Raw genomic sequence first — 72,089 nt, forward strand, 5'->3', positions numbered from 1 at the left:
ATGATGCACAGTCACACTTTCAAGGCAATATCACAAACAATATTTATATATCATAGCACCGATTAAATAAGGAAAACAAACCAGGCAATAATTTTTTAAACTTGGATAATTAGGACAATAAAAGAAATGGAAGTTAGATTATTTGTGAGCTCATTGAAGACTACAGTGAAGAACTTTAATCTCAAGAAAGAATTGGAAAGCCCTTCAAAATCCTAAGAAATGCTATTATGTGGTCTACACTGACTTTGATGACAGATCTTGCCACTGACAAGTGGTGTGGGAGAAGCTGCAAGATGAGATACTAGAAAAAATTCCTCTTTATTAATCAGGAAAAATTAGAATCAAGTAAATATTTTAAAGAAAAGAGAAATGAGTAAGATCTGTGGATTTTTAAAAATAGGTAATTTTTCAAAAAGAAAATTATATAGAATTACACATTTGTAAGATCAATAAAATATTTTTCCTGTAACTTTGGAAAATGGAGGAAGAAAATAAACACACCTGTAATACACTTGTTTTAGATGTCAATGGGATTCCCAAGTGGAGCTGCCCCAAAGAGGAGAAACCAGAAACAGGTGCCAATATTAAAGGTCAAAGCTGGAGTAAGAAACCGAAGTCATCTATGTATCAAAACCAAATCCTCGTTTTAAAAAGTATTAGTACCCTCAGTACAATGATAAAGCACTAAACCTTGGCTCAAATACAGAACGGTCTTTGGGTGAAAACATAATCCGTCCTGAGCTGATTAGAATATACACCTCAGTAAGTAGTAGGATTGGATATCCACTTCCTCAGCCTTTCCCTTTTAAAGTTTAAAAAACTGACCATTTTGTGAATATCTGCTCTAATGACCCAGATAAACACCAGCCAAGCCTTTGGAAGGAGGCATCTCTAAGCCAGAAGGAGAGTTGAGAAGCTTCTGGGTCTTTCTACAGAAAACTGAGAAAGTGAGAAGGAACCATCTCCTACCACATCCAGTTATTAAAATTAAAATGAACTTCTGTCTCTTTCTGTACAAAAAAGACTGTTGGATTCTTCCATAATTCAAACTGGGAGGAACATGGTAGTAAGGATTTAGTTCACTACTTTATAGCTTACTAGCTCTATGATCCATTACACCCCAAACAAGAAAACATGTGGGTGGGGAGGGTGGCTAGAACCATCAAGAAATTTAAAAGAGATTCTGGTGGAAATAAAACTAAAGCTACAGTCAAGAAACCAGATGTGAGTCCTGCTATTAATTACAATACACTACTCAAGGATTTCACCTAAGTGCCTTTGCCCCTTCATTTCTGATGGGCGTCATTACATTCTATCCCAAAATATGGCACCTTGGCATTTGAGAAAACTGCAGAAGCAGGAAGGTATCTTTGACTTTCCTCTCAGCCTTCACCCCGAAGTAGGCCATAATAGAATTATCTGACCTTCCTCCCTGCAGTTGGTCATAAGACCCCCTCTTCCAGAGGTATCCTGCCTGTATCTGAAGTATAGGGAGATCCTTATCCTCAAAGACATGAGGACGCCAAGAAGAATCTGAACTGACAGGCCTTGGTAAGTTTCCCCCAGCGTATTTCTATTAGATCACACCCTGTTGTCCTCCAATCATGTTTTTCCACAACTATGCACTTCATCATCAAACTTAGCATCAAAAAATGCACTAGTTGTCCAGGCACAGTGGCTCACGCCTGTAATCCCAGCAATTTGGGAGGCCAAAGCAGGAGGATCACTTGAGGTCAGGAGTTCAAGACCAGCCTGGCCAATATGGCGAAACCCCATCTCTACCAAAAATACAAAACTTAGCCAAGCGTGGCAGCACACACCTGTAATCCCAGCTACTCGGGGAGGCTGAGGTGGAAGAATCACTTCAGCCAAGAGGTGGCGGTTATAGTGAGCTGAGATTACACCACTGCACTCTAGCCTGGGTAACAGAGCGAGACTCTGTCTAAAAAAAAAAAAAAAAAAAAAAAAAAAAAAAAAAAAAACACAAATTTACCTGCTGTTTCTTTGAGTCTTCATTTCCGAAGGCTCCCATATCACATAAAACTTATGTTAAATATATTCGTATGCTATTTTTACTTCTTAATCCATCTTTTGTTATAGGAGTCTCAGCCATGAACAGATGAGGAAAAAAAAAATCTTTTCCCCCCTACACTTCCAACATATAAAAAATAGGTTTAATAAAAAGCTTTTAGAACCAGGACATTTTTCTTTTAAGAATATTTTATTCTTTCACTCATATTCCTTTAATATTCATACGTGTATTCTGCCATGTAAATAATCTTTCCAAATTATGTATCAGTCTATTTGCATCATGTCAAATTTTCAAATCTCTGTATTTCCACTAAGATACATATTCTCCTTTGGAATCTTTCTGTACATTTATATGAATAAATTAAATAGTATCTCTACAAACATATTCAAGTAATATATTTGTTTTGGGTTATTACGTAACATTAAATAATTATATCTCAATGCAGTATTTTTTTCATATGTGACAGTGAAACAAGGTTTTTACAGAAAAACTGGTTTTATTAAAATAAAATTTACATAAATTATGAACAGTCTATTTGTGTGAAAGCCCTCTTCAGATATATTTTCCACTTGCCTATATGTAACACTTACCTTAGCATGAAATAAAAATCATTCAAATAGTACAGCTAATAAATTTGAATTGTATTTTTAGTGTTAAAAAGAAAAAAAACTGTTTAAGATTCAAGGCCGGGCGCGGTGGCTCAAGCCTGTAATCCCAGCACTTTGGGAGGCCGAGACGGGCGGATCACGAGGTCAGGAGATCGAGACCATCCTGGCTAACACAGTGAAACCCCGTCTCTACTAAAAAATACAAAAAACGAGCCGGGCGAGGTGGCGGGCGCCTGTAGTCCCAGCTACTCGGGAGACTGAGGCAGGAGAATGGCGTGAACCCGGGAGGCGGAGCTTGCAGTGAGCTGAGATCCGGCCACTGCACTCCAGCCTGGGTGACAGAGCGAGACTCCGTCTCAAAAAAAAAAAAAAAAAGATTCAATAAAGGTGATTTCTCATTTTCCTACTGTTTTCATCTCTCTTTTTTTTTTTTTTTTTTTTTTTTTTTGAGATGGAGTCTCACTCTATGGCCCAGGCTGGAGTGCGATGGTAGGATCTTGGCTCACTGCAACCTCTACCTCCTGGGTTCAAGCGATTCTCCTGCCTCAGCCTCCCGAGTAGCTGGGATTACAGGCACCTGTCACCATGCCCAGCTAATTTTTTGTATTTTTAATAGACACAGGGTTTCACCATGTTGTTTAGACTGGTCTCGAACTCCTGACCTCGTGATTCGCCCATCTCAGCCTCCCAAAGTGCTGGGATTACAGGCGTGAGTCACCGTGCCTGACCCTGTTTTCATCTCTTAACCTACTTCTCAGAGTTTGTTTCTAAGTGAAGGCAGTCCTCCACCGAAGCACTACCATGCGGTTTTAGAACGCTCTGCCTGTTTTACACCTGTTGAGAATAAAATGCTTGGACTTATGAGTAAGCCCATCAAGACAAAATATGGGGATGTCAATAATAACCCTTTTAAAAATGGCTGGTTCTTCAGACAGCAAAAATAAAAATCACCCTACATTTCTACCCCAGATTAACTTCCAAAAACCAAAAAACTAGCTAGACCTGTTCTGGAGTATGGTAGCCACATGTGTGTGGGGTCCCCTAGTTTTCGCCATTTTTGTCTCTGTCCTGACCAAGAAACACACAGTGCCTTGACCCAGCCAGCTGATGTTTTCCTCCGCAGGTCTGAACCCCCCAGCCTCGGCCTTGAACATTCCTAGGCACTAATAAAGGTGTTTAGGTTGTTGCTGGAAACACTGAAAGATCAACCATGTTGCTAAACATGTGGAAGCCAGCCCAGCCCCACCCAAATTCCTTACATCCTCATGTGAACTCCATCACCCGACCCCCTGACCAGGGACATGCCCAGGTAGCATATTCCTTGTCTCACTGCCCATCACGAGGACGCTGCAGCCCACGCTGCATGTAAGCTCCCCTCATAAATACTTTGGACTGATCACCCTGCGATTTCGTGCTTCTTCCTTTAGAATCGCAATTGGCCCCACCTTGGAACGGTTTGGAGCATTCTGTCATGCCCCATCAGGTCAAACCCAAGACTGGTGTGACTCCAGCCTTGGGTTTGACCTGATGGAACAATGTGGCTATTTAAATTGAATTGAATTGAAAGATGGGCTCTTCAATCACATCAGTCATTGTTCAAGTGCTCAAGAATCACATGTGTCTGGTTTACCACCTTGGACAACGCAAATACAGAACATTTCCGTCACTGCAGAAAGCTCCACTGGATGGTACTGGGCAGGATCACAGAGGAGATGATTCATATAAAAATATGCCACTATATACATATTTTCCTTCTTAGTCACAAAAGCTGCTTGGTTTTTTTAGTTATAACAATAATAACACTGTTATTGATGTTTGTTTTGCTTTTGAGACAGGGTCTCACTCTGTCACCCAGGCTGGAGAGCACTGACACAATCACAGCTCACTGCAGCCTCAATCTCCCAGGCTCAGGCGACTTTCCCACCTCAGCCTCCTGAGTAGCTGGGACCACAGGCACGTGCCACCACACCTGGCTAATTTTTTGAATTTTTTTGTGGAGATGGGGTTTTGCCATGATGCCCAAGGTATTCTCAAACTCCTGGGCTCAAACAACCTGCTTGCCTCGGCCTCCCATAGTGCTGGGATTACAAGTGTGAGCCACCATGCCCAGTCAAAGTTATATGTTTAAGCTTATTTATCTTCAACACCATCAGCCACAACCTGTTTATTTTAGCCCAGGACAGTGGTATAAAAATAAGAGATTGTATATAATTTCTCCAAATCATGTGATGTGACATAAGAGCCCAAAGTCCTGTAATGAATCCCACCTCTCTGAAATTCAAACAGCCCATGGGCTCCCTCTGGACTGAAGCATCTTTGCTATGGGCAGAGTTGTCCTGTGGTCCCCACAAGGAAGCCTTGCTAGGAACTCCTTATCAGTGTGGACTGGTCATCTCCGTTACCCTACATGGCCATCTTGGAGGAAGGGACCCTGAGGGCATTGCCTTTGCTCTTTACTGAGGTGTGTCCCAGGACCCCCAAGGTGACCACTCAGGGCAGGATGGCCATCCATGAAGGCCACTGAAGACTTCCCATGAACAGCCAGGCCCACACTTCCTCAACTAGAGCTACCCACGCACCATCTGAGCATCTCATGCCCAATGCATGGACAGATATTCCAGCCTTTCTTTCCACCTTCAAGGCCTAGGTTGTACCTACAAGTCTCTCCTGGGAGCCTACACTTGCTAAAATATAACTTAACACATATGGAAATAGCAGTTTATATAAGCTCAAGGAAGATTATTCTCAGTAAAAGAAATAATGAAACTTTCAAAATAACAAAGTACTCTCATTTGATTAGTCCAATATAAATGCTCTTTTCACAATCCCTTTTTTTTTTTTTTTTTTTTTTGAGACAGAGTCTGGCTCTGTCACCCAGGCTGGAGTGCAGTGGCACGATCTCGGCTCACTGCAACCTCTGCCTCCCAGGTTCAAGTGATTCTCCTGCCTCAGCCTCCTGAGTAGCTAGGATTACAGGTGCCTGCCACCACACCCGGCTAATTTTTTGTATTTTTAGTAGAGACGGGGTTTTGTCATGTTGGCCAAACTAGTCTCGAACTCCTGACCTCAGGTGATCCACCCACTTCGGTCTCCCAAAGTGCTGGGATTACAGGTGTGAGCCACCACGCTCGGCCCCTTTATCTTTTGATTCCTGAAAACAATGCACTTAATTTCTGTATTTGGTCTTTTAGTTATAATTCTTAAAAATAAGACATTTTAAAACATATTAAATGTGCATTATTTGGAAACAAGTGTATGCAAATGAACCTGGAAATACCAATATATAAACCAGTTTTTCAATTCACCAATCCATGGAGGGAGATATTCATGTATTTGACATTTGAAAGCCATTTTTCTTAGCAACTATGACAGTGGTTTCTAGACTTTGTCCTTAAGCACAAGTCATTCTTCCTATATGACATGATCATAACAAAGATTCATATATAGCTCCAGAGAACAGTGAGATTTGCAGTCTTCTGATAGATATCAAAGTTGAAGGCTAAAAGACACTTTGGTGGTATAGCAGGGAACAGATTCTGTAACAGAAAGAAAAAAATATGCTCAGTCATTCACCATTTTATTATGAAATCTAACTACATGCTATGGCCTATGTCAATACACCCACTATTGTCACTTCATGTTTTAAGTTTAGAGATACTGTATAGGTGATAAATAATGCATCTGTCACCATTAAGTCAGCCATCACAAATGTGCAGTCAAACTTTAGAAATGTTTAGATCTAAGAATCGTTAACTCTCATTCTTTTGCAATCTTTCCAGCCAACTTACAGCTACATCAAGATCTTGGAAGCTGTATGACCCTATAGTATTAATAGTTGACAAAATAGAAATAAATGGTCACGGACTTGGGACTGTGGCTAGTAGGTGGCAGAGGGTACCATTTATAAGAGAAGTTTGGGCTGTTCCTAAACCATACATGATCTTTCAAAGTAAACCTTCTCTCAACCTTGCTCTTCCCACTAGTTGCTGACCCCTCTTCTGTCCCCCTTCAGAGCCAAATTTTGTCAAAGGATGGTCTATACAAATGGCTCTCAAAGTGTACTTCTCAGATACAAGGCATCAACATCACCAGGGAGCTGGTCAGAAGTGTACTTTGTCAGGCCCTGCCCCAGGCCTGATGAGTAAAAACTCTCATTCCTATGTTTACTAAAGCTTGAGGACCAGTGAGGGCTTCACATCCTCATCCTTCTGGAATCACACAAGGTTGTAGGCCCTTATGGGCAGATTAAATCTACTATTTTTTCACTTAGACATTGGTCTGATGGGGAAAGAAGGAAAACAGGGAAGACACCATGATAAAGAAAAGAAAACGAGCAAATTTTTTAAAATTCAGAGCACATGCCTGACCATATCTAGGTTGAACCGTCAAAAAGTGGCATTTCTGTAGGACAAAACCAGCTTCATATTAGCAATATCATGTGTTCACTCTAATACATATGAATATATACAGGAGAAAATTATTATTATTATTTAGAAATAAGTAAATAAATTAAAAATCTATCATCCCTAAAGTTAATTTTTAAAAGCAAATTATTTTAAAATAATTAACTTATTTAAATAAATAATAGCTAATAATATATTATCAATAAAATTAATAATATATTTATTAAATGATATTATTTTATAATAGATAAATATATTTATTTTATTTAAATTGATTAATTTTAAAAGCAAATTATTATTACTGGCCACATAGATCTGAAACTTAACAACTATTTTCTTTCTTTCTTGTAGTTTTACATAATAGCACTACAATATAATTATGAATAAATAAATGAGTAAAATGGAACACTAAAGGTTCTCACAAGAGGAAAACCATGCAACACAAAGGTAAATTTTGGCAAATAAATGGTTCTGTTATTTCAGTTTCACATTTACAATAAATTTCTACTTTATTTCATATTAGTTCAGCATTCAAAATTAGGGATATCCAAACAGATTAAAAGTAACCATATAGAAATTTTAGTTTAGCTGAAACAATTTTTAATTTGCCCAATAAATGACACTTTTCATCATTTCTGGCTATCTGAAAGTGACTAATCGTCTTCAGACATCTACTGATGAGGGAGAGGCATGCCCACGCGTGCCATTTTCTGAGGGTGGCTGAGGGAGCCTGCCCACAGATGCTCACCATCAGAGGCCCAGGGCCAGTGCTGCTTCCTCCCTAAATCCACATGCGGGACATCTCTCTTCCTGCCAGGTCTGCATCTAGCTCATCAAAGAACTGAAAAATTAAGGAATAACTCTCAGGCATGCACACCCAAAAAGGCGGCAGTGATTAGAAGACCAAAGACTGACGTATGCCTTTTTCCTGGAGAGGCTGTCTTGTGATGGAAGGAAGGGCTTAAGGCTTCCAGAACATCATTAGGATCTCTCCACTCCTTTGGAAGCAGCCACCGGAATCTGGCACTGGGAAAAAACCTTCCCATGCTTTCCTCAGGTACTTGACCCGCCTCGCGCCACTGTATTCTCACCACCCTATGGAAGCCAAAACTAAATGCATCTATGCGCAAATTGGCCATCCTGCGCTTCCCTTTTGTGATTTTTATGTAAGTGTTCTTGATTTACGTGAGGTAACTTTTTCAAAAGTTGAATTTAAATGGATTTTGAAACGTCATCTTATTTTTCTTGTAACTTAGGATACTATTTTGTCAATATCGTTTAAAAACTCATGTATGGTTAGTAATGCAACCCTCACATCTTAAGTGCACATTTCCCAGCTTCTCTGTCAAACAGTGGATGATTCATCAAGCATTCAAATGGACTAGGACAATTTGATATTTTAAGGAAATGTATCATTTGGATTGTGTTGGAGGGTAAATGGAAAAATAATTTACAAAGTAACGTGCCCCTCAACCAATAAACTTTTTGTCAATTTGACTTCTATTAACAAATGTGTTACACAAGTGGAAGTCTGTACACTCATTTTAAATAATTTTAAATATGAGTAACCCACCTCTTTCTTTAAGGTCTTCAATATAGGCTTTCATAACTTCTTTATCAAAATGTTGGCGATCCCGTTCACTTTCCATTATTTCATCGCCATCTTCACATTGGGCATTATCAATAGGATTGTCCATAAGGCTTACAAATCTATTCGAGAAAGCATGGAAAGTATTACATTGTCACCTGTGCATTTTAAACTGCAAAATTCCTCACACAAAATAACCTTTGTTATCCCAAGTTTCGGCTTATCTTTAAAAGTCACCATTGACCACATGATATTAGCATCACCAGTGGAATTCCAGTGTGGAATAATCCAACAGTAATATAGAGCCAGTTTTAAAGTACAGACTGTTCACAGGCCTGATAGGGAAATGAGAGCTCCCTAGTCACAGGCAGAGAGGACAGGAGGCCATGGAGTGGACACTAACACCTCCTCTCTCAGGCAGATCCTCACAGCTGCATGTCGTCCTGCAATGTTTGATGTTACTCCCAGTAAGGGACATCCATCTTTAAAATGATGTGTCCAAATTACAAAGGACTCAAGGAAAATCCCCACAAAATGGGTATTTAAAAGATAGGACATGGCTCGGTGCAGTGGCTCACTCCTATAATCCCAGCACTTTGGAAGGCTGAGGCGGATGGATCACCTGAGGTCAAGAGTTCAAGACCAGCCTAAACAACATGGTGAAACCCCTTCTCTACTAAAAATACAAAAATTAGCTGGGTGTGGTGGCATGCGCCTATAATCCCAGCTACTCAGGAGGCTGAGGCAGGAGAATTGCTTGAACCTGGGAGGCAGAGGTTGCAGTGAGCTGAAATCACGCCATGGCACTCTAGCCTGGGAAACAGAGCGAGACACAATCTCAAAAATAAATAAACAAACAAACAAACAAACAAATAAATAAAAGCTAGGACAGGAATAGAGACTCATGCCTATAATCCCAGCATTTTAGGAGGCCAAGGCAGGAGGATATGCTTGAGGCCAGGAGTTGGAGACCAACCTCGGCAACATAGAGAGACTCCAACTCTACAAGAAATATAAAAGATTAGCTGAGTGTGGTGGCACATGCCTGTAATCCCAGCTACTTGGCAGGCTGAGGCAAGAGGATCGCTTGGTCCCAGGAAGTCAAGGCTCCAGTGAGCTATGACAACACTACTGCACTCTAGCCTGGGCAATGGAATAAGACCCCATCTCTGAAAAAGTAAGAGTAAAACCAAATAAAACATGAAATGCTGCTAAAAAAATAAAAAGCACACACACGCACAAGCTAATGGGGTGAAACTCAAATGGCATTTGATCTTCTGTCTTCACAATTTTCAAAGATGTATTGATGTGAAAAATGTTATAATTATTTCAATTCAAAACAGTAAATCTCTTAAATAGTTTTTGGTTGCAATTGCAGGCCCTGCTGTCTTGAGGTGTTAGCGTGTTCTCATTGGATTATAGACGAGGGCTGTATATATGGAAGATATGAGCCACGAGTGTTGTATTTTAGTATATATATACACTAAATACATATATATATATTTCCCACTTCATTTTCTTGTTAATTTTGTTTAATGTCTGAACATAGAGAGAGGATTTTTTTGTTTTTTTTTGATTTTTTGTTTTTTTGAGACGGAGTCTCGCTCTGTTGCCCAGGCTGGAGTGCAGTGGCGGGATCTCAGTTCACTGCAAGCTCCGCCTCCCGGGTTCACGCCATTCTCCTGCCTCAGCCTCCCCAGTAGCTGGGACTACAGGCGCCCGCCACCTCGCCCGGCTAGTTTTTTTTGTATTTTTTAGTAGAGACGGGGTTTCACCGTGTTAGCCAAGATGGTCTGGATCTCCTGACCTCGTGATCCGCCCGTCTCGGCCTCCCAAAGTGCTGGGATTACAGGCTTGAGCCACCGCGCCCGGCCGAGAGAGTTTAAAAGTTGTAATGTTTAATGTAGATAGAACCATACAACTTTTCCTTTACGATTTTTTCATTGAGTTAATGTTTATCTTCCTTCCCTATTCAAAAATGAGAAATATACCTACATTTTATCATTCTTAAAATTTTTAATCAAAGTCATCACTGTACATATTTTTAAACCTGCAGAGTGTAATTGTGCTTCTTTGTGAAGCAACAGTCTCTCACCCTCCCCTTAATTGCTCTTCAGATCCCAGAAGCAATCTTTTTTCATTGGTCTATCACTATTTTTCCTTAATCTATTTAAAATGCCTTTTACCTTAGGACAAATACTTTCATGTCATTCAATCAAGTGCTGGTATTTCTCCCCTTCTTTCCAGTTTCCCAACCTTCACACTTCCAAATTTTTACCATTTTACTTTTTAAACATTTTATTATGAAAATTCTTAAATATTCACAAAAGTAGAAAAAAGTTTATAGTGAACACCCATGTACAATCCTCTAGATTCCATGTTTAACGTTTTACTATACTTGCTTTAACACATATCCGCCCATCTGTCCACACACTTATCCGCCCAACTATCCACCCATCTATCCACCCATCCATCTACCCATCCATCCACCCATCCATCCACCCACCCATCCATCCACTCATCCATCTACCCTTCTATCCACCCATCTATCCATCCATCCATCCACCCGTTTATCCAACCATCCATCCACCCATCTATCCACCCATCTATCTACCCATCCATCCACCCATCCATCCACTCATCCATCTACCCTTCTATCCACCCATCTATCCATCCATCCATCCACCCGTTTATCCAACCATCCATCCACCCATCTATCCACCCATCTATCTACCCATCCATCCACCCATCCATCCACCCACCCATCCATCCACTCATCCATCTACCCATCCATCTACCCTTCTATCCACCCATCCATCCACCCATCCATCTACCCATCCATCTACCCTTCTATCCACCCATCTATCCACCCATCCATCCAACTATTTATCCAACCATCCATCCAACCATCTGTCCACCCATCTATCCACCTATCCATCCACCCATCTATTCACACATCTATCCACACATCAGACATCTCATTTTTTTAATGTATCTCAAAGCACCATCACACACATTGTGTACTTTTACTTTGTTAAGGTCAATACTATACACATTCTGATGTGTAATCACATCTCACTTTTCTTTTGCCTGCAGTTTGAGTCTAAAATTGAAAATCAATAAATAATATTTACATTTTTGTGACAACTATCTGGTAAGGCTTAGTAATGCCTTCCTATCTGAGAATGAGAGAGCAGAATTTGGCTCGGCCCCTGAGTATGTAGGCAGTGCTGGCCAAGGTACCGGCCCCACTGTGGGTGATGCCTCACTCAGGCATGGAGCTAGCAGGTCCCCAGGGCAATCACCAAACACAAAACTCTGCGGTCTTTTCTCCAGGGCTACCTTAGAGAACATCTCAGGCTTTTGGTCTGGGGCCTGGACTGCCGGTACAGAGTGGTCTGCCCATTGTAATTAAGCAGGTGGTTGGGGGGTGCCTGTTGATATAAAACGTTTTCCATTTTTCCTCTTGTTTTAAGCACCATATTTCTGTCTACACCTCCCTGTACTGACATTTCTAGCCACCAAGCATCTTCAGGACAGATTGGCTTGCTCCTTGGCTTGTTCTCTGGGATTTGGTTTGTTTCACCTTACTTTCATCAATGACTGCTATTCTGTCTACTCGATGTATCTCACAAAAATTTGAGATTTCTCATATTTTAAATTTTTTCCTTTCATTTTAGTAGACTCTTTTAAGGGATAAGTGTATAAGTGTTAAAAGAGATCAAGCCATCATCATTAACATGGCATTTCTTATTCTTTTTATAACTTTCTTTTTTTATTTGACTTGTTTCTTGGTCTAGTTTTCTTTCTACATGCTATTTATACCATATATTTATGATATTAACTATATATGGCATATATAGCTATGTACTCCAAGATTTCTTATGCTATAAAGTGAAGAACAGGCTTTATCACTAGCCAGTTTCTTCATACCATATGAAATCATTCATACTTTCCCCAGTTGCTTATGAAAATTCCTATATCACGTATTAGCATTGATTTCAGGACTACCTATTCTCTTCCAATAACTCACCTACAAATCATCGCCCAGCATTGCATCATTTTGAGATCACCCCTTCTAGATATGCTGTAATTCTTTTTTTTTTTTTTTCCAGATAGGGTCTTGCTCTGTCATCCAGGCTGCAGTGCAGTGGTGCACAATCATGGCTCACTGCAGCCTCGATCTCCCAAGCTCAAGCAACCCTTGCATGTCAGCCTCTCAGGTAGCTGGGACTACAGGCACATGCCACCACGCCAGGCTTTTTTTTTTTTTTTTTTTTTTTTTTTAAGACAGGGTCTTGCTCTGTTGCTCAGGTTGGAGTGCAGCGGTGTGATCATGGCTCACTGCAACCTCGAACTCCTGGGCTCAAGCGATCCTCCTGACTCAGCCTCCCAAGTAGCTAGGACTACAGGGGCATATCACAATGCCTGGCTAACTTCTTAATTTTTTCTAGAGACAGTATCTCGCTATGTTACCCACATTGGTCTCAAACTCCTGAGCTAAAGCAATCCTCCTGCCTCAACCTCACAAAGGGTTAGGTTACAGGCATGAGCCACTGTGCCCAGCCACATTATAATCCTTGATAAGGCAAGTTCTGTCACACTACTCTTGTTTTCTAAAATTATTATTACTGTCCTTAGCTTTTGTCCTTCCACGTATACTGTCAAATCCATTTTTCAAGCTCCAAAAAAGAAATTCCATTAGAGTTATGATTGGAATTATATTACACTTAAGTATAATTTTTGGAAGAAATCACATTTTTACCGCCTTCTCACCTAGAAAACATACATTATACCTTTTTCAAATATTCAAAACTTCTTTATTATACTTTGGGAAGACTGTTTAATACTCTTCACGTAAGAGAACTATTTTCACTAGAGGTTTTCCTAGATATTTTAGATTTTTGGTTATTTTATTAATGTCATCATTTCTTCCATTATTTTCCTACAGGTTATTATTTTTTTTTTTTTTTGATGGAGTCTCACTCTGTCGCCAGGCTGAGTGCAGCAGCGCGATCTCAGCTCATTGCAACGTCCACCTCCCGGTTTCAAGCGATTCTCCTGCCTCAGCCTCCTGAGTAGCTGGGATTACAGGTGTCCATCACTGTGCCCAGCTAATTTTTTGTATTTTTAGTAGAGACGGGGTTTCACCATGTTGATCAGGCTGATCTTGAACTTCTACAGGTTATTTCTAAGAAATTAGTAAGCTATTAAAGTTTTCTGCAAACTTGTATCTATTCTTTTTATTGAAATTTCAATAATTCAAAGAGCTTTCATCTGATTCTCTTAGATTTCTGAGTCCTACAATTATATCATTCGAAATTACTTTAGTTAGGTGAGAGGTTTACCCTGACTGCTATGAGACATGAAGCTGCCAAGCCTGCTTCCAGGGTCTGGATGTGGAAGGGGCTCTAGGGAGGAATCCTGCTACCCCTCTCACCGGTGGTCCTCTTCTTATTCAAACGATATTCCACACACAGCCAAGCACAGTGGAAGACCTATTCTAGTGGAAGGAGCGGAGTAGGGCATGCATGAGATGTCTTACATTCTGTTATCTTGTGCTTATACAGATACGAAGTTGGTCTCTTTCTTTGCAGCAGTCAAACCTCGGTTTTTGTTTGCCATGCATTTATTGCAAGGACAGGAAGATAAGATTGAACTCTGCTGATTGTAAGCACTTACCCCTGAAGAACTAGGAGTCCTGGGGAAATATTCTCACTAGTGGTTGTGTTAACAGCCACCTGGTGTTCAAGGCTAATAGGTCTCTGGACAGAGAGAAGGTGGCTCTTACTAAAGCAGCCTCGTGTGAAGAATGTGGGGAGGGCCCAAACCGCTGGGGATGGACAAAAGTGGTCTCAGGTAGAATTAATGGGGCAACCCCAAAGCTCCAGATTCTGAGAGGATGTGCTGCCAGGGAGCCATCAGCTACCTTGGAGTCATTTCAGGGAAAGGTGGAGCTAGGACTTTTCAATTCCATTTCCATCTCACCCCAGATTGGAGGCTGTTTGGAGTACATTTGCATGGATGGTTTTTCTTAGTCATGGGTGGTTTATAGGTTCACTTAAGGAAACCTAAAGTAGGGTGTAGCAACCAAGGAGGGTCCTTTCAACATCTGCTGACCCTTCCAGGCCAGCAGTGACGTGAGCACTGAGCGAAAGACCATGGGCCCTGGACATATGTCCTGCAACACCACCAACCAGCATGCAGCATTTGTGCAGAAATCCTCTGAACCCTATGCCTCTTCCTCGTGTCATATGCCACAAACTCCAAAATCCTGTAAAGAGTCACCAGAACTTCTGTGAGTTGGGATCAGGTTCTCAGAGTATGAGAGGCATCTAATCCGGGTCCTGAGACAGCTGCCCAGGCTCCAGTGCTGCTCACTCCTTACCTGTGTCTGAGTGTGTCTGCTGGGATTTCTGGGCTACTCACTTTAAAGGTGTGGACGAGTCACAAAGGGCAGTTGGGAGCTCCACCAAATGGTCCCCACTGACGACTAACAGAGTGAGCTTCTTCAGGTTCAGCATGGAGTAGGGAAGGTAGGTCAACTTGTTTTTATACAAGAGAAAGCTCTGCAGCTCCTCTAGCCTAAGAAGAGGTAAAAACAATCATAACACTGAACTTAGCATCATAGCTAAGAAAACCAACGTGAATTACAAATAAATTCTAATAGGAAGTCCCTACTTTATTTTATCCATGTGACCTTTATGAGAACCAACTTATTCTAAGTTTTGTTCTTCCTGTGTTTTTTTGTTTTGTTTTGTTTTGTTTTTTTGAGACAGGGGCTTACTATGTTGCCCAGGTTGGAGTGCAGTGGCATAATCTCAGCTCACTGCAGCCTCAACCTCCTGGGCTCAAAAGATCCTCCCACCTCAGCCTCCTGAGTAACGAGGACTACAAGCACATGCCACCATGCCCAGTTAATTATTTTTTGTATTTTTTGTAGAGACAGAGGGTCTTGCCATAGTGCCCAGGCTGGTCTTGAACTCCCGGGCTCAAGCAATCTGCCTGCCTCAGCCTCCCAAAGTGTTGAGATTACAGGCATGAGCCACTATGCTGTGCCTAAGTTTTAAATAACTAAAGTCATACCAGGTGACATGATTTTTTGTAAGTTTTTACTGACTTAATCACCAGTTGAAGACACAGCTATAGCAGTGGGATAAGCATACTGCACAGTACACACTAGGCCATGACGGAGCCTCAAATATCTGTATGTCCCTTCTGAGAGTCGACTGCATTTACAAGGGTTAACAGGGCATGGGAAGGCAATCATACTGGAATGAAAATGAAAATAAACAGATTTTAGCAATGTACTTCCTTTTGTACACCTTTTTTTTTTTTTTTTTTTTTTTTTTTTTAAATGAGAGAGACAGGGTCTCACTATGTTGCCTAGGCTTGTCTTGAACTCCTGGCTTTAAGCAATCCTCCTTCCTTGGTCTCCCAAAGTGCAAGGATTCCAGGCAAGAGCCACTGTGCCCAGCCTCCTCTTGTATATCTTTAAAGCCCAGTTATCATCCTTCTGTCATCACATTTTCCAACTTTAAAACAGGAGGGCAACTGCAGAGTGAAAAGTAAATGAGCAAAATATGTTTCAAACATGTCTTATTCTGTTTTCCATTTTATTCTAACTCAGTGGCCTCCCCCCAGGAATTTTTCTTTCATTTATTTCCAAAACTTTGGTTTATCACACAAATATTTCATAAAGTTCCCATGTTGCAAACTAAAAGATCCCCTCTTAGTCTCAAAAGCCTGGAAAGCATCAATACATATCACATGTACCAGGAATAAAGAAAAGTCATACAAGATGGCATTCAGGCCTAAGCCACTGCTGGCCTCTGTGTCACCATAGCTTGCTTGTGTTTCTTTATAAAAAAGATTGTAGGCCAGGCATGGTGGCTCATGCCTGTAGTCCCAGCACTTTGGGAGGCTGAGGCAGGAGGATCACTCGAGTCCAGGAATTCAAGACCAGCCTAGGTAATATAGCAAGACCTTGTCTCCACAAATAATTATTTTAAAAAATTAGCCAGGCGTGATGGCACACATCTGTGGCCCCAGCTACTTGGGAGTCTGAGGTGAGGGAATTGCATGAGCCCAAGCAGTCGAGGCTGCAGTGAGCCATGACTGCACTACTGCACTCCCGCCTGGGCAACTAGCAGGACTCTGTCTCAAAAAAAAAAAAAAAAAAAAAAAAAAAACGGTAGATTCCAGGATGCCAGAGATTGTGTTTCATTTACCACTTTAAACCCATCCCATTCTCTAGGCTTGCCATACAGGAGTCTAATATTATAAGTGAATGACTGAATCTTACATGATAACTCTTATTTTAAAAAACGTGAAATAGCTGCAAGAATATAATTTGGGCCAGGCACGGTGGCTCATGCCTGCAATCCCAGAACTTTGAGAGGCCAAGGCAGAAGGATTGCTTGCACCCAGGAGTTTGAGACCAGCCTGAGAAACAAAGCAAGACCCTGTCTCAACAAAAAATAAAAATTTTAAAATATGTACATTTTTAATTTGAAAGAATATAATTTGAAAACCTGGCTAAGCATATCAATTTTGTTTGAAAGTTTATGTATAATGAATCAATAAATGAAACTAATAAAATTTGTCCTCATTGATATTCTAAACATAGAGTGATATGTTTCTATTCTATACTTAATAAATTAACTTTTCCACTTCTGTAGAGTGAAGGAAAGTTAATGGTGCCATACTATGGAAGACTAAAGGAAATTAAAGTTCATCAAGACAATGAAGAAGTGTTCAAATGCACGTAAACACATACATGTATGATGCAGACTGGAAATTGGCTTATTCTATAATTTCCTTGGAAACTGATTTCCTGGAAACAATAAACTCTGGAAAATTAGTTGATTCCAAAGAACATTTATGTACTATACATGAATGTTAACAGTGTTTGAAGCGTTAGTAACTAATACATACACCTCACCTTAGAATGCAAGTAGCTACCTGTCTATATCTTGAGGCAAGTCGATCAGGTTATTGTTGCTGATATCCAACCACTGCAAATTCGACATCCGCAGGACACAGATCGGGACACTGGAAAACTTGTTTGCTGAGATATCTACAAATGTAACTTGCTTCAAATTACTTAACTAGAAATGAATAACAAAATGTTCTAATTACTTTTATAAGAGTGGGAATAAAGTTCAACCGATAATTTTAAGATTGATATTTCTTTCCCAAAGGCATTTCTATGAATATATGCAAAGCAGATCAATACAGGATGTATTTTGGAGCACCTCGGCTGTGTCATTCACTGTGTATGGGTAGGGAAGTTAAGATAAATAATACACTGCAGCTGCCTTCCAGGATTTTATATTGCTATAAATTATTAGTGCAAGCTGGGCTCGGTTGCTCATGCCTGTAATTCTAGCACTTTGGGAGGCTGAGGTGGACAGATCGCTTGAGCCCAGAAGTTCAAGACTAGCCTGGACACCATGGCAAAACCCCATCTCTACTGAAAATACAAAAATTAGCCAGATGTGGTGGTGCACACCTGTAATCCCAACTACTTGGGAGACTGAGGCAGGAGAATCACTTGAACCCAGATAGTGGAGGTTGCAGTGAGTTGAGATTATGCCACTGCACACAAAAAAAAGGAAATATATATATATATATATACAATATTGAGCAATAGTTACAACACTGTATTTTTTATTTTTGATATATAGATGTAAATATGTGATAATCAAAATACAAAGGATGAATGTAATGGAGATATATTGGGGCAAAAGTTTTTATATTTTACCAGAATTAAGTTATCACTAAGCTGAAGTAGAGTGTGTTAAATTAAGAAGAATATTGTAATCTCTAGAATAAGCACACACAAAAATAAAAACAAAAAAATAGTTTTTAAAAATCAACAGAAGAAAAAAAATGGTATACTAACGAGTCAAAAGACACAGATCGTTAGTCAGGTTTTACCAAAAAAATCCAACTATATGCTGGCTATAGGAAACACAACTTAGAGTCAAAGATACAAATAAGTTAAAAGTAAAAAAGATGGAAATATATATATATTATATCGTGTATTAGTTTATTCTCACACTGCTAATAAAGACATAAACAATACCAGGTAATTTATAAAGAAAAGAGGTTTAATGGATTCATAGTTCCACATGGCTGGGGAGGCCTCACAATCATGGTGGAAGGCAAAGGAGAAGCGAAGGCATGTCTTACATGGCAGCAGGCAAAAAGAGGTTATGCAGAGGAACTCCCATTTATAAAACCACCAGATCTCATGAGACTTATTCTTATGAGAACAGCACAAGAAAGACCTGTTCCCATGATTCAATTACCTCCCACCAGGTCCCTCCCATGACGTGTGGGAATTATGGGAGCTGCAATTCAAGATAAGATTTGGGTGGGGACACAGCCAAACCATATCACCATATCATCGTGTAAAACATAACTATAAGAGAGATAGAGTGACTATATTAATATCAGACAAATTATATTTAAGAAACAATATTGTTAGGAATAAACAAGGACATTTCATAATAATAAAAGGGTCAATAGCAGGAGTTCCCCTGACATATGTCAGGAAGATGCAAGAATCATAAATTTATATGCAACTAACAACTTAAAATATATGAAGTAAAAACTGATGGAATTAAAAGGACAAAGAGACAATTCAACAATTATAGTTAGATTTTTTTTTTTTTTCGAGATGGAGTCTCACTCTGTCATCCAGGCTGGAATGCAGTGGAGAGATCTTAGCTCACTGCAGCCTCCACCTCCCATGTTGCCTAGTCCTGGGAGTGGGAAAGGGGATTCATATCAAAGGTGCAAGAGATAACTGGGGGTAGTGGGGAGGAGTGATGGAAATGGCCTAAATTTGAATCTGTACACTTGTAATGGGTGAGTTGTATGGTATGTAGATTACACTTCAATGAAGGAGGAAAAGGTAGAAGAAGGGACAGAGAAGCAAACAGGGAGGCTGTTGCCCCAGTCCAGATGACAGACAACACTGTCTTGACCAGGGTGGCAGTGGGAAGGTGATGAGAATGGTTACACAGAATATATTCTGGAGGGCATGCTCAACAGGATTTATTTATGGATTGGATATGGCACATGGGAGAAGAGAGGTTAAGGATGACTTAATTTACTTCCAGCCTTAACATCTGTGTGGAGATTAAGCCATTGCCTGAACTGGAAAAGACTGGGGTATGAGTGGATCTGTGCAGGGAGCCATGACCGCTGGCTGTGTACCCTCACCAGGACACCTGCTGGGCATCTCCTAGGGTAGAATGGGTGCTAACAGCTTAGAAGCAGCCACTTCCTCCTATACCCTGAAGCATTCAGGAAAGGCAAATAATGCCCCTTCTAGGATGGCAATTGGTGTCCAGTGCCTTGTCACCAGCAATCACCATTTATAGCCCATTCATTACCAGTAGGATTGTGAGATCCTTCTCTCGTTCCAGCACGAGATGCTTATTGAGTTTAATTTGGCATTAAAAATTGTTCACTTTTATGTGCTCCACTTTATCAGAAATGATTTAAAATCATTTTTCCATGAATACAGACCAAAAGAAACTAATGAATATTTTTAAATTAGTGGATTTCTTAAATCCTATCTGTAGGACTACTTTAGTCATCTACAAGTTTTGCTATGAGTATATAAAAAAATTTTACCCCTTTTATTTTCAATTTTACCATTTTGGATAAATAAATTAGGGTCTGCATTAGAGGCAACAGGCATCATATATTACAAGCATCAACAAACATTAAATAAAAATTTCTTGTGTGAAATTTTGCCTGGTTTTCCTTTGATAGCATTTCTGAACTTAAATTCGGGTTCTAACCTAGTATAAAAAGTTTTTAAAAAAGGACAGGTGCGGTGGCTCACGCCTATAATCCCAGCACTCTGGGAGGCCGAGGCAGGTGGATCACTTGAGGTCAGGAGTTCGAGACCAGCCTGGCCAACATAGCGAAACCCCATCTCTACTAAAAATACAAAAATTAACCAGATGTGGTGGTGTGCACCTGTAGTCCCAGCTACTCAGGAGGCTGAGGCAGAAGAATTGCTTGAACCCAGGAGGCGAAACCTGCAGTGAGCCGAGATCACACCACTGCACTCCAGCCTGGGTGACAGAGCAAGACTCCATCTCAAAAAAAAAAAAAAAAAAAAAAAAAAAAAAAAAAAAAGTTTTTAAAGACCAGTATATGGTGATTGAAATGTCAGGAAAAGGTGATATAATAAAGATAGATTTCATATGTTAAAACTTCTTGCCATATTATAGACCATTCTATGTCATAAACCAAATAAAAGTAAATCATAGTGCAGAAATGTTTATCTCTTACTTCAAAGGGCAGCTCCATTAATTCTAGATTTCCAGAACAATCCAGTCTGTCTAGATTTTCACAATCTCCCAATTCTGGAGGAATGCTCTTCAGATGGTTGAAACTCACATTGAGTTCTTTCAGGTTCTTCAAACAACCTGTCATCAGAAAAAGTTAACATCCATTGAATAGGTCCTTTAAGGTCTTTTAAGAACAAAAAACAAAACTAAGAAGTAAATAGCTCTGTAAACAATGATGGGGAAGGAACTAAACATAATTTAGCATTTGGGTTTGGGAGGGTGTATCTGATGAACATTATCTTGTAGCATCATGAACCCGAGGTTCTGAAATCACAGTTTTTCAGTGTGATAAGGGTCCAATATTACAGAATCTAAAACAAAACTTTTAAGGCTCATGCCTTCAGTGTGTCATATTTTAAAATAACTGATTTGTCTATTCTTTCTTGAAATGCCCAGGGATCTTTCCAACTGAAATGAAAGCTGCCTACCTACTTTCTGTTCCCCCAAGCCCTCAGACCTAATTTCCAGTAAGGGGAAGATATTGCAACTGGAGCACAGTGAATTATATAGAGGCTCCTTGTTTCTAAAGCCCAAGGAGCAGCTTAAGGAATTACCATATCCTACAATATTTGAGTAAAAATGTTTAAATACAGATGCTCCCTAACTACGATGGAGTTACACCTCAATAAGCCCATCATAAGTTGAAAATATCATAAGTCAAAAATGCATTTAATACACCTAACCTATCAAACATTGTAGCTTCACCTAGACTACCTTAAATGTGCTCAGAACACTTACAATTAGCCTACAGTTGGGCAAAATCATCCAACATAAAAAAGCCTGTTTTATAATAAAGTGTTGAATATCTCCTGTAATAAATTGAATGCTGCACTGAAAATGAAAAGCAGAATGTTTGTATGGGTACTCACACTTCCTTCCTTCCTTCCTTCTTTCCTTCCTTCCTTCCTTCCTTCCTTCCTGCTTCCCTCCCTCCCTCCCTCTTTTCTTTCCTTCTTTCTTTTTCTTTCTTTTCTTTTTTCTTTCTTTCTTTCCTTCCTTCTTTTTCTCTCTTTCTTGCCCTTCCTTTCTTCCTTCCTTCCTTTCTTTTCTTTTTTTTTATTTTTTATTTTTATTTTTTTGGTTTTACTTTAAGTTCTGGGATACATGTGCAGAATGTTCAGGTTTCTTACATAAGTATACATGTGCCATGGTGGTTGGCTGCACCTATCAACCCATCATCTAGGTTTTAAGCCCCACATGCATTAGGTACTTGTTCTAATGTTCTCCCTCCCCTTTCCCCCCAGCCCCCAACAGGCCTGGTGTGTGATGTTCCCTCCCTGTGTCCATGTGTTCTCATTGTTCAGCTCCCACTATGAGTGAGAATATGCAGTGTTTGGTTTTCTGTTTCGGTGTCAGTTTGCTGAGAATGATGGCTTCTAGCTTCATCCATGTCCCTGCAAAGGACACGAACTCCTTTTTTATGGCTGCAGAGTATTCCACGGTGTTATGTGTGCCACATTTGCTTTATGCAGTCTGTCATTGATGGGCATTTGGGTTGGTTCCAAGTCTTTACTATTGTAAATAGTGCTGCTCTTTTCTTTTTTGTTTTCTTTTTTCTTTTCTTTTCTCTTTCTTTCTTTCTTTTTCTTTCGTTCTTTCTTTCTTTTTCTTTCTAGCAGCCGCACCCTTCTAGGAACAAAGTACAGTTTCTACTGAATGCACATTGCTTTCACACCATCAAAAAGCTGAAAAACCTTACATCTAACCATCATAAATTGTGGATCATCTGTAATTCCAATAATTAGCTATTTTAAATCCATCTAATGATAATTTCTTGGGAGTTTCACAAGGAAGTTAAGAGCACCACTCATTGTCATTCTTAATTCCTTGATGTCAAATGTCAAAAATAATTGCTCTAATGATGAGAAAAAGAATACCCCGTCTAGTAATCACACCTCCCTAACTCCTCCCCTCCATCAGCCCTCAATAGATCTATAAGACAACACAATAAGAGATCAAACCCCACCTCCTTTACAAAATTCAGCTGCTCAACATAAAAGAGCTAAAAATCCCTTGTTCATTCCCAAGTTCCTCACTATGCTTGAGCATCAGATCCTGCAGCTGAGTGTTTCTTCATTTATCCCTAGTTTGTTAGGAGCTATATCTCCTCCTCTAGGAGAGAAACATGCCCTGAATTAATATATTTTCATATCTTTTCGTTTTGCCCCACTTGTGAAAACTGATTTATTCTAGATGCCCTCAATACTTACCTTTGGTAAAAAAGAGGATTTTCTCAAAATACTCCATGTTAATGACACAAAGAGTATCAAGAAGCAAGTACTAGAAGAAAATTAGGGTGACAACCTTACCTAAATCATTCTAAGAACATCTTCCTCTTTATTATTGTGTTCTTTTCTTAAGAATTTCCTATGTAATGACGAAAAATTGTGATACTCACATGTCATAAGAATTTCCAAACTGGAGATATGATATATGTCTCAGCCATGTGAGAAGGGAATGGTCTGTTTTTGCCTAAGTTATGGATGTATTTAGATAAATTATATTCCATTGACTTGAAATAGACTGAAAATTATAAGTTGGATAAAATACATATATGACTTAAATCTGGTATAGAGTGTTAAAGCCTCTGAGATTTATTGTCCCCCTCCTTCCCATGGGTTAACTCACAAAAAAATTCAACTAGAGAATTTTAGAGGTGGCAGATGTTTTAAAGATCATTCTGACCCTTATCCTACAAATGAGGGTACTAAGATTTAAAAAATTAAAATACATGCTCAAGTTACTCAAAGTTAGATGACATCTGTGTCTTCAGAATCTTAGGTCAGTCTTCAATTCACTAAGTTTAATTTTAAAATATTTTGGGAACAAGTGAAATAAATCATGTCGTAATCATCACTCAGCTACTGGGGAGAATGGGAAAGGTTTAGATGTTCTGATACCGAAAGATAACATTAACATAAAGATGATGCTAATAATAGTAATAATAATAATAATGGCTAGTGAATGCCAGGGATTCACCTACTCTAAATGCTTTCTATGTATTATCTATTTAATCCTCACAACAACCCTGTGAAGTAGGTACTATTGTTATCCCCATTTTACAGATGAGAAAACTGAAAACCAGTAAATGACTTGCTCAGGGTGACCTTCCAGTAAGTCGAAGACCCAGGCAGCCTGATCCTGGAGTCCACCTCCACCTTCATGGTGTGGTCGGGGGAAACATGTGAGGCACAGACTGAAGAACACAGTGTCAGCCCATGCGTGTAAGTATATTTAACATGCATGGTTACATGTCTGTTTATAAATAGACAGCTACAACGTAGGTCTGTAGAACAGCATGAGTGCATGTACAATGTGAATACCCAGGAAACTTAGTGCTTACTGAGAGGCTTGATTTTACATTTTACACATTTCTAGAATGTTTGAATAGTTTTCCCTGCACATGAACGAGGTCTGTGGAGATGACATCATGTCTCCAACAGGACTCGAGTGTTTGGAATAATCACTTGAATAATCACTTGGAATAACAAGTATGTACCCAATATATTGGTGTTTATTGCCTTAACTAATCCTCACAACAACTAAATGACAGCAACAACTATTATCCCCACTTTACAGATGAAGAAACTGAAGAGCAGAGAGATTAAGTATAGTGCCCCAATCCCACATTGGTCTCCCACAGATACCCCTCACCCACCAATCTCTTCTCCTCCCCCGAGTGTGCAAGGATCACATCCTCACTCCCTCACCAGTGGTCTCAACCATGGCTGCACATGGGAATCATGTACGGAGTTTGTTAAATGCTGATTCCTGGCCCTGTACCCAGAGATTCCTATGGAATTGTTCTGCAGTGGGTCTTGGGCATTTAGATTTTTAAGGCTCTTTGGGGTATTCTAAAGTGTAGCCAAGGTGAAAACCACTGCTCAAATCAAACTGGCTCACAAGGAAAGAATGAATATTACATTGGTGTAAGTGTGGGAAGTTAAAAAAGAACAGGTATTAATCTGGCTGGCAATAATTTCAAGGAAGACATTTCAAGAGATGAACAAAGATACATATTAAGTGGAGCACCTCTGATGACATTTCAGACAACTGTGAGCATGACTCATCCCATGGTGATGCTCTGACGTCCCCCCTCTTTTGACGGCTCCATGCTTAATACCCCATCTATCTTGCTGCCAACCACTGGATTCCCAAGCCCAGCTGGCAGGATAACAAGGATCCCTGAGTCTAGGTCAACCCCTGTGGCTTCTCAAATGTATAAGGACAGAACCTTTCTACTTGAAAAGGGTGGTTTTTTTTTGTTTGTTTGCTTGTTTGTTTGTTTGTTTGTTTTGAGACAGGGTCTCACCCTGTCACCCAGGCTGGAGTGCAGCAGTGCCATCACCAGTCACTGAAGCCTGAACCTCCCGGGCTCAAGCGATCCTCCCACAGGCACATGCCATCATGCCTGGCTAATTTTTTACTTTTTGTAGAGATGGGATTTCGCCATGTTGCCCGGGCTGGTCTCAAACTCCTAGGCTCAAGTGATCTGCCCACCTTAGCCTCCCGAAGTGCTGGGATTCCAGACATGAGCCACTGCCTCCAGCCTAAAAAGAGTTGTTTTTTTTTTTTTTTTTTTTTTTTTTTTTTTTTTGAGACGGAGTCTCTCTGTGTCGCCCAGGCTGGAGTGCAGTGGCTGGATCTCAGCTCACTGCAAGCTCCGCCTCCCGGGTTCCCGCCATTCTCCTGCCTCAGCCTCCAAGTAGCTGGGACTACAGGCGCCCGCCACCTCGCCTGGCTAGTTTTTTGTATTTTTTAGTAGAGACGGGGTTTCACCATGTTAGCCAGGATGGTCTCGATCTCCTGACCTCGTGATCCACCCGTCTCGGCCTCCCAAAGTGCTGGGATTACAGGCTTGAGCCACCGCGCCCGGCAAAAAGAGTTTTTAAAAGTAACTCAGTCCTCAGAAACTCTATCCAGTTATTTAAATATTCTGTGAGCTTGCCCAAAAATGACCTGCAAATAGTGAAATCTGGCTTCTAGCCCAGGCTCTGAAGAAGTTCCTTAGTGTAATATGTAAATGATAATGATTCAGTCAGCCAACATCAGAGGGTCTCTCCAATTTGCAAAATAAAGGGGCAGGAGGTAAATGACCCCTTACATGTCAAAAATGGTACTTTTCATTCATAAAAATTCTAAGGTCCTTTCTACCTTTCCAGAAACTAGGCAAGGAAACAGAAGTACTTGTCCTTGTTGGGTCTAGAACTTGATTTTACCCTGCTTAGACGCTAATAAGTTTTGCCTATTCCTGTTTCATGGATACCGGCAGAAGGCACGAGGCTCCTGCTCCAGGACAGCATACTGATGTCAGTTGCCCTTACAGCTAAGTCTACCAAGTGTGACACAGATGGCCCAGTAAGATGCACATATACATCACGGCTGAGAACCCCAAGCTTGGGGAACCCACTGCTTTTACAGCAAGTGGTTAGCAAGGCTGCTCTTTGCCTGGGAGCAGGTGTCACCTCATCCCTCAAGGTTATTATGTGCATAAACATCCCCAAGATTGGCCTGGGTAAGAGGGTGATCAGAGCCTTGTAGTCTTGACACAGCCAGCAAGATGTGTACAAACACCAGAGAACCCACAAGCCACCTGTCCCAGAGGGTCTTGGCTTTTGGTAAATTTTCACATAACTATGATTAACCACTGGTCCCAGGGCACATGTGTAAGAATGGAGCTCTGTGCAGCCCCAGACCTTCACTCCTTCCACCCCAGGAGAAAGAGAAGCAATAACGATCACTGTCATTTTCATTTTAAGATAACACAACTGAATAATGACTGAGAATTGTAAACTTTTGATCCATCAAAAAGACATCAGGCTGGTTACGGTGGCTCACACCTATAATCCCAACACTTCAGGAGGCCGAGGCAGGCAGATCACCTGAGGTCAGAAGTTTGAGACCAGCCTGGCTAACATGGTGAAAGCCCTTCTCTACTAAAAAAAATACAAAATCAGCTGGGCATGGTGGCACATGACTGTAATCCCAGCTGCTTTGGAGGCTGAGGCAGAAGAATCGCTTGAACCAGGGAGGCAGAGGTTGCAGTGAGCCAAGATTGTGCCGTTGCACTCCAGCCTGGGCAACAAGAACGAAACTCTGTCTCAAGAAAAAAAAAAAAAGACATATCATAAGCTAAACTAGATTTATCAATGGAGTAATATATAGGAATAATACATTTATAATAAGCGTATTGCATGTTTATAGGTTTAAAACTAAAAGAACATAAACACAGAGTTCCTAAACAAAGTATTGCTCACTCATGAAACTTCTGGTTTCTGAGCAATTGGCAAGTGTCCTATGTGCTGAGTTATACAGGCGAGATGCCGACCTCACCACCCAAAGGGATGCTGCAAACAAGCAGCTCTGGGGAGCCTCGAAACAGCCCTGCCCAGCCACTTCCTGGGGCAGCTGGAGAGGAAACACGGTGTCTGCACAGTGTCTGTTACCTGCCTGACAGCTGCCTACTTAACACACCAGAGGCCGGAAGACCCCTGCTAAGTTGACATACCAATTTCTGCTGGAAGATGTGAGATTTGGTTTTTTGGCAGATCCAGAATTCTCATCGCTTGAAATAACTCAATATATGTAGGAATGATTTGAATCAGGGTATTGCTTATGTGCCATTCTTTCAGGTGTGTCTGCTCCTTCAATGAATCTGGGAGCTCCTAAAATAGAAAGAATGACATCAATCAGAACTAGCTCCTCCATGTGCACAAAGCCGTGTAAAACCAAGCATTTATTTTAAAACAGGGAAAGAGAAAGCAGACATGAGAGCATGAAGCGTAAGCAGCAGCACTCCGGCCATTTCAAAAAGAAACCAAAGATACCGCAGTTGCCGTCAACTTCACAACAGTATATTAGCCCTTTTCAAAACTGCCGTGAATTCATGATGTTATTAAAATTAAATCCTAGTGAACACAAACAACCAGACTCACACTTGGAGCCACAATATGTATTATTTATTTGCAACATACCAATTTAACATCCCCTAAGTTCTGTCTATACATTCGATTTCAAAATTTGTGCTTCGTTTCCCTTTCTCTGTAGTTGCTTTTAGAAATACTTGATAAACCTCTAAAATTTGCTGCACCACATTTCCAAATATTCTTAAGAGTCTATGAAAGGGAAAGAGCATGAGAAACAGTCAGCTGGGACACCTGAGTTCCGGCCCAGGCCCCGCCATTTTCCAGTCGCGCCACCTCCCTGGGTCTCCACTGCTGAAATGACATTGATGAACTCAGTGTCCAAGGCCTCCCCTAGCTCAAGCGTTCTGGGATAAAACTGTAAAGGTGTCAAGCAAGAAGCGTTTAAAGACATCAGGGAGGCTATTTGTCTAGCTGAAGAAATCTAATTCACAGAGAGTTACCGAGCCCTCATTGCAGGTGAGGGGTGCTCAGCACTGAGGGGTGGGGCAAAGACGAGACACACAGGTCCCCGGACCTCAGAAGCTGGCCACAACGCACCATCAGCAAAGTGGCCGGAGCACAGGGTGGAGGTGGGATGAGGTGTGGAAAACTCCATGGCAGCTAAAGGGGAGGTGGAGGGAGTAATGGAGTCCATAGCCATCCTTCCTTTTTGTACTTGGTACCTGTAATGTGCTTTACAACCATTGCCATCCTGTGTGTGGGTTAAGCTGTTAACTTGCAAAAGTGCTTTCACTCTAGCACTGTCTCATGCAACAATACCATAAGATAGGCAAAGTGGGCTGGGCATGGTGGCTCATGCCTGTAATCCCAGCACTTTGGGAGGCCGAGGCGGGTGAATCACCTGCAGTCAAGAGTTCGAGACCAGCCTGGCCAACATGGTGAAACCCCATCTCTACTAAAAATACAAAAATTAGCTGGGTGTGGTGGCATGCACTTGTAATCCCAGCTACTTGGGAGGCTGAGGCAGAAGAATCGCTTGAACCCAGGAGGCAAAGTTTGCAGTGAGCCAAAATAGCACCACTGCACTCCAGCCTGGGCAACACAGTGAGACTCTATCTTAAAAAAAAAATTTTTGATAGGTAAAGTGAGCCCCTTTGGAAGAGGAAAGCTGAAACCCCAAAGACATTTAAGTGAATCACTTACAGTAAGGATCCACTACTGAATTTGCAGAGCCTAGTTCAAAATGAAAATGCGGGCACCTTGTTAAAAATTAAGAAGTTCAAGATGGTGAGCACACAGCAGTAAACCAAGCATAGGGCCCTGTGCCACTGCTTCTGCAGCCAACTACCTAGGTACCACCTGCCCCCTTCATGTGGCCCTGGCAAACTGTCCCGACACCACTTGATCTGAATGGAACCCACACCATGCCAGAGGGTTGCCTCCTGGAACTGAGACAAAATGAGTTGGGTCATCAGGGAGCTGACCACAGGCTCATAATCTCAATCTCTTCATTGAAACTTCAACGTGCTGACTCCCTCATAAATAATCTATCTCATTCCACTCTTTCAATTATGGCACACATGAAAGATTATTACATTTCTAAAATTATGTTCATGACTATTTTTAACAAGAAAGATATTAAGATAGGCCGGGCACAGTGGCTCATGCCTGTAATCCCAGCACTTTGGGAGGCTGAGGTGGGCAGATCATGAGGTCAAGAGATCGAGACCATCCTGGCTAACACGGTGAAATTCCATCTCTACTAAAAATATAAACAATTAGCCGGGCAAGGTGGCGGGCGCCTGTAGTCCCAGCTACTCGGGAGGCTGAGGCAGGAGAATGGCGTGAACCCGGGAGGCGGAGCTTGAAGTGAGCCGAGAAGACACCGCTGCACTCCAGCCTGGGCGACAGAGCAAGACTCCATCTCAAACGGAAAAAAAAAAAAAAAAAAGAAAGAAAAATATTAGGATATCATGTTAAATAGAAATGAAAAGAATGAGTAAAAATGACAGATTGAATATATGCATATACCTTTGCTCTTCTCCAAAATTCCATTAAAGACAACAGTACAGGAACTTTTTAGGTGCCATAAACCTTGTAGAAGGGCAAAGAGAAAAGGAAAGGAGACATCGGCTGCAAAATGTGGATAACCAGACATCTAGAAGATGGTAACCTGGCTTCCCAGAGCTGCTCAATCTTAGACCGGCAGCAGAAACAACTGAGATACAACCGGGGCTTCTCACCAGAAGCCACCAGAGACTTGGTAGTAGAAGAGCCTGGTATCCCTGGAAGTGAGAGCTGAAGTCAGGGCCAAAGAAAGAGATCAAGCTCAAAGTTTGAGGACCAGAACCTTGACCCCCATCCATGCCACCTGGCAATTACAATGAGGCTTATTCACTGGAGGAGGTTCAACGAAGTCCCTGAACTGGGGTACCTCAGGCACAGCTGAGGCAGGGGAGGTGGCAATCAGATGATGAGTGATGAATGCTGAGATTCTGTCTGTCCCAGAAACTGAGAAGATCCTTCTCTGTGTGCTCTCATAGCTCCAGACAAATCACAAATGTGCATTCATGAACAGGAGAGCGGAGGCACCAGTGAGATGGGGACTTTACAGCAACGTCTTCAAAAGCGAAGTGTGCCCGACACACACTCAGAGTTTCTGGTCAGCTTGTTAGTGCTCTGGACAACCCAGTGTCTCCAGACCTCCAAGAAAAGTCCCAACATCCAAGATATACACACCCTGGCCAGGCGCACTGGCTCAGGCTTGTAATCCCAGCACTTTGGGAGGCTGAGGTGGGTGGATCACGAGGTCAGGAGATCGAGACCATCCTGGCTAACACGGTGAAATCCCATCTCTACTAAAAATACAATAAATTAGCCGGGCGAGGTGGCGGGCACCTGTAGTCCCAGCTACTCGGGAGGCTGAGGCAGGAGAATGGCGTGAACCCGGGAGGTGGAGCTTGCAGTGAGGCGAGATCGCGCCACAGCACTCCAGCCTGGGCAACAGAGCAAGACTCCGTTTCAAAAAAAAAAAAAAGACACACACCCTAAAAGAAAAAGGAAACTCTGAAACAAGAAAACATTCCCACCCCCACAAAAAAACTATCCAGCACTTTGGGAGGCTAAGGCAAGACAATCACTTGAGCCCAGGAGTTCAAGACCAGCCTGGACAACAAAGTGAGACTCCATCTTTAAAATTAAAAGTTGAAATTAGCTGAGTGTGGTGGCATGCACCTGTTGGTTCCAGCTACGGAGAAGGCTAAGGTAGAAGGATCGCTTGAGTTCAGGAGATAGAGGCTACAGTGAGCCATGCTCATGCCACTGCACTCCAGATGGAGTGACTAAGCAAGGCTCAGTCTCAAAAAACAAACAAAAAAAAAAAAAAGAGGAAAGGGAAAAAAAAAAAAAAAGATTGATCCCAAGATAGCTAAGAAAAGCCATTACCCTGCAAAATAAAAACAGAACAATATTCTAAAAGCTAAGATTAAGAGATATCTGTAAAATAAAGCCACTTCACAGAATTCATCCATTTGAAAAAACAAACAGCAAACAGCTCTGGGAAATTAAACATGTGGTAGTAAAAATGAAAAATTCTATTGAAGGGTTGGAAAATAAAATTGAGGATCTCTCCTAAAAGAGCAGGGTCCAGGGTCTGAGAGCTTCTGGCTCAAAACAGGAGCCCCAGCCCCCAGCCCAACCTGGCCACACAGCCTCAGCCAGCCCTAAGGGCCCTAGCAGATCTCTCTCTACCTAGTCCCTAAGGCCCCAGAAACTCCACAGCCCATTCCTTCCCTCCTGACCTCTTGCAGGGGCCAGGCAGGCTGCCAGGTGTGATTTTAGAGGCCACAACTCCCTCACTGCCACAGAGCACTCTAAGAGGTTGCAAAATCCCTTAACACACACAGCCTTTCACTCCTTAGTCAGAGGTGAGGCCTAAGCACAAGCTCTCTGGGGGAGGAAAACGGTAACTGAAATTCACTCTAATGAATATGTGGGGCCCAGAGTCTTCCTGGACTCTCCTGTACTCAATCACAACAGAGTACAGCTTAGGGGATGGAGTATGGGGAGGACGCCATCCACCTGGTTCACAATGGGGGTCTCTCCGAGCCTGCTGAATCCTAACCATCTTCCCATTCCCCTTACCATACCGGGCACATTAAACACACTTTACAGGCCGGACGCAGTGGCTCATGCCTGTAATCCCAGCACTTTGGGAGACCAAGGTAGGCGGATCACGAGGTCAGGAGAGTGAGACCATCCTGGTTAACACAGTGTAACTCCGTCTCTACTAAAAATACAAAAATTTAGCCAGGTGTGGTGGCGGGTGCCTATGGTCCCAGCTACTTGGGAGGCTGAGGCAAGTGAATGGTGTGAACCCCAGGAGGCGGAGCTTGCAGTGAGCAGAGATCACACCACTGCACTCCAGCCTGGGCGACAGAGAGAGACTCCATCTCGAAATAATAATAATAATAAATAAATAAATACACTTCACAATGATTTTCAAAAGATAGATTGTGAAACTTGAGGGCTCATGGCAGGTTCTCCAGTGAACTGGACACCCTTACAGGGTAAGTAGCTTACCCAGGATCATGTTTACCGGCCAACAATATTTAATTAACAATCCAGACATGCCTCCCTTTGTGCCTCGGAATAGGCAGCCCATTACCTACTGATCTCAATGATGGGGATGCAAGGGAAAGAACAGCAAAGAGGTTTACAGCAATAACCTCTCGCATTTTTGGAGAACTGTATACTTCACAGAATATTCATGCACTTCATCCTCTCAATAGCCCTCAGATAGGGTCAGGGCAAGCATTAGCAGCATTTTACTGAGAAGAATGATAAAAACCCATAGAAGTGATATGCATTTTTATCAAATGATAAAAACCACCTCGGATCACATGGCTAATAAAAGACAGCCCCAGATCATGCCAAATATTTAGTCTCTCTACCGAGTCGTTTTAGTTCCAAAATGGCAGGGTAAGAGGCTCAAGCTGAGGAATTCAAGACCAGCCTGGGCAACCTGGCAAAACCTCTCCTCTAGAAAAAAAATAACAAAGCCCAGGCAAAGTGACTCTTGCCTGTAATCCCAGCACCTTGGGAGGCCAAGGCGGGCAGATCACCTGAGGTCAGGAGTTCGAGACCAGCCTGGCCAACATGGTGAAATCCCGTCTCTACTAAAAATACAAAAATTAGCCAGGCGTGGTGGCGCGCTCCTGTAGTCCCAGCTACTCAGGAAACTGAGATCTTGCCACTGTACTCCAGCCTGGGTGACAGAGCAAGACTCTTGAACAAAAAAAAAAGACACAAAATGGCAGGATAGAAAGAGATGGGGGGGGGGGTCCCAGGGAACCCTGTCCCAATGAAATGGGCAGTAGCCCAAGTTATTATGGGGCCTGAGGAAAGAAAGATGGAATTGTCTTTGCCCTGGCCTCAGAATCTCAGGACAGGAAAACCAGATAAAGGATCTGCAGAATTCCTTTGCTGCCCTACGGCACTTTGGCAAGTAAGTAATTGCCCACTGCCAGGGTGTTAGATGAATGAAAGGCACCGTCACTTAATGTTTTTTAAAGGCAAAGAATTACGTTAAGAGACTGGGGCAGGGGACAGGAGAGGAATGCATCCTGAAAGACTGTGCTGTCCAGGAGCGGGCGCAGGCATTCCAGCTGCTCAGCCACAGAGGTATCCAAGTGGGTCCCATCACTGCTTCCAGGACTGCGCTGCGTTTCCCTGAGGAAGGGACAGAAGAACCGCCTCCAAAGGCAAAAGCATTCATTCATTCATCCTTGGGCTCAGGCAAGCAGCAGTCATAGACCACAGCACTGCATTGGGCAAGAACTGCCTCGACTCACCGTCCAGTGCTCCCCAGAAAGTTCAAACACAAACGCGCTGCTCCGTTTGCCTCTGTCCTTGGGAAGTGAACTCTGCCTTGTGAGAGCGTTCCTTTCAATCTTGTCCAGAAGCCGCATGTTGGTGTCTATGAAGCCATTCTTGCAGTACACAGCCTGGGGGATGCCCTTCCTCCTGCATTCGGCCACAAAGTTCCACTCCTCCTTTATCCTAAAACAGGCAGCAGGGGTCACAGTTACTCTCCTGGGGACTGGCCATCACTGCCTAGAGAAGTGAGTCAGCCACCTGGGCATGGGTGCTCTCCTTATCAGTCACAGGCCTACGTAAGCACTCCCTTCCTCTTTCCTCCCTGCTGTGGGGGTACAGGGGAAACCCTAAACCCTTTTGTGAATTATTAGTAACTTTAACTTAAAAAGTAGAGAAGATGGGTTAGATGGAATTTCTGGCTATGCGTTTAATTATAATTTCCTTTGAAATTATATCACGCCAACCTAAGTTTTAAAAAAGTGCAGGGCCACAGGGATTCACCTATCTTTGAAGGGTATTTGAATAGAAATGCAGAGGAACTCCAGTGTATAAAACACCTGACTTTGGAATGTCACTATCAGTCACCTTGGGGAATTTCACTCCAGTAGATGGACCTGAGGTCCACTCAGACACTGGAGCTGGCTGAGGACTCAGCATCCACACCAAACCTCACCACCCGTGTGTCGCTAATTTTCTGACCTATCTTTTAGAGCTTTCCACATCCATAACTTATCCCCCAGCTTGATGCTAAGCTCCATGATGACAGCTGGTGTGTCTCACAGCCCTTCAGATGCCCATACAGCTGTCAGAACAGGACTCTGCACCTGGTGGGCCTTTCTTCATTTAGGAATTTGTTTTCTGTTTGAGGCCTTTAACATATTCTATGTGATGCAAAACAGATGTTTTGTGGTTTTCCTTCAAAACCATCAAACACAGATGTTGTCTGACTCAAAATAAGGTAGCCCACATTTGATAGGGGCTTAGATGCATTCCACACTCAGAAAAGCATTCCAGACCCTACTCAGCCCAACTGGGAACCTGGTGGCAGTCAGGATTCAGGTCTTCTGGGCGCTACTTTAGAAACAAGCTGCAGATGCAGACTTGGTCTCCACATGGCCCAAGGCAGTATATACACTAAATAAGTGTGAGATAAGCCCCATGGTCAAGGAACAATCCTAGTGTGGAAACTCTCTGCTGTTATCTGAAGGAAGGGTGGTTCAGAGTCTCAGTCAGGCTGTAGGGTGGCACTGTGGGGCACAGGCAAGCCTGCCATTGGAGTGGTTAGGAGGGGTCTGAAGGTTTACTGCCCCTGGGACAAGACCATCTTCCAGGACTGGGCATGCGGGAAGTCCCGGTCTGGACCACCAGGCACTGTCAAGTGTAAGGAGAAATTTCAGACTTTGAAAGAAGCAAAACACAGCTGGATAGCCTTTTCCTGGAATACCGAAGCCTCCAGGGGATTCTCCGATTCTATAGGAATATACCTTTGACTTTGACTAAGTTATTTTATAACTCTGTAGAAAGTAAAGTAAACTTGTAGAAAATGAAAAGCCATACAAATAATTCTTATCCATAAACACACATAAATTTTACTCAGTGGAGGGACAAACCTCTCCCACGCCCGAAAACACCAATTTGCTTCCCCTTTTTTTTTTTTTTTTTTTTTGTGAGACAGTTTTGCTCTGTCTCCCAGGCTGGAATGTAGTGGTGCAGTCTCAGTTCACTACAACCTCTGCCTCCCGGGTTCAAGCGATTCTCCTGCCTCAGCCTCCCAAGTAGCTGGGATTACAGGCGCCTGCCACCACACCCAGCTAATTTTTGCATTTTTTAGTAGAGACAGGGTTTCTCACTGTTGGTCAGGCTTGTCTCGAACTCCTGACCTCAGGTGATCTGCCCACCTCGGCCTCCCAAAGTGCTGGGATTACAGGCGTGAGCCACTGTGCCCAATTGCTTCATTTTCAAATGTATTCAATATTCCTAGTCTCTCAATGTCTGTCCTTTGGATTCTCCTTTGAGCTGGTTGTAACATTTTATAGTTTCCCTCTTATAAATAATGAGAAAAATAAAGTGTTTAATGGATGTTCCTTTTATATCTGCTACAGAATCATGATTTCACCTTTTTTGCAAATTATCATTTAATACCAGTTAGGGTCAGAAGGTCAGCAGGGGCACTGAGACATGGGGAGAGACAGCCCAACCTCTTTCCCTGGGCCCTTCTTGTCTTGGGATTTTCAGGGCTCATTAAGTTGTGTCCACCTTTCATCTACGTAGTTCCATTTGCTTTCAATACTGTCTGATTTTAGTTTTACCCACTGGGAACTCAGCATTAGTTCTTTGCTTCATATGATCACAATTTCCCACTCTTGACTAAATGTGATGTGCAAATACCAGAAGAAGAATGCGTGAGGAGGGAAACGAGAGGATCAAAGCCACCAAGAAGGCAAGCAGAAGGCACAGAGCTAGAAGCTCCCAAAGACAGCCCTGAATCAGAGCTGGGAGGACCCTTAGAAAGGAAGTCAACTGCCTGTAAAGATTCTCATTAGTGCTTCATCCACTGAGTCTTTCACCCAATCAAGTTAGGAGGGTCACAAAAGATTAGCAGCAGGGCTAGGGGGTGGTTAAATGTCAGTAATTAGGGGAGAGGAGCAGACTCATTCCTTGGGTGTGCTGTATGTGAGGGAAAGGGTAGCCATGAGGGGAGGGCGGTTTGGACACAGTCGTCAACCCTCTATGTTCCAATGGCTTTTATAAAGGTACTGTTACTGGATGATCCACACATTCCACTCCTAGGTACTCACACAAGAGAAAAGAAAGCACATGTCCATACAAAGACCAGTGTATGTGTTCACATCAGTTTTATAGCCCCAACTGAAAACAACCCAAATGCACATTCACAGGTGAATGAATGAAAAAATGTAGTTTCTTACTACTCAGCAATAAAGAGAAATGAACCACAGATACATGCTACATGAGTGAATCTAAACATGAAAGAGACCAGAAAAAGAAGAATATATGGCTGGGCATTGTGGCTTATGCCTATAATCCCAGCAGCTTTGGGAGGTCAAGGAAGGAGGACAGCTTGAGCCCAGGAATTCAAGACCAGCCTGAGCAACATAGTGAGACTCCGTCTCTAGAAAGAAAAAAAAAAAAAATGTTTAATTAGCCAAGCATAGTGGCATGGATCTTCCATAACCAGCAGTCCCAGTTACTCGGGAGGCTGTGGTGGGAGGATAACTTGAGCCAGGGAGATTGAGGCTACAGTAAGCCAAGATCACATCACTGCACTCCAGTCAGGGTGACAGAGTGAAACCCATTCTCAAAAACAAATATATATATGAAACTCCAATAAATGCAGAATATAGTGATAGAAAGCAGTGATTGCCTGGAGATGGAGTTGGGGAATGGGGCTGGGGGATGACAGGAAAGAATTACAAAGAGTGAAGAAGAAACTTTGGAAACCAAGGGCTCACCTGATTTAAGCCCACCAGACTTAACCTGCCTTGTTTGCATCTAATCACTTACTTCTGGTAGATCCTAAACTATATAGCTAAAAGTCACGTAGCCAAACAATATACTAAACTCTCACTAGCTTCCTTACAGATAACATCTCTGAGGCATGGATCACCATGGCAACGGTTACTCAAGTTGTTTTTCAGGGGCAGCCCCTGTCCAGTCCAAACCACTGACCCCTAGACTCAGCTTGCAAGGCTTGCAGGGGTGCCAAAAGATTGACTTTTGACATCAGAGGGCCAAAAACCCCAACCTCAGATCATGCTAACACTGCCATTCTCTGAACATATATCCTGTGAAGAGTCACGTGGCCTGATGATGCTTCTGTAAACCCTGATTACCTCACCTTTTCTACCCACCAATCACACTTCACCACACTTTAGACTACCCCACTTTCTATCCCATGAATATCCCCAAGCCCTACTTTTAGGCAGATGGATTTGAGATTTGTTCTCCTGTCTCCTTGCTTAGCAGACTTGTGAGGAAAATCTTTTCTCTTTTACAATACCTGTTGTCCCAGTTATTGGCTTACTGTGCACAGGCAGAACAAACCTGGTTTGGAATCACTTTTAAAGTGATCAATATGATCATTGACCGTTTTATGGGGGAATACATATGTCAAAATTTTTCAGATTGTACACTTTAAATGTGAAGCGTTCATTGGATGTCAATTACCCTTCAATAAGCCTTTTATAAAAATAGATTTCATGGCTCCTATTGTAATCACCTCCTGGCATCCATCCTTAACTCCCTTGCCCCTCTCTTGCCATCACTTGAACAAACCACAGTTTAGTTTGTATCCCATTATCTCCCTGCTCTACACCTGCCCCCACACAGTAAATGAGATGAAGGAAAACTCATAACCTTGCACACTGGTCTGGCTTTGAACGGATAACCACTAACCCAGGGACCCCTCACTGTTGCCCAGGAGTCATACCATACCTCCCAAGACTATTCTTCTTCCCAAGCCCCAGATGACTGTTTCACATTTTCTCCCTTTCAGTCAAAAGTCCATTACCACCCACCCCATCCTCATTCTCAACTCATGATGTGAACTTCCTGGTTCCCAGAGAAAAGAGATGAAAGACAACAGAATTTCCACAAACTCCCTGGGCATCTACACCACCTATTTGCATCTGTTCCCATAGCCTCTGCCTTCCTTTCTGTTCCCCTGGAAGAACACTCCAAGATCCTACCGACGGCCAAACCCTGCCCATGATCACAAAGGCCAGTCTCCCATTGATTCAAGGGCATTACCATAGAAGTTCTCCCTCATCAGTATTTCTGCTTGTGCATCCTTCTCTTCAGTGCACAAATATGCAGTTATTTCTCCCATCCTTAACCCCACCTCAATGTCTCCACCCATGTCTCCCATGGGCCTGTGTCTCTGCTCCACTTTATAGCAAAACTCCATGAAAGAGTTGTCCTTGCTCATAGCTATAATTCTCTTCTCCCTCATTCTCTGCTGAATCCACTTCAGTCACCCTCACTTGTCTTTTGAAACAAGCCTCTCATCAAGGTCATCAATGACCACCACTTTGCTAACCCAGTGGGCAAATCCCAGTCCTCATCTTATCTGATCCACCTGTAGCATTTGACACAGCCAATCACTTCCTCCTCCTCAAAGGCTTTTTGGCATTTGGCTTCCAGGATGCCTCACTCTGCTGGTTACCCTCCTACCTCTCTAGACACTGTGCTGCTTCCTCCTCATCTTCTCAGCCTCTGGATTTCCAAGTGCCCAACACCCAACCCTTGGGTCTCTTCCCTGTCTGCACTCGTTCTTTAGATACCTTCCAGCTTGTGGCTTTAAATACATCTATATACTGACCATGCTCACATGTATATCTCCAGCCAAGACTTTCTCATTGAATCCAGCCTACTGTATCAAACTGCCTCTCCAACATCTCCACCTGGATGCCTAAAAGGCATCTCAAAGTGAACATGTGATCCCAGTGACAAACTTCTGATCAGCACAAACTCCTGATCTTCGACCCCAAAATTCAGTAAAAGGCTTCCAGCAGCTCTGGCCAAAAATCTCAGGTTCATCTTTGACTCCATGCTTTCCTTCATACCACATATCAAATCCATCAACAAATATGGCCAGTTCTATCAGAATCCATCCACTCCTCATCATCTTCACTGCTTCCACGCTGGTCCAAGCCACCATCTTCTGCTTACTGTCACCACCCCTGCCTCCCTGTGGTCCAAACTCACCCAGCAGCTTGAGTGAGCCTCTTACAAAGTCAATCACATCACACCTCTGCCCACACACACCTCTTACTGGCTTCTCTTCTCACACAGCATGATCTACAAGGCCCTACAGACCTGTGTCCCTCCCCTTGTGGCTCTGACCTCATCCCCTCTGCCCTCACTTGATCTTCTGGCCCAGTCACACTGGTCTCCTTGCTCTTCATTGAATATCCGGGAAAATGCTTGCCTCAGGGCATTTGCATCTGCTGTTCTGCCTGCCTGGAACCCTTGTTCTTAGATTTCTGCAGGGCTGGCTCCCCAGGTCTACATGCAAATGTCACCTTCTTAATCCCGATGTTTTGCTTTTAAGAAACCATTTCAGATATTGCTGGAGTTTCATGCTTGCCATTCAGCTGAGGGAAGCTGGAACATTTGAAAAATGTATTTTGCTGACAGCACTGGCTGGCACAGCTCTATAGGTCTCAGTCCCAGTGAGCTGCGTCGGGGAAAAGTACCCAGCAATCAATGAGTCGGGGCTTCAGGATCTACATATGAAGTCTGTAAGTAATATAACAAAAGTGATAGATTTAAAAATATTGCCGGGTAAGGTGGCTCAGGTGGAAGGAACACTTGAGGCCAAAAGTTTGAGACCAGCCTGGGAAACAAAGTGAGACCCCTGTCTCTACAAAAAATCACAAGAAAAAAAAAAAAAAAGCGGGGCTGGTGGCACATGCCTGTAGTCCCAGCTACTCAGGAGGCTGAGCTAGGAGGACTGCTTAGGCCCTGGAGGTCGAGACTGCAGTGAGCTATGATCACACCATTGCACTCCAGCCTGGGCAACAGAAAGAGACTTGTCTCAAAAAAATTAAAATATATATATATGTGTGTGTGTGTGTGTGTGTGTGTGTGTCAGCACATGAAGGGATATGAATTTAAAAGCAGAAGAAAGTGCTGAAAGAGAAGTGGGCTCCTCTGGGAGATATTGTAGGGGCTTGGAATTGTTGCTTTTCCTTATTAGCTTTTCCGTGGGATTTAGTTTTATAACTATATGATAAAAATGAATTTTAAATATCTCCCTGTAGATTTAGATCTTACTGTAGCAGTCAGGACAAGGGGCAGACTCTAGGTCAAAGACATGCTGCTGGAACTTCTGTTAGAAGCAATCCCTCCAAAATTTTTAAAACCAACAGCACAGTCACTGCAAGTTCTTGTATTCACTGGGCACTTTTCAGATTAATGTCTCTAACTTTTCTTTCCTCATTTCTTAGACTGAACCTAAGGGCAGATCCTAGCAATATAATGAGATGATACCCGTTCATCCCTATGTAATGTATTATTCCTATAGCACATATTACAAATTGTTATAAATATTTCACATATTTTGGTACAGCCAATATAAAATGGAGAAAAAAGAGGCTGGGCGCGGTGGCTCAAGCCTGTAATCCCAGCACTTTGGGAGGCCAAGACGGGTGGATCACGAGGTCAGGAGATCGAGACCATCCTGGCTAACACTGTGAAACCGCGTCTCTACTAAAAAATACAAAAAACTAGCCGGGAGAGGTGGCGGGCGCCTGTAGTCCCAGCTACTCGGGAGGCTGAGGCAGGAGAATGGCGTGAACCCAGGAGGCGGAGCTTGCAGTGAGCTGAGATCCGGCCACTGCACTCCAGCCGGGGTGACAGAGCGAGACTCCGTCTCAAAAAAAAAAAAAAAAAAAAAAAAGGAGAAAAAAGAAAATTAGATGTACCCCATTAAAAATAATTATATACCAAATATATTTTTTATTTCTTTCTTAAGTATTTTTTGTCTTATTTTATGTCTTATTTTCTTTCGTAAATACTTTATGTCTTATTCCCTCTGAAACCTAATGATAGGAAAGTGAAGAAGGAAATATAAACTACTTTTTAATTCCATTCTCTTCCTTGAGAGTAATTAAAATGAATAAAATTCATTATCTTTTCACTCTCTCACCCATATAATTGAACGTGAAATCTTCCTCTCAACTCAGTTTTAGTAGAATGCCAAATATGCAATAAACATACCAAAAAAATGCCATTAGAGTTCTACTAATTAAATCAATAAATGTGCAAATAAAATACCTTTTCCTTAAGCCCAGATGGCAAACAGCCTCAATGGAGAAGAAAATCTTCACTTAGAGCCTAACAATAGCTCTTTAATTTCTCCCTCTAAATCAGCAGTCCTCAACCTTTTTGGCACCAGGGACCAGTTTCATGGAAGACAATTTTTCCATGGATGAGGGGTTGCCGGGATGGTTTCGGGATAAAACTGTTCCACCTCAGATCATCAGGCATTAGATTCTCATAAGCAGGGGGCAACCTAGATCCCTCGTATGCACAATTCACAAAAGGGTTTGTGCTCCTATGAGAATCTAACGCTGCCGCTGATCTGACAGGAGGCGGAGCTCAGGCGGTAATGCTGGCTCGCTGGCTGCACACCTCCTGCTGTGCGGCCCAGTTCCTAACAGGCCAGCCCAGGGCTTGGGAACCTCAGCTCTAAATGATCCAGTTTCATTCGGAGAGAGTGATATTTCATATTTTATCTCTACTTACAATTTTTAAGTGTCAGTATATACTTCATAGAACAACTACAGCACTACAGGATGAGATACTCTAAAGTGAGGTAACAGAACAAACTGGAAGGTTTTATTTGTTTCAGTAAATTTAAATTAACCAAATAGTTGCCTTTTATGATCAGGCAGGCATTAATTTTTCAACATATTAATTCCTCCTTTACACAGTAAACAGATCCTGAGAAACGAAAAGTTAACCCTCAAATAGTACTAATGATCACAGTATAAATTATATTATGGAAGCTCAAAAACACCTGTAAAAAAGGCAAATTTACTACCCCCATTTCTGAGGAGCCTGAGAAACTAAGTTCCTTTCTTAAACGTGCACATAGCTCCCCAGCCCTGCCTCACATTCCTCCTTATCTGCCCAGCCAACTTGGTGACTATTTTCCTTATCTTGGGCTAGAAAAGCCAAACAAATACCCAGGAAGTTTTCCATCTTAGATTAAGATGAGATACTGCACAAGCTCAATGACACTGAGCCCAGGTCAAGCTCAATGTACATGAGATGCATGAAGCTGTTAACACCACAACAAAAGACAGGGATGAAGGGGCAGATCCCACTCCAAAGCGGATGGGAGAACACAGTGTGCAGACCCCAGGTGTCTGCAGGTGGCTCCTCTTCCAAGAACCTCAGTGAGTTGCATCAGCTACAGGTGTTCCCTAACTCCCCTCCCCACTGCCAGGGGCGTAGGCCTCCGTGCAGCAAGCTTGTTCTGTCTAGAGTAACCCCAGATGCTAGGTGTGCGGAGGAAATTGAAGCAGGGCTCAGAGCTATTTTGGGCTCTGGGACCTTGTATAATTTATGTGAGTGTAGGTCTCTTGGATGCATTGCCATGTGAGCTTTCTGGTTTAAGGGTTCTAATTCTTTTTTGTTGTTTGTTTGTAAAGACAGAGTCTCACTATGTTGCCCAGTCTCAAACTCCTCAAGCAATCCTTTACTTCATATTGGACAACCTCGGATTAGTGGCAAGAGAAAAGATGTTCTAACTACCTGTGATTACAGCATTATATAGAGGCAAGGGCTTGGCCACATCTTCCGCTTACCATGTGTGTGAACTTGAGCAACTTACCTAAGTCCCAGTTTCCTCATCTGCAAATTAGGGATGGTGGTAACCACCTGAAACCGCTGTGATGAATACAGTAGCAGCTTAATTATCAAGCATGATCGGAATAGGTATTTGTTTAATTCAAAAAGCTAATAAAAGTGGAGAACCAAGAGTGTAGATACATTCGCACCTTACAAATCTTTTTTTTTTTTTTTTCTTGAGACGGAGTCCCGCTCTGTTACCCAGGCTGGAGTGCAGTGGCTTGATCTCAGCTCACTACAAGCTCTGCCTCCCGGGTTCATGCCATTCTCCTGCCTTCCTGCCTCAGCCTCCCAAGTAGCTGGGACTACAGGCACCCGCCACCATGCCCAGCTAATTTTTTGTATTTTTAGTAGAGATGGGGTTTCACCATGTTAGCCAGGATGGTCTCGATCTCCTGACCTCGTGATCCGCCCACCTCAGCCTCCCAAAGTGCTGGGATTACAAGCCTGAGCCACCGCGCCCGGCCCCTACACATCTTGTTTTTAACTTAAAGTGTGCAAATATACCATCATTGGCCAACTTGATGTAGGGTTGGGACTTTCTTTGAGAATGGGTCTGCCAATCAGAATCCCATTGTGTCTATTTTATATAAACAGCACCCCTAATGCATCATCCATGAGTTCCAGTTCTGGTTTCTCCACAGGGAATAAAAATTGCAGACATATGCAAAGCCACCTGCAACCTTTCTACTTTGTAAATTTTCCAAAGCACTCAACTTGGTGTTCATATACATAACTCTCTTTTACTCATATTTCATGACCGTATATGATAGGCAAATGACACCATTTCATCTAAGTAAAAATGACACCAACACAATGAATCTTACCTAGAATTCAGCTCAATGGGGGAGGGCTGAAGTGCACAACAGAGTAGCCCCCAAGCTGCCCCAGACGGCAGTCAGATGGTCTCCAGAGCGCCAGACAGCCTGGTGAGTTAGCTCAGTGAACTCTAGCTAGGCAGCCTGCTACAGCATTTACTGTAGGGGGATTTATCATGTCATCTCTGTCTTCCTCATGCCTAGCACGGTGCCTGGGTGGTAGGTAGCTCCTTATAACCATGGGTGTTGCTATCATAGGAACTGCATATTTGTACAGTGTAAGGCTCTGAAGTTTAATGAGGAAAATGTTACCAACAGTGAGAAATCCCAGAAGAAAAGCATCCTCCTCCACAACGCAACTGTTGCCTGTCCAAATCCTTATTCACCAAACAAGCTACAAGACTAGGTTGAGAAAACACATACTTCTCCAAGGCACTCTTCTCAAGCCTTTCCGCCTCCTTCTTCTGCCAAGCTTTGTGCTTCTTGACACGAGTTTCCCACAAGGCTCTGATGACAGAAATGTCGAAGACAACCACTTTATGTCCCATTTTGGGAGCATGAAATTACCTATTTTAAAAAAATATATAGATATATCAGCTTGATACACAAACAGAAAACAGTTTTAACATAAACTTTAAAATGAAATATGAATGAATCACCTGGCTTAAGAAATGATGATATGTGTTACTACTTCAAGGATGACAGTTTGCTTTGTTTTTCTGTTTGTTTGTTTGGTTGGTTGGTTGGTTGGTTTTGGCTTGTTTGGTTGGTTGGGTTTTGTTTTGTTTTGCTTTGTTTTGTTTTTATTGAGACAGAGTCTCACTCTGTTGCCCAGGCTGGAATGCAGTGCCACGATCATAGCTCCAACTGCAGCCTCAACCTCCTGGGCTCAAGCAATCTTCCTGCCTCAGCCTCCCAAGCAGCTGGGACTACAGGCTCACACCATCACACCCAACTAATTTTTAAATTTTTTGTAGAGACAGGGTCTTGCTCTATTCCCCAGGCTGGGAGGATGACAGTTTGCTAATGTTCTTAAGGTTTGACAGTACCTTGTGTAAATAAGTCATAGTTCAACACTCACCCTAGGGTCACCTTCTCTAGATGGTCACACTTGTCTCCCTAACCCTCAGATAGACTCTGGGCTCCCAAAGACCCCTGGGGATTCCTGAAACTTCATGGTTCCACATCCTACTGAATTCACTAGTATATGTACCTAATATTCTCAGTAGGTTGTTACATAATCAAGGATAAGTTAGATGAATTAATCACAAGGCACAGGCGCGTGCACACACACACGAACACAGGCATGTACACACATCCTCTCTCCTCTTTCAAGTAGAATGGAATATAACTTCTTAGTTGTATTTAAATTAAAAAAAAAAAAGCTCGCATAGGCAGTGTTACAATTGCTTTTCTAAAAGTCCCCTTTTGTTGGTAGAAATTTATTCTAGATATATTTAAGTGTTCTTTCCTTCCTGTTAGTATAGGACATGAGGCACATAACAGTGACTTCCTTCTGTAACCCATCACCTCAGTTCTTCCCCTCTGGGATTGCCTTTTCCATCCTCCTCCTGCCTTCTTTCCTCAGTCCAGCTGACGTAACTCATGTCTCTTCTCCAGGGTAGTCTCTGTGACCACCAGTCTCTGCCTCTCCTCCCCAATATCCCCAGCCCTCATCATCTGAGGCCACAGGCCAGCCACCATTAAGTTAAAAAGAAATGGCACTGAGCCCCACTGAGCACTCTGCCACCTAAGACTGACCACACAGCCTGGAGACATGTCCTCTGAGATTTCCCTGCAGATTGAACCTTCACAAACTGTTGATCTCTGTTTACCTGGTTTTCCAAGAGCAAGGGAAGTCAGATTTGGGTACATTTTGGCCATCACATCTCAGTGGGAATTTAGAGATGATTTAGTCTCTACTTTCAGTTTCACCAAATGAAACATGAAAGGCCCTGCAAAATTTTATGTCTCTATCCCTGGCACCTAGTATAGAGCCTTGCACATGGTAGGCCCTCCATAAATAATTGCGGAATGCATGAGTGAGTGAATGAATGAATGAGTAAATAAAAGATATTGCTTCACTCCCAGGACACTAAATGAGCTCTCTTTTTTTTTTATTTTCCTACTTTATATTTACATTTTGTTTTAAGTAATTTGATCATTGCAAAAAAAATTATCAGCACAGAAAAGTACCTTTCAGTGTCCATTCCACTAAGTTATACTTATGTCCCTTATCTAAGTAAAGTAACTTTCTAGATATTGTTTTGAAATTCCCTAACTGCAGCAGCAAAATCTTGCTAAATCCATGTCCTGATTTGCACAAACACAGATTGTCAGTTGCTAAATAGTAGGGTTGGTGAATACATTCTCCTCTAATTTCAGACACTTCTAAATAGCAGTCACGGATATGAAGCCAAATATTTAATCTTCTTTTCCTTTTTCTTTTTCTTTTTTTTTTTTTCGGACAGGGTATTATTTCCTGTTCCCTAGGCTGGAGGGCAGTGATCCAGGTGCAATCACTGCTCATTGCAGCCTCAACCTTGTGGGCTCAGGTGATCCTCCCATCTTAGCCTCCCAAGTAGCTGGAACCACAGTCGTGTGTCACCACACTTGGCTAATTTTTAAATTTTTTATAGAAGCGGGGCCTCACTACGTTACCCAGGCTGGTCTTAAACTCCTGGGCTCAAGTGATCCTCCTGCCTCAGCCTCCCAAAGTGTTGGGATCACAGGCACGAGCCACCATGCCTGGCCAAAATATTTAATCTTCTGACTCAAAAGTGTGCTCTCTATAAATGGCTTGTTCTTATGCCAATAGGAGTGGGAGAACTGGCTTATATGTGCAGCTGAACATATGAACGTGTACAATTTTACTCTAAAGAGCTGACAATGCAGACCTAATTCATTCCCTTCTTTCCTTTGATTTCTGATGTCTGAGACTGCCTTTGTTTGTTGTTGTTTGGTTGGTTGGGTTTTTTTTGTTTGTTTGTTTCGTTTTTCCTGAGACAGGGTCGCACTCTGTTGCCCAGGCTAGAATGCAGTGACACTATCACGGTTCACTGCAGCCTCAACCCCCCAGGCTCAAGCATTCCTCCTACCTCCACCTCCCAAGTAGCTGGGACTATAGACATGTGCCACTATGCCCAGATAATTTTTGCATGTTTATAGAGATGGTGGTCCCACTATGTTGCCCAGACTGGTCTCAAACTCCTGGGCTTAAGCAATCCACCTACCCAGGCCTCCCAAAGTGCTGGGATTACAGGCATGAGACATTCTGCCCAATCTGAGACTGCCTTTGTCTCCTTTACAATTGTTTTACCTAAAGGAGGTCAGGCACAGTGGTTCACACCTGTAATCCCAGTACTTTGGGAGGCAGAGGTGGGTGGATCATGAGGTCAGGAGTTCGAGACCACCCTGGCCAATATGGTGAAACCCCATCTCTACTAAAAATTACAAAAATTAGCTGGGTGTGGTGGTGCGCACCTATAGTCCCAGCTACTCGGAAGGCTGAGGCAGAAGAATCGCTTGAACCTGGGAGGCGGAGGTTGCAGTGAGCCGACATCATGCCAGTGCACTCCAGCCTGGGAGACAGAGTGAGACTCCATCTAAAAAAAAAAACCATTGTTTTACCTAAAGGAGATTTTTGACAAAAGTTAAAATGATGCACAAGTTTTTGTGTGTACATGTGTTGTCTTATCTTGGGTAAATATAAAGGAGAATTGTTAGGTTATATGGTAACTCTATAGTTAACCTTTCTGTGAACTGTCAGACTGTTTTCCAAAGCAGCTACATCATTTTACATTCCCACCAGCAGTGTATGAAGATTCCTGTCTCTCCACATCCTCACCAACACTTATTATTATCTGTCATTTTTATTATAGCCATCCTAGTAGGTGTGAAGAGGTATCTTGTTACTTTGATTTGCATTTTCCTGATGACTAATGATGTTGAGCATATTTTCATATGCTTATTAGGCATTTATATATCTTCTTTGGAGAAACATCTATTCAGATCCTTTCCGCTTTTTTAATTGGGTTAATTGGTCTTTTTATTTATTGTTAAGTTGCAGTAGTACTTTATATATTCCAGATACAGGTCCCTTACCAGGTATATAATTTGCAAAAAATGTCTTCTATTTTGTGAGTTGCTTTTCACTTTCTTAATTCCATCATTTTATATTAACCTAACTATATGCTTATAGTTGATGTGAGATTTTGTAGACAGACTATTGCTGGATCATTTATTTAACCAATTCTTACTATCTGTCTTTTAATTGATGTATGTATGCCATTTATATTTAATATAATTACTTGTATGTCTGGATTTAAATCTGTCATTTTATTACTTTTTTCCTATTTGATCCCTCTTTTGTTTTCCTCTTTTACACTTTCCTGCCTTCTTTTTTCTGAACAGTTTTTAGTATTCCATTTTATTTTCTCTATTATATATTTTACTACGTCTCTTTGGGTAGTTTTTTCTCTTGTTTTATGGTTGCCCTAAGAATTATTATACATACTTACTTTTTCATAGTCCACTTAGAAACAGTATTTTACCACTTCAAGTGAGATGTAAAAATCTTACCACCATATAGGTCCTCCAACATTCCCACCTTTATGTTGCAGTTGTCTTACATATTATGTCAATCAGTGTTATATTTTTGGCTGCCAATCATCAAATTTAAAGAACTCGTGAGGAAAAAACTAGTCCATTATATTTATCTTGATATTTATATGTTGCTGTTCCTTCCTTCCTGCTGTTCAAGTTTACCTCTGTTATCATTTCCCTTCTATCTAAAAACTTGCCTTAACGATTATTTTAGAGAAAATATGCTGACATATTTTGTTTTCCTTCAACTGAGGATGTCTTTTTCTTACCTCCATTCATAAATATTATTTTTGCTGGATATAGAATTTGAAAGCAATCTTTTCTATTAATCAGCACCTTTAGAATGTTGTGCCACTTTCTTCTGGCATCCATAGTTTCTGATTAGAAATCTGAAATAATTTGAATCACACTTTCCTATAGGGGATGCATCATTTTTCTCTTGCTACTTTCTTTTTTTTTTTTTTTTTCTCTTTCCCCCTCCAGAGACAAGATCTCACTCTGTCACCCAGGCTGGAGTGCAGTGACGCCATCACAACTCACTGCAGCCTCAACCTCCTAGGCTCAAACAATTCTCCCTTCTCAGCCTCTCAGGTAGCTGGAAACACAGGGATGCACCACCAAGTGCGGCTAACTTAGAAAAAATTTTTTTTGCAGCAATGAGGTCTCACTGTGTTGCCCAGGCTGGTCTCAAACTCCTGGGCACAAGTCATTCTCCCACCTCAACCTCCCAAAATGCTGGGATGACAGGCATGAGCCACTGCGCCTGGCAAAATTTTTCTGTCTTTTAGTTTCCTCAGGTTAATTATTATATCTGGGCATGGATTTTAGGGAGGGGATTATCCTGATTTGGATTCGTTTAGCCTTTTTAATCACTTGATTTATATCTTTTGCCAAATTTGGGGATTTTCAGCCATTATTTCTTGGAATTTTTTTTCTGCATTACACTCTTTCTCCTCTCCTTCTGGAATTCTGATAACACAAATATTAGACTTTTCAGTATTGTTCCACAGATTCTTGAGGGCTTGTTCATTTTAGATAAATCTTTTCTTCTCTTTTATTTTCAGATTGGTAATACTCAGTAATCTACCTTTAAGTTTCCTGGCTCTTCCCTATGCCATCTCCATTATGCTTGTGAGCCTATCCAGTATTTTATTTCAATTATTGTCTATTTTATTTCTAAAATTTCCAATGAGTTATTTATATCTTCTGTTTCTGTGTTGATATTTTTCTGTCTTTCCATTCATATCCCAGGGCTGAGGGAGTGTATCCAAGGAAGGACCAACTTGTAAGGGGTTCAGCCCATCAGATAGCAGGTAAGTTCTCCGGTTTGGGCAGGCTAGTCTGGAGTTGCTGGGCAACTAATAGAAGACCCCCTCAAGTGCAGGTAGAAACAGCTAATCAGCAACTGGTGGCATGGGCATGTGATGGAAGTCCAGGTGTTAGAAGGGACTGATGGCCTTCAGAGTGTGTGGACCACACAGGCACTTGCAGAAGGCGTGGCAGGTTGGCATGTGACCCTCAGGGCCACAGGCAGCTGCGTGCAGGTAATATGGAGGCTTACGAAGAAAGTCGAAATACAAGAGCAGGCAGGAGGTCTTCAGAGCAGGTGGGCTGCACAAGGGCTCTGTTTTCTGGCTCCAGAGAGCTGTAGAAAGGTGACTGCAAGGCCAAGGATGCAAAGTCGCAAAGGGACTGTTCTGAGCCCATGCTTGGGACAGGTTCCGATGGATATTCTCACATGCACACTGCTGATCCCCAGCCCACGCTAAAAAAAGGCAGGAAGTCTTGTCCCTCCAGTGCCTTCTACTGAGAAAGCATAGCACTGCGCTCACTTTAAAGTACCAATATTTAAAGGAATGCCATTGTAAAACACAGGGTATATTTATTGAGTGGCGCATTCAAAGCTGAGAGGCAGTAAGTTGATAACTGACACCGTAGGTAACCAATTTGGTTGAGTTCAGACCTCAAATTCCAACCTGCCTTCTGTGGGTTGTGATCCCCCTGTCAGGTCCGTTTTCAGTCTTCGTGGTGCTATTCAGCTATGTTCCGTGTGCGACACCCAGTGGCCAGTCTCGGCGTGGCTGAAGGTCTATCCCCGCGTTCAGGTCTAACATCTTTGGCGTGCTTAGGGTCAGATCCACGCATGCGCAACTCGGGGAGGAGCCCAGGAACAAACTTACGGAGCTGTTTTCTCCAAATTCCTCCCTGTCTGTGATCTCCCTAGTCCTTTCCAGATCGCTGGGCTCCCTTTTTCGGTCCTCTGGCCAAAAACTTGGTGTTGTAGTTACCCTGCTCTGCCGTGCACTTCCTACAACTGCACCCACAGTCGCGGCCAAGCAGCGAAGATTTAAGAGAGTAAGAAAGCGTTAGGGTTTGTTCCACTCTCTTGGGCTACAGCTCCTCTAGTCAGAAAAGGAAGGTTCCCTGCGTGTCTCACTTTATATGAAACCTAAAAAAGTTGAACTCGTAGAAGTAGAGTGTAGAAAGAGTTTAGGGCCGCGGAGGAAGGGAATGGGGAGTTACTAGTCAAAAGGTACAGTTTCAGATAGGTAGGAGGAATGTTTTGAAATCTATTGCATAGCTGAGCGACTATAGTCAATAATAATGTATTGCATATTTCAAAAATCACTAAAATGCTAAATTTCAAATGTCTACCGTAAAAACGATAGGTAAAAGAAGTGCATTTAATTTTTCTTTTACCACTTTTCTTACTCTGTTATCTTCAGCTCAGGAGTATCTAACCTGCAAAGATCTTACTTAATTAAGGCTTCAACTTTCGACTTTAAAGTCTCCATAAAGGAACACTACGCATCAGTCTGAAAATAAAAAGATCAAAGTCCACAGCCAGTAGTGAAGAAACACTAAAAAGAGAATCAATCAGCCTAGCTTTTTGGAGGAAATATCTGTACAGATCCCAAGTCTATACATAAACCAAAAAAGTCAAAGTAAAGTTAACTGCATTTGAGCAGTGTGGGCAGCCCTGCCAGCCAGAGTAACTGAAGCTAGAAGAATTACTCCCTATACACAGGGCTCGTGTTCTCTAGATCAACCAGACACATCACAAACTCTGTTGTTGAGGTTCTTTCATTTTCTTAGGCCAGTTAGCTCTTGGCAAGTAGCCAGAGCTGTACATTAACTGCTCCCACATCTTAAAAATCATTGCTTATTAATTTCTATGCATTAACTTAGATAAATGTAATTCTAGTTCCCATCTTAGAGGAATGGTCTCTTCTTGATGCCTTTGTGTTCTAAATATTTTATCATGTCAACAAAAAATGGCTTAATCATCTTTGATAAATTCCTGGAATTCTGAAATTTAATTACCAAAGGCCCTGACATATTTTTAAGTAGTTATACGTCATTACTACTCTCAGTATTTTGGTGGGAAAGAGTATATCCTGTCTATCATCTAACCATGTTCACCGTTTTCCCTGTGTTTTAAAAAGCAGGAAAAGAGGTTCTCTTATACAATTAAGGGGGCTTTTAATGTGCCAGGATTTAAATCTGCATCTTACCTATAAGATGAAGTTTTGTTTGCAAACATGTATAATGAAAACTGGAAACTCTAAGAACAGTAGGTGATGACCACATTTGCTAGAGATTTACATGTGATGTCCAGAGGTGCTGGGAAGCTATGAAATACAAGGTTCTAAGTGCCAGGTCCAGCCCAGCCCCTGGCATCCCATGTAGGACAGGGCTGAGTCCAGACCTCTCTAGACAACGGGACAAATTTTACCTTAACCTAGAAGGTAGTAGTTCATGGGTGGATGCTGAGACTGGGAAAGTAGTTTCAAGTGAGAGTCTGTATGTCAGTCCAGGGTAAGTAGGAGATGCTCCATCCAGGGGAGAAGCCACATTGGGGAGCCACAGGATAAAGTTGTCAGGGACAGACACAGGTACCAGTCCCTCAGCAGCTCAGGGGCGAGATCTCCTAGCAAATTTACAAAGTTAATGTCTTCTTTGTAGAATAAACCCTAGTCAACACAGTCTTTCAGGCAGAGACATAGAATATAATGTCCTAAGCATTGACTTTCTCTAGGACTATAGAAATGTCATCATCATATACTATACCAACACAGAAAAGGGAAAAATTAACCTCTATGGGATCCAGTCAGCAGACCCTCAATACAAACAAAGCAAATAGGAAACTTTACAACCAAGTGGATTCTACAAAGCAACCTAAGTGCCAAGCTTCAGCCTGGACCCCTCATTGAATTTGGCAACAAAGTGTCATGGTTCCAAGACAGCATCTGATTCCGGTTCCCAGCTATGGGTCTGTTTGTGTGGTTATAGCAGAATTATGAGAACAAGCCTCCCTCCATTTGGGCTACACTGTCCACAGTCACGGAGCATCTTCCAAAGAAGAAAATGCCTGCAATGATGAGACAGGAGAACAGTGGCATCTCTCACCCAAAGGAAAGAACATTGGGGCCACAGAGTGTCATCAGCCATGTTCCTCTCCAGTCCAAGGGCTCCCAGATACTTAGTGTTCCAGCTCCTGAGTGAAAATGCTAACCATCAGCACACTCTCAAAGGTTGGATTAAGGAAAATAATGCCTGGAAAATCTTTTGCTTTAGTGCGGGGCTCAGAAAACTTGATGGTAAATAATTGAGGTTTTGCAGGCCAACAAGCAAAATTGAAGATACATGTAGGTGTTTACATAACAAAAGAGAACACTCTGGCGAGCCTCTCCCTGCTTGCCTCCAGAGAACCATCCAGAGTTGTGAGCATGTTTGATGTCCAGCTGCTGCTTTCCAAAAACATCCTCAGAACAAGAGGGACTAGCCCAAGAGGGAAAGGCCTAGCAGGTATGGTGAAAGAGGGGCAGGGGGCTGGGCGTGGCGGCTCACACCTGTAATCACAGCACTTTGGGAGGCTGAGGCAGGTGAATTGCTTAAGCTCAGGAGTTTGAGAGCAGCCTGGGCAACATGGCAAAACCCTGTCTCTACCAAAAATAAAAAATAAAATAAATAAATAAAATAGCTGGGCGGTGGCATGCATCTGTGGTCCCAGCTACTAAGGAGGCTGACATGAGAGGATCACTTGAGCCTGTGAGGCGGAGGTTGCAGTGAGCTGAGATTGCACCAGTGCACTCCAGCCTGGGTCTCAAAAAAACAAAAAGAGAGGGGAGAGGTTGGCAGGGGAAGGGGCCAGAGGGTGAGCCTGCTACAATCCATTTCTCTCTCTGCCCCAGTATCACCCAGACAGGTGCCTGTGTGTCCTTCTCTCCTCCAGTCATCACAAGTTGGACAGCTGGCTGGAGGCAGGGTGACCTACTAAGTCACCAGCTCCTGAACTGAGATTCCATTGCTTGGAGGCTGGCAGTTGATAACAATAGAGTCTCCAATGTGTAGAAGGCAACCAGGGTTGGCTCTGGCCTGCAGCAAGGTACAGCTGGCCAGGTGGACAGATGCTGAGAGCAGCAGGGGAATAGAGACAGAAGAAAATACTCCAGATGCTCCAGCAGTGCCCACATTCCATATGCAAACAGGTGCCAGGCCTGCAGGTTATAGTTCACTGATCCTAGCTTTAGTGGACAATAAAATGTAAAATATTTTGTTTTGGTGGATGTGATGGTTTTAAACTATACCCACAAAGTCTTTCACATTCTTCCCTTTAAAAAGGTAGAACTTAATTCCTCTCCTCTTGAGCACAGGCTAGACTTAGTGACTCACTTCTAATGACTAGAATGTGGTAAACATAATGGTGTGTGGCTTCTGAGTCTAGGTCTTCACTCTCTTTCAGATCACTTACTCTAGGAAGTCAGCTGCCATGTCATGATGATGCTCAAGCAGCCTTGTGGAAAAGCTTCACGAGGAGAGGAACTGAGGCCTCCTGTCACAGCCATGAGAGGGGGCAGTCTTTAAAGCAGATCTTCCAGCCCCGGTCAGTCCTTCAGATGACGGCAGCCCCTGTGGACATCTTGACCACAACTTCATGAGATCCTAAGCCAGAAACATTCAGCTAAAATGCCCCAGATTTCTGACTCTCAGAAACTGTGAGATAATAAATGTTTGTTATTCTAAACTGTTATGCCTGGGGGTAACTTGTTATGCAGCAATAAATAACCAAGACAGTGGATTTTTATAAGACACTTATAAAAATCAGTCTTAACTTCTGGTGCCATCTGGTGTCCATGTTCAGCTGCCTCCTTGAATATGCCCTTGGATATCTCACACATATCTGAAAGAAACATGATGTTCTCCAAACTTGCTCCTTTAGAGTCTGTCCATCCTGGGCCTCCCTTAATTCCACACCTCAGGAATGACTCCATCATAATCTAGAAGATCTAGAAGTTAATTCTTTTTTTTTTTTTTTTTTTTGAGATGAAGTCTCACTCTGTCACCCAGGCTGGAGTTCAGTGGCACAATCTCAGCTCACTGCAAACTTCACTTCCTAGGTTCAAGCAATTCTCCTTCTTCAGCCTCCTGAGTAGCTGGGATTACAGGCACAAGCCACCACATCTGGCTACTTTTTGTATTTTTAGTAGAGATGGGGTTTCACCATGTTGACCAGGCTGGTGTTGAACTCCTGACCTCAGGTGATCCGCCTGCCTCGGCATCCGAAAGTGCTGGGATTACAGGTATGAGCTACCACGCTCAGGCAGAAGTCACTTCTTTTGCTTTGTTTCCTCACTCTGCCCACCCACTATGCAGACAGCATGCACACACATGCACACGTGCACACACACACGTCCATCCACACATCCTGTTATCACCTACGTCTTAGAGGGCATGCATTTCTCACCACCAACTAGTGTCACGCCTTGCCTCAGCTGGGGAAAGGCCTCCTAACTGGTCTCCTGGCTTCCCAATCAACTCCATCCAAACCATCTTCTACTCAATAGTGAGAGTCACTTTCCAATGAGAACTAGATCATGCCACCATCTGGCACAAATCTCCCCGAGGCCTGCCTTTGAAATGACAATGAGATCCCAGCTTTCCACAGAGGCAGTGAGCCCCTGGCATGGTCTGCCCTCGGCCAGCCCATCCCGCCTCACACTTCTGCTCCCCTCCTCAGTGCTTGTCCACCCCTTGCCTCTTCCCCTCCAGAGCTCAGCACACACTGCTCCCTCAGCCTAGAACATTCCTCCCCCAGTCACATGGCTTCCTCCCCACACCCCTGGAACCTACCTTAAATGTTTCTCCTGTCTGGCCTTCCTGGCCTCCTCATCTAAAGTAAACCCGCCTGTTATTTTATTTCTCAGTCTACTGTCTATTTACATCACAACACTTAATGCAAGTTAAAGTATTTGATTCATTATATTTTATCTGTCCATGGACCAAGCCATAGACGAGCCACAGTTTACTGACAGGAGCAGCCACCTGGGAGTCCCCAGACTTGGGTTCATAGCCTGGTCCCCATGAGTTCAGCTGAGCAGGTCATATTGTAGCATATGATGGGAACTGGAGGGGCCTCTCCATCATCTTGTCCAAGCCCCTGCAGAGAGAGTTGTGCTATGGCCATCAAATGAGGGGTTTTGAGTAGTCCAAGGGCTACAGATGCCAGTCTCCTGCTTCTGAACCTCAACACAGAAACTGTGTGTACTGAGCCAGCGTACTTAGTGTGTATTTCTGTTTTTCAATGCCTAGGAACCCTAAGTGACATTTATGGGTGCTCATAAAATGCAGACAGACAGAAGCTTTGTCCATGCCTCCAAGTTCCCAATCTAGAGAGGAGAGCATCAAAGGATATCTTTCAGCACAGCACGTTCATTAGACAACAGAGGCTGAACCAACCCCTGTAGGAGCCAAAAGAGAAAGGGTAGGGGAAGGGGTGGGGAGAGTCCTGCCGGGACCTTGAGGAAGGGGAAAGGGCTAACAGTGCAGGTTTGACTGAATAACTTTCCACGCCCCACTCCCCAACCCAGTTATATCAGAACCATTTTACAGAGCCATCCACTTTACGGAGCCATCCACTTGACAGAGTCATCCACTTTACAGAGTCATCCACTCTACAGAGCTATCTGCTTTCCAGAGCCAGAGGGCATGACTGGAAAAACATGTCCCCTGGCACCAGGGCAGTAGTCTCCACTCAGAAGTCATATGCTAGAGGGAGGGGGGCTTTCCAGGCATCTAGTCCTCTCCCTTCTTGTCAAATGACACTGGGTTGCTGGATAGGAGGTATAGAGTGGGTGCAGGGTTAACCCCTCAGAGCATCCTAAGAAGGATCTGGGGGAGTCTGGGAGGAGACTCAACAAAGTCTGGGAGGAGACTCACCTTATCATGCAGGTGCCAAGCCATTCTTGGTGCTCCCTCTGTGAGGCTGGGAGGGGGACAGGAGCAAGGGATGGAGCAGGAGAGGAGGACAAAGCTAATGCCAGAGGTCACCTGAACCAGCCATGCAGAGAGAGGCTCTCTTCTCCACACCTGCCTCTCAGAACTCCCCTCCATGGCACCCTTCCAGGTGTGTCATCAATGTGAGGAAAACCTCTATCATCAGCCTTGCTGCATCCAAGAGAACAACTATAACCTACGGGAATTTCTGGGGGCACCAAGATACAATGGGCAATAATATGACAACCAAGGATCTTTGGTGACTCACAAATTGCATTCTGTCCTCACATAAGGCCACTGCCTGGACACCAGGGTTGGAATGAACGAATGAGTTTTCTGATAGAAATGGAGGTAAATAGGAGCTAAATAGTCAAGTAATGTCAGTATAGTCAGCCAAATCCTGAATTAAATGACATTTATGCCACATGATCACAGTTTCCCTGGGGACATCTGATTAATTTTATTGTAATTTGTTAAGCTAGAAAATTCAGCCAGGGGAGACAGAGGGTTCAAACGGGATTAAGAGGGCAGTTCCACGGCCAAGTTGCCTGGGCTGGAGCCCTGCCTACCTACTCTCTGGCTACACGTCCCTGAGAACACGGCCTAACCTCTCTGAGCCTGATGTTCTCCTGTGGACGTGATGGAGCAAACAGCGCTGAGCTCACAAGTTGGCGAGAACATCGTGTAGGATCATTGTGTCAAGGGCTTAAGACAGTACCTGGCACCTAGTTAGGTCAAAAAAAGGCTCAATCACTTAAAGTAAAAAGAAAGGAAACTAAGAATCGCTGTCACCAATTAAACATAAGACAAAAACAAGAGGTATGTGAGCATCCGAGGATTTTTCTCCACCTGGCATGATTAGCAGAGGTTCTTTGGGTGAATAATGGGTGAACTCCCCAGTCCCTGAGTTCTGGGAGAGGGTTTGGTCCAGCAGAAGAGCTAGCAACAGGGCAGAGCCGCTAACAAGCCAGACAATTTCTCCTCCTTTGGGTCTCCAGTCACTTTCCGCCCTTGCCTCACGCCTGTCCCAACCCCAAACCAGGGGGCGTGAGACGCTGGGAGAAAAGACTTCCCCGCCAGGGCCATGTGTCAGTCATACCATTCAGGGCACAAACAAAGTTGATTTATCTCCCCTGGACAGCTCTTTGGACCAGAAAGCTTTGGGCTCAGCCTTGGACGCCGGGGCAGTACCCGCAGGGGAACTGCTAACCCGGAGCAAGATTCACTCGCAGGGACACCCGCCTCTCCACGATCTCTCCTTTCTCGCCATCCCACCATAGTTCTGGACCTCAGATACCGGTCGATGCCTAAGCCCCAGCCGCTGTCTGGTTAGGGACGTTTACCCCTGTTGCTCCCGCTGACTGCAGGTCACCAAGGCACGAATGAAGGCGTAAACAACTGAGCGCCCAGAGCACCGGCCGCCCGCCCGCATCCTCCCACGGGGAGCGCAAGCCCCCTGCTCCCGCCCCGCCGGCCACCTCGACGCCCAGCGCTTACCTGCCCCGAGGGGCGGGCACTGACAGTCGCGGCCTGCCCGCCGCGGCTGTTTACACCACAGAGGCTGTTTACAGCCGCTGAGCAGCACGGCCGAGCCGGAAGAAGCCTCCCGTGCCTGTGCGCTAACAGGCTATATTTGTAGGCGGATAATATGATCTGGAGGACATGTGCTAATCAACTATCTATCTATTCTATGTGACTCAGCCCAGCCTGAGACAAAACAGACTTCGTAGGGGAGGGCTTGGCACCCTGCACGCTGCAGCCGGCCAGCGCGAGCCCCGGCCCCGGGACTATCTGCAGCCTCCTACCCGGGGCCAGACCTTTTCACATTGGAGATCCCAGAGGGTGTGGAATGGAAGGGAGCGGGTTCCGAGGGCTCAGCACACTAAACTGGGAACCAAGCCAGAAGCAGGCTTTGAAAGCCATATGACCAAGGGAATGTAAAAGTGTTTTCCATGTTGGAAGCAGCAGACATTCAAGGTCTCAATTTCACCGTTATATTTTATATTTTTAATTTCCTAAAATGTATGTGAGCTTAGATTCTCTTTAGATAGTTCACTTTTTTTTTTTTTTTTTTTTGAGAAGGAGTCTCGCTCTGTCACCCAGGCTGGAGTGCAGTGGCCAGATCTCAGCTCACTGCAAACTCCACCTCCCGGGTTTACGCCATTCTCCTGCCTCAGCCTCCCGAGTAGCTGGGACTACAGGCGCCCGCCACCTCGCCCGGCTAGTTTTTTGTATTTTTTTAGTAGAGACGGGGTTTCACCGTGTTAGCCAGGATGGTCTCGATCTCCTGACCTCGTGATCCGCCCGCCTCGGCCTCCCAAAGTGCTGGGATTACAGGCTTGAGCCACTGTGCCCGGCCTAGATAGTTTACTAATTGGGCAAATATGTTTTGCTGATAGCCGACATCGTGAAAATATGACAAGTTAATAATCAGTAATCAAGTCCCTTGCTGCTCCCAGGAGTCCATGTGACCCCTTCCTGACCCTTAATGGCAATGGCTTCTCATATCCCTTAGCCTAAAACTGAAAAATACCTTTTGTGTGATATATATATGTCATACTTAATTTTCTTTTTCTTTCTTTTTTTTTTTTTTTTTTTTTTTGAGAGGAGTCTCCCTCTGTCGCCCAGGCTGGAGTGCAGTGGTGCGATCTCAGCTCTCTGCAACCTCTGCCTCCCAGATTCAAGCGGTTCTCCTGCCTCAGCCTCCCCAGTAGCTGGGATTACAGGTGCCTGACACCACGCCCAGCTAATTTTTGTAGAGACGGGGTTTCACCATGTTGGCCAGGCTGGTCTAGAATTCCTGATCTCAGGTGATCCCGCCCGCGGGTCTCCTGAAGTGCTGGGATTATAGGTGTGAGCCACCGTGCCCAGCCTTTTGAAAATAATGCTTTTTGGCGGGGCACGGTGGCTCATGCCTGTAATCCCAACACTTTGGGAGGCCGACACAGGCGGATCACCTGAGGTCGGGAGTTTGAGACCAGCCTGGACAACATGGAGAAACCCCCTCTCTACTAAAAATACAAAATTAGCCGGGCGTAGTGGCAGGCGCCTGTAATCCCAGCTACTGGGGAGGCTGAGGCAGGAGAATCACTTGAACCCAGGAGGCGGAGGTTGCAGTGAGCCAAGATCGCACCATTGCACTCCAGCCTAAGCAACAAGAGCGAAATTCTGTCTCAAAAAAAAAAAAAAAAAAAAGGACTTTTATCTGAGAAATGCAAGGTTTTTTTCATTATCAGGCCCAAGGAGACGTTAAAATGAAACTGCACTCATGCCCTACTCCCCTCTTTGAGCTATGTCTTCATCTCTTGAAATTGCTTGCTATTGTCACAAGGAGCTGTAAATTAAAATAAGAGCAACACACCAGACACTATAACCCACATCCTATAGCTAAAGGATGTATAGCCAATCACTAATCAATGTTATTTCTGTAAACCAATGAAAATTCCTAACAAATAACTTTATATCAATCCTTCTCTGTCTCCTTCTTTTACTTTTAAAAATCCACTCATTGAGCAACTGTATGCCAATAAATTGGAAAGTCTAGAAGAAATGAACAAACTTCTAGGTACATACAACCTACAAAGATTGAATCAGGAAGAAATTCAAAACCTGAACAGATCAATAACAAGTAACAAGATCAAGGTTGTAATAAAAAGTCTCCCAGTAAAGAAATGCCCAGAACCTGATGGCTTCACTGCTGAATTCTACCAAACATTTGAAGAACTAATACCAATCCTACCCAAACTATTCCAGAAAATAGAGGAGGAAGGACTATTTGCAAACTCATTCTATAGGCCAGTATTACCCGATACCAAAACCAGAGAAAGACACATTAAAAAAAAAAAAAAAGAAAACTACAGGTCAAAATTCATCTCTGATGAATATTGATGCAAAAATCTTCAACAAAAATACTAGCAAGCCGAATTCAGCAATACATTAGAAAGATCATTCATCATGACCAAGTGGAATTTATCCCTGGGATACAAGGATAGTTCCAACATACACAAATCAATTGACACGATACATCAGATCAACAGAATGAAGGATAAAAATCATATGATTGCCGGGCGCGGTGGCTCAAGCCTGTAATCCCAGCACTTTGGGAGGCCAAGACGGGTGGATCATGAGGTCAGGAGATCGAGAGCATCCTGGGTAACACGGTGAAACCCCGTCTCTACTAAAAAAATACAAAAAAACTAGCTGGGCGTGGTGGCAGGCGCCTGTAGTCCCAGCTACTCGGGAGGCTGAGGCAGGAGAATGGCGTAAACCCGGGAGGTGGAGCTTGCAGTGAGCTGAGATCCGGCCACTGAACTCCAGCCTGGGCAACAGAGAGAGACTCCGTCTCAAAAAAAAAAAAAAAAAAAAATCATATGATCATTTTAATTGATGCTGAAAAAGCATTGGATAAAATTTAACATTCCCTTATGATAAAAACCCTCAAAAAAACTGGGTATTGAAGGAACATACCTCAACATAATAAAAGCCATATATGACAGATCCACAGCTGATATCTTACTGAATGTGGAAAAACTGAAAGTCTTTTTTCTAACATCTGGAACACAGCAAGGATGCCCACTGTCACCACTGTTATTCAATATAGAACTGGAAGTCCTAGCTAGAGCGATCAAACAAGAGAAAGATATAAAGGGCATCCAAACTGGAAAGGAAGAAGTTAAATTATCTGTTTGCTAACGATATGGTCTTATATTTGGAAAAACCTAAAGACTCCACAAGAAAACTATTAGAACTGATCAACAAATTCAGTAAAGTTGCAAGAGACAAAATCAACATACAAAAACCAGCAGCAGGCTGGGCACAGTGGCTCACACCTATAATCCCAGCACTTTGGGAGGCCAGGGCAAATGGATTGCTTGAGCTTAGGAGTTTGAGACCAGCCTGGGCAACATGGCAAAACTCCATCTCTACAAAAAAATATAAAAATTAGCCAGGCATGGTGGTGTACACCTGTAGTCCCAGCTGCTTGGGAAGCTGAGGTAGGAGGATAATCTGAGCCCAAGAGTCAGAAGTTGCAGTGAACCGAGATTGTGCCATTGCACTCCAGCCTGGGAAACAGAAACCCTGTCTCAAACAAAAAAAGAGTCAGTAGCATTTCTATATGCCAACAGTGAACAATATGAAAATGAAATTTAAAAAGTAATTCCATGTACAATAACCACACTTAAATTACATACCTAGGAATTAACTTAACCAAAGAAGTGAAATATCTCTATAATGAAAACTGTAAGACACTGATGAAGGAAATTGAAGAAAATACCAAAAAATGGAAAAACATTCCGTGTTCATGTGTTGGAAGAATCAATATTGCTAAAATGTCCACACTACCCTAAGCCATCTACAGATTCAATGCAATCCCTATCAAAATACTGGACATTTTTCACAGAAATAGAAAAAAGAAATTCTAAAATGTATATGAAACCACAAAAGACCCAGAATAGCCAAAGCTACCCTAAGCAAAAAGAACAAAACTGGAGGAATCACATTATCTGACTTCAAATTATACCACAGAGCTATAGTAACCAAAACAGCATGGTACTGGCATAAAAACAGACACATAGACCAATGGAACAGAATAGAGAACCCAGAAACAAATCCACACACCTACAAAGAACTCTTTTTTGACAAAAGTACCAAGAATATACATTAGGGAAAAGAACAGTCTCTTCAATAAAAGCTGCTGGGAAAACAGAATATCCATATGCAAAAGAATGAAATTAGACCCCTATCTCTCACCACATACAAAAATCAAATCAAAATGGATTAAAGACTTAAATCTAAGACTTCAAACTATGAAACTACTACAAGAAAACATTGGGCAAAATCCCCAAGACCTTGGTCTGGGCAACACCACAACCACAGGCCACAACCACAGGCCACAACCACACAAATACCCCACAAACACAGGCAACCAAAGCAAAAATGGACAAATGGGATTACATCAAGTTAAAAAGCTTCTGCACAGCAAAGGATAAAATCAACAAAGTGAAGAGAAAACTCACAGAATGGGAGAAAATATTTGCAAGCTATCCATCTGACAAGAGATTAATAATAAGAATATATAAGGAGCTCAAACAACTCTATAGGAAAAAAATCTAACAATCTGATCAAAAAAGCTGGGCAAAAGATTTAAATAGACATTTCTCAAAACAAGACATACAAATGGCACACAGGCATATGAAAGGATGCTAAACATCACTGATCATCAGAGAAATGCAAATCAAAACTACAATAAGATATCATCTCAACTCAGTTAAAATGGCTTATATCTAAAAGACAGGCCATAACAATGCTGGCAAGGATGTGGAGAAAGGGAACCCTTGCACACTGTTAGTAAGAATGCAAATTAGTACAACCACTATGGAGAACAGTTTAGAAACTCCTCAAAAAACTAAAAATTGAGCTACCATATGAACCAGCAATTCCACTGCTGGGTATATATGCAAAAGAAAGGAAATCAGTATATCAGAGAGATATCTGCATTCCTGTTTGTTGCAGCGCTGTTTACAATAACTAAGATTTGAAAGCAATTTAAGTGTCCATCAGCAGATAAATGAATAATGAAAATGTGGTACATATACACAATGGAATACTATTCAGCCATAAAAAAGAATGAGATCCAGTCATTTGCAACGATATGGATGAAACTGGAGATGATTTTGTTAAGTGAAATAAGCCAGGCACTGAAAGACAAACATCCCATGTTCTCACTTATTTGTGGGATCTAAAAATCAAAGTAGGACTGCGCATGGTGTCTCAGGCCTGTAATCCCAGCACTTTGGGAGGCCGAGTCAGGTGGATCACCTGAGGTCAGGAGTTCAAGACCAGCCTGGCCAATGTAGTGAAACTCTGTCTCCACTAAAAACATAAAAAATTAGCTGGGCATGGTGGCAGGCACCTGTAATCCCAGCTACTCAGGAGGCTGAGGGAGGAGAATCATTTGAACCTGGGAGGTGAAGGTTGCAGTGAGCTGAGATTGTGTCATAGCACTCCAGCCTGGGAGACAAGAGCGAGACTCCATCTCAAAAAAAAAAAAAAAAGAAAGAAAAGAAAAAAATTAGCCAGGCGTGGTGGCGCATGCCTGTAGTCCCAGCTACTCGGGAGGCTGAGGCTTGAAAATCACTTGAACCCAGCAGCAGATAGAGGCTGCAGTAAGCCAAGATGGCACCACTGCACTACAGCCTAGGCAATAAAGCAAGACTCCATCTCAAAAAAATAAAATGGTCATTAAGAGCTGTATGTGATCAAATACAAGATTCACCATGTAAGAAGCACATTTTTTATTTTTTCTTTGAGATGGAGTTTCACTCTTGTTGCCCAGGCTGGAGTGCAATGGCGTGATCTCAGCTCACCACAACCTCTGCCTCCCGGTTTCAAGCCATTCTCCCGCCTCAGACTCCTGAGTAGCTGGGATTACAGGTGCCTGCCACCACGCCTGGCTAATTTTGTGTTTTTAGCAGAGACAGGGTTTCTGAATGTTGGTCAGGCTGGTCTCAAACTCCTGACCTCAGATGATCTGTCTGCCTCGGCCTCCCAAAGTGCTGGGATTACAGGCATGAACTACTGCACCGGCTTAAGAAGCACTTTTAAATGAGATTGTCCAGGTCATGAAAACTGAGTGAGACCCCAGCTTGCCTCCCAAGTCTAACTCCTGGGAGTCTGTCTGTCCATCTGTCTGCTGGGGCCAAATGGGCTTGACTTGGTTGGTAGGAAACTAGGAAGTGACTGCCTCCTCACCATCAGCAGCTTATGGATCACACTAAAATGGCATTTCGTTTACATTACTGGGCTTGTCTTATCTCAGGGCAGGGGAGATGGGAGCAGGAGCCCTACCTGGGAAATCTCTGTCTACCTCATCGTGCTAAGCACAGATAGCTGATCAGTAAATATTTGTTGAATTTAATTAAAAAAATTAAGATTTTGGTGTAAAAGAATTCTAAATTATAGCTATGTCTAAAAGTCTAAGTCAGGGCTGGGGGCGGTGGCTTATGCCTATAATCCCAGCACTTTGGGAGGCCAAGGCAGGCAGATTGCCTGAGGTCAGGAGTTTGAGATCAGCCTGGCCAACATGGTGAAACCCCGTCTCTACTAAAAATACAAAATTAGCTGGGCATGGTGGCACACACCTGTAATCCCAGCTACCTGGGAGGCTGAGGCAGGAGAATTGCTTAAACCTGGGAAGCAGAGGTTGCAGTGAGCCGAGATTGCGCCATTGCACTCTAGCCTGAGCATCAAGAGTGAAACTCCATCTCAAAAAACAAAAAGGTTAAATCAGATTTTCCATAGTCTTACATGGTTCCCAATAAGCACATCAAAATTATCTTGTCTTATATGTGTTAAATACTCTTAATAAGTTGCCCAGAATTCAGCCCAGAATATCAGTGGTGGTTTGGGTTACATATTTCAGATTTGTCTTTTTTTCCTTCTTTGCTAGGGAAAGAGGGTATTCTTTGTTTTATTTCTAGGATCGGGATTGGGGAAACAAGTGGTTTTCCTGTGGTGTTTCTCAAGGTTTCTCAAGGACCTTGCCCTTGCCCCACCCCCATTTTAGAAAATAGGGCTGAGATTTAATATATCTCTGTCACAGACGTGGCTGGTGGAGAAAGACTAAGCCAAAAGAAAACCAGCACAGGTAAACACTTCACTAGAGGTTGGAGAAGCTGAGGTTTCTGGAAGACCGGATTTCTGGACCTCTCACTCCAAGGGAATAAAGGATAGGGGGAAGAGTTGGTGAAAGACCAAAAAAAAAAACAAGCAATTTACAATACACCTTACACGGGCAAGGTGGCTCACACCTGTAATCCCAGCACTTTGGGAGGCAGAGGCGGGCAGATTGCCTGAGGTTGGGAGTTTGAAACCAGCCTGGCCAACATGGTAAAACCCCGTCTCTACTAAAAATACAAAATTAGCCGGGCATGGTGGTGCATGCCTGTAATCCCAGCTACTTGGCAGGAGAATCGCTTGAACCAGGGAGGCGGAGGTTGGGGTGAGCCGAGATCACGCCATTGCACTCCAGTCTGGGCAACAAGAGTGAAACTCCATCTAAAAAAAATAATAGAGTGATGACAAGATAAACTCCGGGGTCAGTGGGTGCCAGGACAGGGCTCTCAGATCAGCTGGAAGCTGTAGTAGGGAGGATGGTCTCAGCAAGGACTTCCCAGAGCAGATGACATTTGGGCTGAGTCTCAAAGAAGCCAGTTCAAGTGCTCTGTAAGAAGGACCAGCCAGGTCATAGAAAATGAAATACAAACACCCAATAACCACAGGACACAATGTAAATCCAAGCAACAATGGACACAATGTAAATCTAAGCAACAATGAAATACTACTTTTCACATACTGTATTAGCAAAACTTAAGATGTTTGCTGCAGCCAGAGTTGGTAAGTACTTGAGAGGTGAGCTCTCAATACCAACTCAAGGGAGAGGGAGGAGGGGCAGGCTTCTTGGAAAATAATTTGGAAGCATCCACCCTTTAACCAAGCAATTCCAGTGCTAGAAATTTGCAAGAGGAATATGCTTTCAAGCGTTCAGCAAGATATACGTACAAGGAAGTTCACCACAAAACGTGGAAACATGTCATGTCTATTCATTGATAAAATCATGTATAGTATGTCTACATGGGAAGAAATATGATACAGCCCCCATGGCTCACAGAAAAAAATGAAGTCCTCTCTTAAGCCCTTCTCCCTTCCTCTTACGCCATTTATGTAACAATATGGCCGTAAAATGACTCGCTTGAGCACATCTTCCTCACTGAAATTGCAGATTTTTGAATGCAGGAATCTGTCCTTTTATGTCCCACACAGAGACCTGTGGCAAATACAGAATAGGTTTCTAGTTGGAATTTGTAAGTTTGCCAGTGAAAACAGAAAGTCATTAACTTGTTAATGAAGTGTGGCCAGGACACACTAGGTGGATAATGCTTCCGCAGGAGTGTAGCTCAGGTGTTAACAGAAGCTGTTGGGCGCTAAGCTTGATGAAATTAGAGGCCCTGACATTCCTCAGCTGGAGGGTACATATATATTCAGAACTCCCCCACCCCCTCTGCTCTCTCCCATCTTCTGGCCTGCCTGGATGTTCAAGGAAACAATGACAGAGGTAAGACCTAAGTGCCCTATGATAAAAGGAGGCTTTTAACCTTGAAATACTGTCATTGTACTGCAGAAATGGCGTTCCTCTGTTAACTCTTTGGTTGGAATTTAGTTCTATGTGTTCTCAACCATTTAAACAAGGTCGAATTGGCTATTGATAGCTAAAATTGATCCCATTCTCCAAGTTTATTTTCTTCCTTGAATTTTAGGCAGACACAGGAAGTCTGTCCTTTGATTATGATGTATGTCATTCCACCATTCTTGTTTAGATGGTTTTAAGTCAAAGACTTATTTGTGTGATTTTTAAACACAATTCTGCCCCAGTTTTTAATACACAGTGTCTCAAGGGCAGTACCAAGAAATGGTCAATACCAAGAGCATTGTTTTTTACTTTCTGTTCTCGGTGTCTTTAGTAAGGGATGAGATGGGCTGCCTGTGATTGGGGAACCCCCATTGCACAGCACTTCCCAATCCTAGGCCTGACCTTTTGACACAAAGCATTCATTGGCCTGGAGGCTGGCCAGCAGCCCAGTTCCAACAGTGACCAAGCAGAGGTGACCAGTGGCCATCCTAGGGTAGTCATTCAATTCCCCCAGCTGGAGGCGGCAACAACTTTTTGCAGTTAGTACAATTAGAATCAACAATTACTGTTCTTCCTCTCCAGCCTCACAGTAGGGTCACTCCTCACAGCTGTTTCTCCAGAGCCAAGCTCCAGTCTACAGGCAGCCCAGCAGTAGACATCAAATACCTGTTAAATAGCCCTTACATCTCCAGCCCAACAGCAAATATCTAACCTCTCTTAACCACCACAGCCCTTCCCTTCCCCTTCTCCCCACCCCCCATCCCAAAACCTGGCCCAGGCTCTGACTACCCTGGATCCACTTGGCTTCCTCTGCCGTCGGTACCTATGGAGAATGGGGATCTCTTCAGGGGGTTCTGGTCCTTAGAGAAGGGATTTTGTGTGGCTGAAAAGCTGGTGTCCTGGGATTCTGGTCCCATCAATGCCAACATCGCCAGACTGGAGACCTCAGTTACTTCCTCCGAAAATGCAGTGATTTCCAGGGGTCCTATTTAAGCTCTAAAAATTCCACAAGAGCTTTAGATAAGGAAATAGCAATGCAGGGGTGTGTTCTGTTGCCAGTTCTGCCACAGGCCTGCCCAGTCTCTAAAGACAAGATATTCAAATCCCCAAATAGAACTAGTTGTCTTGTCCATAAAGTGAGACTAATATTGTGGGCGCTACTTATCTACTTAGCACCTTGGACTGGTAAGGACTGTGGTGCACAAGCTACCTTACAAATGTACCGCACTGAGTAACATCTTTACACCTCCTTGCAGCTCCAGGGCTAGCCTTCTCCTTTGCAGAGCCCTCCCCCACCTCCGGCCTCCTAGAGCTTCAGGCCATGTTCCCCTGTCCCCTGTGAATCTCAGCATGGTACTTGAAGCGTTTCACCTGAAAAGACCACACAGGTAGGAGGTGAAGCACAGCAGGAATGAAATAGTCAACTGCTGTGGAGTTGGAAATGTTACTGCATCCCACCCTTGACTGGATGGGGCCTCACTCCCCCAGTACAAATTATTTTACGTTTACTTCTCCCAAGATCATGGGTAGAAGTAAATAGCACCTCTTCCCAGCACCTGTGGATCCATGGCATCCACACGGGTAGGCACTGACGCTGAAATGGCCTCGGATGCTACCAATTCTTTCTGCCGAGGCCTAAATCCAATAAACAGAGATGGATAGAAACAACTATCTAATAAAAGCTTCACATTTGTGTGCCTGGCAATATTAAGTAACCATCAGGTTTTCCTTTAGAAATTGGAATTAAATGCGATTTAGTAACTACTAACGACTTTGGGCGTATTTAGTAACACACGGTTATTACCCGGAGGATTGAAATGTTAGGGGAGGCAGCTCTGGCCTATAGACGCGCCTCTCCATCGGGGCGTCTGGAGCTTAATGGAGCCACTCAATAAACACGTTTACCCCTGCGAACGGCACATCAGAGTCCGGGGGTAACTCCCGGTGTCGTGGGGCCAGGACGGCGAGGGGCTGGAAGAGGTCGCACTGTGGGCGCTGACGGCTGAGATAAATTCCCGTGATTGGCGACTGAAACGGCCTCCCATGCCGGACTGCCGTGGTTCTAGAACTTTTTCCTGGAACAGGCCGGCACTCCCACTGCAGAGCCCCAGTGGCTGCGCCCCTGGCCGCCCCTCCCCTCCCCCGGGCACCTGGCGCTGGCTCCCGCGTCCTTTCAGGAATTCAGGTCCGCCTGGAATTTGCACTTCAAGTCTGGAGTCCCCAAGGAACCCCTCCTGACCCTGAACTTCTATCTCAGTTTCAAGCTTCCTAGTCTTCCCCCGACACTCACCTAGCTCCTCGGGCGGAGAGCACCCCTTTCTTGGACACCCGGGTATCCCCTAGGGGGAGTACGGGGCTCAAAACTCCCGGAAAAACAAAGGTGGAAGCAAATTTCAGGAAATAAAACTTCCTGAAATAAAATAAAATATCAGACGCCTTGAGACCCATACATTTTCAGGTTTTCCTAATTAAAGCAATTACTTTCCACCACCCCTCCAACCTGGAATCACCAACTTGATTAGAGAAACTGATTTTTCTTTCTTTCTTTCTCCCCCCCCCCCCGCCCCCCCCGCCCAGAGTACATCTGATCATTTTAGCCTGCAACTAATGAGAGAGATATTAGGGCTAGTTAACCACAGTTTTACAAGACTCCTCTCCCCGCATGTGGGCTATTGTCATGCTGGTGGGCGTCCCGCCCACCTGAAGGGTCTCCCCGTCCCGACTGGGATTTGTTGTTGAAGAAGGAGAATCCCCGGAAAGGCTGAGTCTCCAGCTCAAGGTGTAAACGTACTAAGCCGAAAGCCCTCCAGTTTCCCCTGGACATCTTGCTCCTGCTTCCGCTACGACCTTATGGGGAACGCATATTTCTCATTTTCTTCTTAAATTGCCATTTTCGCTTTAGGAGATGAATGTTTTCCTTTGGCTGTTTTGGCAATGACTCTGAATTAAAGCGATGCTAACGCCTTCTTTCCCGCCTAATTGCTAAAAGCTACGGACTGCAGGAAGATGGCCCGCTTCTCTTACAGGTATGAGCTAATCTTGAATGTGAGCTTTTTTTGGTTGCTAGAGATTGCCAGTTTAGGAAATAATGTTCTACACCAGTCATTTGATTTTTCTCTTGCTTAAGCCTTAAAAGTGCTGCCAACAGCACTGCTCTTTTTCCTGAAAGACCTGGAATTTCACACTGTTACTTCTAACTTTGCCGTTGGCTTTTAACATTTTCCTGTTAATGTTAATTTTCATTTTATGTTAATGACTCTGTCTATGAAATAGTGTTTCTTTATTCTTGTATAAACAAAGGTCGATGCTACAACCAAATTTAAAATCTTCTGAAAAGATTAAAGGTATAAGCAGATACGATACTTGCAAAACCATTAAGATAATAGCAGAAAAAAAAAAAAACCCACATTTTTTTACCTAAAAACCTTTTAAATGATTGGTTAAAATAGTTTGGCCGGGGCCGGGCGCGGTGGCTCAAGCCTGTAGTCCCAGCATTTTGGGAGGCCGAGACGGGCGCATCACGAGGTCAGGAGATCGAGACCATCCTGGCTAACACAGTGAAACCCCGTCTCTACTAAAAAATACAAAAAACTAGCCAGGCGAGGTGGCGGGCGCCTGTAGTCCCAGCTACTCCGGAGGCTGAGGCAGGAGAATGGTGTGAACCTGGGAGGCAGAGCTTGCAGTGAGCTGAGATCTGGCCACTGCACTCCAGCCTGGGCAACAGAGCCAGACTCCGTCTCAAAAAATATATATAAATAAATAAATAGTTTGGCCGGGCGCGGTGGCTCACGCCTGTAATCCCAGCACTTTGGGAGGCTAAGGCGGGTGGATCACCTGAGGTCAGGAGTTTGAGACCAACCTGGCCAACATGGTGAAACCCGTCTCTACTAAAAATACAAAAATTAGGATTACAGGTGTCAGACACCTGTAATCCCAGCTACTCCAGAGGCTGAGGCAGGAGAATCGCTTGAGGCGGAGGTTGCATTGAGCTGAGATCGCACCATTGCACTCCAGCCTGGGTGAAAAAGCGAAACTCCATCTCAAAAAATAAAGTAGTTTGTAAAATGTGATTCATCAGTAACATGGGATGTAGCCATTTTTAAATCATTGTATGAAAACTGTATGCAGGAGAAAAAATATGTGAAATAAAAGATAAAAGACATATACCTACTTAAAATTAGGTACTTATGTGAGGACAGGGCCTAAGAAATAATAAAATATATTAAAAAGACTTGGATATTGGTGACTTTTTTTTCAACATTTTTCCTTGTTACATGAATTGGCCATTAAAGAAAGAAAGGTGGCGCTCTACAATTTCTCTTGAGTGATCTGTGGTCTTGCCCTTGTGATGGGAGGACCCAGGTGTTAACTTGTAAGGCTTTATTTCCTTTGTTTTGCTAACTCATGTCTGACTTCCTCTTCCTAGTGTGATTTGGATCATGGCCATTTCTAAAGCCTTTGAACTGGGATTAGTTGCTGGTGAGAGACCTTTTGTTCCTTTGATCACTCACAATTTTTATGTGGCCTGAAATACAGACTCCATGACCTGATTTTGTCGTTAAGGGCTGAGCCATGGGGAATTTGCACATCCATCTCGGGGAGACCTGGCCTTCAGAGATGACAGCATTCGGCCCCAGGAGGAGCCTGCGATTCGGCCTCGGTCTTCCCAGCGTGTGTCGCCCATGGGGATACAGAACAGTAAGAACTGCCTGGCTTCGATGCTTCTGCCCTGGCCCTTCATGTGTCTCCTGAATACCTTTCCAACACTCTTTCACCTAAAAGGGCACCTGGTTCTGGAACTGGGCAGGTGCTGGACTGCTTTTGGTTTTGAAATTGAGACAGGGATTGTGTATTTTACTTCCCTAGAGCGCAGTTTTCCTCACCCAAGTCCACTTCACGCTGGGGAACCCCAGAACCACCACTGGCCTATGCATGAAAATGACTTCTGCTCAAAGGCGCAGTCTTATTCTGTGGGACAACACATTAGTGTTGCATTAACCTTCGCTTACAGGAATTGCCCTTGCACTTTTCCATCCCTACACCCTCAGTCATCTGTTCTTACCTTTCA

At 43.2% G+C, this 72,089-nt stretch overlaps 2 protein-coding genes across 4 annotated transcripts in view; one reads left to right on the top strand and one right to left on the bottom strand.

Annotated features, from left to right (window-relative positions):
* Positions 1-5,493: 5,493 nt before the first annotated feature.
* On the bottom strand, positions 5,494-58,526 carry LRRC2 (leucine rich repeat containing 2). Of its 3 annotated transcripts, XM_030936232.1 has the most exons (10): positions 58,330-58,435; positions 54,311-54,501; positions 44,374-44,517; positions 33,730-33,937; positions 27,520-27,676; positions 20,953-21,089; positions 17,596-17,741; positions 15,061-15,216; positions 8,617-8,753; positions 5,494-6,176 (listed from the first exon to the last, which is right to left on the bottom strand). In XM_030936232.1, exons 3-10 carry the CDS (start codon positions 44,496-44,498, stop codon positions 6,127-6,129), a joined length of 1,116 nt encoding a protein of 371 aa, XP_030792092.1. In that variant the 5' UTR covers positions 44,499-44,517; positions 54,311-54,501; positions 58,330-58,435; the 3' UTR covers positions 5,494-6,126. The 3 variants fall into 3 exon arrangements, with proteins under 3 accessions (XP_030792092.1, XP_010373086.1, XP_030792099.1); XM_010374784.1 differs by lacking the exon at positions 54,311-54,501 and having other exon boundaries at positions 58,330-58,526; XM_030936239.1 differs by lacking the exons at positions 5,494-6,176; positions 54,311-54,501 and adding an exon at positions 7,693-7,884 and having other exon boundaries at positions 58,330-58,522.
* An 11,365-nt stretch (positions 58,527-69,891) lies between these two features.
* Positions 69,892-72,089, top strand: part of TDGF1 (teratocarcinoma-derived growth factor 1) — a 3,687-nt gene continuing 1,489 nt past the window's right edge. Inside the window, exons 1-3 of the mRNA XM_010374783.2 lie at positions 69,892-70,047; positions 71,448-71,500; positions 71,585-71,719. Of these exons, the coding sequence (XP_010373085.1) occupies positions 70,028-70,047; positions 71,448-71,500; positions 71,585-71,719 (208 nt within the window). The 5' untranslated portion in view covers positions 69,892-70,027. The remainder of the gene's footprint in view (positions 70,048-71,447; positions 71,501-71,584; positions 71,720-72,089) is intronic.

Source organism: Rhinopithecus roxellana, chromosome 1 (assembly GCF_007565055.1).
Source record: "Rhinopithecus roxellana isolate Shanxi Qingling chromosome 1, ASM756505v1, whole genome shotgun sequence".
NCBI classification, from domain to species: Eukaryota; Metazoa; Chordata; class Mammalia; order Primates; family Cercopithecidae; genus Rhinopithecus; species Rhinopithecus roxellana.

Coding starts and splice junctions, on each gene's coding strand:
- LRRC2 (XM_010374784.1), bottom strand. CDS start 44,498: ATGGGACATAAAGTGGTTGTCTTCGACATTTCTGTCATCAGAGCCTTG. Junction 21,090..27,519: donor ACATCTTCCAGCAGAAATTG/GTATGTCAACTT, acceptor TTCTGATGACAG/GTTGTTTGAAGAACCTGAAA. Junction 6,177..8,616: donor TGAAGACCTTAAAGAAAGAG/GTGGGTTACTCA, acceptor TTTCTGTTACAG/AATCTGTTCCCTGCTATACC.